General features: G+C 28.0%; 2 protein-coding genes and 1 long non-coding RNA gene across 3 annotated transcripts in view; 2 read left to right on the top strand and 1 right to left on the bottom strand.

Moving 5' to 3' along the window:
- Positions 1–27,483: 27,483 nt before the first annotated feature.
- Positions 27,484–28,666, bottom strand: LOC136084230 (uncharacterized). Its single transcript, XR_010640411.1, has 4 exons — positions 28,442–28,666; positions 27,951–28,026; positions 27,715–27,764; positions 27,484–27,543 (listed from the first exon to the last, which is right to left on the bottom strand). It is a non-coding gene; the product is annotated as an uncharacterized LOC136084230 (long non-coding RNA).
- Positions 28,667–31,723: 3,057 nt separating this feature from the next.
- On the top strand, positions 31,724–32,248 carry LOC136083129 (uncharacterized). Its single transcript, XM_065802539.1, has one exon. The coding sequence runs from the start codon at positions 31,724–31,726 to the stop codon at positions 32,246–32,248; it is 525 nt and encodes a 174-aa protein (XP_065658611.1).
- Positions 32,249–69,657: 37,409 nt separating this feature from the next.
- The window catches only part of LOC136083683 (uncharacterized), a 34,930-nt gene continuing 32,498 nt past the window's right edge, over positions 69,658–72,089 (top strand). The window contains exon 1 of the mRNA XM_065803258.1: positions 69,658–69,793. Within this exon, the coding sequence (XP_065659330.1) occupies positions 69,770–69,793 (24 nt within the window). The 5' untranslated portion in view covers positions 69,658–69,769. The remainder of the gene's footprint in view (positions 69,794–72,089) is intronic.

Here is a 72,089-nt window from a genome sequence, read left to right as displayed (position 1 = left end):
CCTTGTAAAATAATTCAGATCTCCATCATTTATGTCGTTGGTTAAATAGAAAACGTATTTCTCTAAATATCAGTAAAAACTGAATTTATTATTTGTCATTTTTATTTTTCTCTCTCAAAAAAAAAGGCTTGATGATCATAATATGAAAATTAAAATTAACAAAAATTAGAAGACTTTTCCTATCTAAACACATTTTTTGAAATTTTTATTTCAAGAAGTACCCCGAGATAATATACCTCCGGGTACTTCTTGCAAAAACCTATCATGGTATAATCAACTAACTCAATTAAATAACTCTCACTTGCCAATAGAACGCTGTCATTAATTCGTCACTATGTTCTCCAACATATTCTAATATTAATTTACTATTCATTATTCTCCTCCCAATTGAGCTATTGTTGCATTTATTTATATATTTTACAATACTCATATTTTAGACGTCAAAAGTTTTTTACAAATAAGTTACTATTAAGCAAAATTTGCATATCAATTAAAATAATTTCAAACACATGAGACATTCTTAATTACATAAAATTCATTTAGATTCCCCATAAGTAAGTGTTTTACAAATAGTAAAACGTTTACTGAAAGAAGTTAAAAAAGCAAAAATGTCGGTTTATTTTGTAAAATTATTTCAAAAAATGACGCTAAAAATTTTAAGCATCAAACGTCTTTGATTACACCAAGCACATAGATCGGTTTCTTTTCAGGAAGTTGCACAATGGATGCTATTATTCAAATTAGAGGACTGGAGTTATGCTAAAAGTAATAACAAACCAATTTTTGCAATATTCTTTGATTTTTCAAAAGCATTTGATCTTGTCAGTCACGACATGATGAATATTTTACAAAGCTGGCTCAATTCCTTGATTGCAGCTTACTTATCTAATCGTCTCCGAAAAAATACAATAAATGATCTCACCATTTACTGGAAATGTACTGAAGCCGGTGTACTTCAAGGTAGTGATCTTGGTCCGGTTCTGTTTATTCTACTTCTGACACTAAAGCCTGAAACCATTCTCCAAAACTATGCTGACGACATCCTGACTTATATGATCTATAATCAAGTTCCTGCTGACTTACCTCAATTAATGGTAGATAGTCAGACTATGGTCTGTGGTCAATAGAAACTTAATAGCTCTAAATGAAACATCATTGGAATTAATCCTAGATGCTCCCAAATTCAAGTTATACCTTCTCTCGTACTCAACAATACTGAGCTTGAGTCAATAGTCACAAATACATTGGAAATATACTCAATGAGAATCTTGATTGGAATGAACAATGGAAAAAAGTGCACAAAAATATAAAATCAGAACTATATTTTTAAAACTTAAACTTTTTAGGCAAATCAGACACACTCAGCCGAACCTTTTACAAGTCTACAGATACTATGCTGCAAAAAAATCAAACAATAAAATCAAATCTTAATTTGCTAAAAGGTGTTAAGGTTTTTAAAATGTTGGAAAGCCAAACGGTGGAAGCAGTTTCAGTAGCCAAAGAACAAATAGCGACTCAATGTACTGCATTCAAGACATATAAAGCTCCTCGACGCACTTTGTAAAATTTTTTCAATGGAAAAATTCTGATGGGTGCATGCCCAGAGTGTTCTACAAAACTTGGAAGTGAAAATGAGCTCAAATTAGTTAAGTATGCGACAAAACGAGCTTCTATTGGAAGGTGCTAGTTCATAAGATACGCTGGGAATTAGCCAATAACTCAGGGTAATCCATTTAAGAATTGTCTGCCATCAAATGGTAATCTCTAGTAATAAAAAGATGCTTAACTATTTGATTAAGAGTATTTGAGGGTACAGCTGCTATTTTCCATCAGTGCATAAACAAGGATATTGTTTTTATTTATTTTGATGCACTGAAGCAAGCTATGGATGAAGTGGACTTTATTTGTAACCCTTCGATGTGTGCGGAACATGGATAAACTGGGTTGCGATTGTAGCACACACCAGACAAGATTTTTTAAAAGCCAAATTCATGGTATACACAATGTCAGACTAGTGAAAATTGTAAAACAATAAACATTTTTTGCACAATTAGTGCCTCATAAACACTCCCCATACTGTTAAACCTAAAATCTAACAAACTTTAAGTAGCTATGAAGATCTTACATCTCCTGAAAGATCTCATTAATTGAAACAGAAGTAAAAGGCTATCAAGATGATAATGCACATAATGTTCATTGTTGTGCAGAATTACACAGCTGTGCAGAGCTAAATGGGGTTTTGAAGATAAAAACATTGCTTATTATGTTTGTATATGCTGTTAGATATTTTAAAAGAACCTGTTTTTATTTTCTATTTAAATAAAAATCTGCAGATCTTTGACATTTAGTTATGCTACGTTATGTTAACACCGAAGAAAAAAACTAGAAAAATATATATAAAGTATGCTAAGCATGAAGGAAGAAAATAAAATAAATAGTGATAGTCAAAAAATGCAACTTAGATGAAAGACGACTCGCACAAGAGCTTTGGTTGATGAAACAAGTGTAGAAAGTTCCTTTCAGTAGCGATCATGGTCGTATATATAGAAAACAGAGGGATGTAAACCTCGGGACGATGGGATAGAAGCTCAAGCTTAGCAGTTAAAGCCTATTTTGAACCAAAAAAAAAGATTTGTCTTTAAAAAAGACTTGTCAAAAAAAGATTGCTATCTTTAAAAACAATTGTGTGAATGATTTACAAAAAAGGTCGAAAATGAAAGAAAATCCGAGAAGACGTAAGTAGAGGACTCAGTAAAAATGTTGCCATACATCAATTTAGAAATACTGCAATAACAAAGTCTAAATTTAACTTTTTTTTATCTCTGAGTAAACAATAGGTTTTTAGTATTGCATTTCTCATTTTGATTTCAAATATGCAACCCGTTTTTAACCATCAAATCAAGTTTTTAAAATATTTGGGTTAAAATCTCTAATATTATTGAAAAAAGTTGTTCAAATTTATGTCAACCTGGTTCTCAAAACAAGCGTATTTTCAAAGAAGTCAAATGAACGTTGCTAATAAAATGAATACTTTTTATATTTTTGCTAAAAAAAAATTAAGTCTTTAGCGTTTTTTCGAAATAATCTTTTGTCAATAAATTGTACGTAAAAATATTTGTTTGCAAAAGTCTCTATGAAAGAGACCCGCGTTGACATTTATTTTTTCACAATAGCAAGGGTTTTCGCTCCAGATACTAAAAAATTGAATCCTAATATCTTGATAACTTGAGGTAATGATAAATATTGATCGCATATTCAAAGTCAAAATGAGAAATGTTTTACGAAAAAAGTATTGAATTATTGAAACGTATTGAAAAACGTATTGAAAAAGTAATATGAAAAACGTATTGAATGGAAAATTTTATTGTATGCTTGGAAAAACTTTTTATTGTTGGCTTGTGTAATTATTCATTCATTGCGAAAGTTTTTATAACAGGTAGCGCATTTTTTGTCGTTTTTTAAATTTATTTACGACTGAAGAATTCATTCTAAAGAAAAATTATTGAAAACAGTAACTTTGCTGATAAACTAAAAGGAAGTTTGTACGGTTAATTAAGATGTTATATCTACTTTGTTTCTAAATTGTTAGTAATAATAAATTCTGTTATACTTATGGTAATCATCTTGATAAATTATTTTTAGATTTTAATAATTTTTAACACTACGAAATAATTTAATTTTATCCCATCACGCTATTTCGAAGACATTTGCAAAGTATGAAACACCTTTAGTTTATTTACTAAGCTAATAATTATTTTTAAATAATATTATCAATAATAACCCATTGCTGCACAAAATGGCGAAAAATTAAATTTATTAAATGTAAAATCTAATATTAATGTGAACAAGTTAATTCTTCAACATTTATTTATTTATATAAAACTCTTAATTTTTAATATGATTCGTTAAATAGGTGAAAAGCAGCATAAAGTTCAGGAGTGATTGTTCCAATTTTCAGAGCCATAAATGAGTTCTCAAACTGGTCAATCTTTTCTCCAAAATCATCCGTATGGTGGTTTTCAAATAAAGGTGCCACAACAGCCTCAAATTTTCTGAAAGCATCAATTATCCCAAAAATTCGAAAAGCTGCACCACTTTCAACCATCTGTTGTAATAAATCCACATTCTTGATAAGCTTGTGACAAGAATTTCGAAAGAACTGAACACCATGGTATGACTCTGGGTGAATGTAAAGTCCATTAGCTTGTAGCTTGGCTGCAAAAATGGATTCCACTAATTTGTTACTTAAGACTTGATTGCTAGTAGAAGCAAGTTTCTTCATATCAACATTTACTCTATAAAAAACAAAATCTCTTTCTTTTATATTCAAATTTCACTGCCACTGCTGCAAAAACCTTAATTAACTAAACGTAAACATGCTCACTGGCGAATTTTTTTCACTGAACTAAAAAATGCTGATGAGTCAGCATAAATATGATCAATATGTTTCAAAATAAAAAATTAAATGCATACTAATTCATTATGTAAGATTTTTAGAACGAAACCTTCCTATTTATCTATTTCTACTGTAAAAATGCACAACTTTTGGAAACGTGTCATTTCATTTAGACAAAAATATAGCAAAATTTCAAAGTCAACTTTTTTTCTCGGACGAAACAGTTTGATTTTAATTTTTGTTTCCCAGTAATCTAGGGTACTTTCACCCCACACAGGTCTTTTGTTATGTGCTTTTAAAAGTAGTTTTTAGCCATTTTGTACAACTGCGAACCCAATTTACTTTAGATTTTCCAGCTGTATCCCCTTTCTCTTTCTATCTCTGTCTCTTATATATATATATATATATATATATATATATATATATATATATATATATATATATATATATATTATATATATATACATATATATATATATATTTATATATATATATATATATATACATATATATATATATATATATATATATATTTATATATATATATATATATATATATATATATCTATATATATATATATATATATATATATATATATATATATATATATATATATAGAGAGAGAGAGAGAGAGAGAGAGAGAGAGAGAGAGAGAGAGAGAGAGAGAGAGAGAGAGAGAGAACTGCACTTATCGATTTGGAGTTTAGTTGTCAGACCAATCTAAGAAATTAAATAATAAAAGACAATTTCAAAAATACAATAAAGTACACGAATTAAAATGGAAAATTTACAGCTATAAATGTAGAACAACTTTACCGTCATCGTTTGCTTCATCATACGGTTTCTTTTTTTAAAGTCAATTTTTTTCCTTTTTGGCGATTAAATGATTTTTGATTCGTCATCTTCTAATTCACTTTGCTTTTCGTCGTCGTCACTCTGCTTTCATACATGAATTGGCTCATCATCTTCGCTATCACCACCTTTGTCTTTCAGTTTATCTAGTTTTTTTTTTAGCTCCTCCAGTTGTTTGTTATTTTTATTCTAGAAGAAATTAAGCTAATCCGTAACCTGTCTATTAAATTATTAAAAAACTAAAAAAATTTAGAAAGCGAAGTTTTACGTGTCTCTTCATATTCTGCGTCGATAATCTGTCAAAGCACATCTGTAAGTAAATCAAATAATATTTAATAAAATAAATCAAAAAATATTCCCATCAAATTGCCTAATCTAATAATCAATAACACTAACATTAAAAAAGAAAACTCAGTAAACTTTCTAGGCGTAATCTTAGATGAACATTTACGTTGGAGTTTACATATAAAAAGTATTGAAAATAAAATATCAAAAAATTTAGCAATGATATATAGGGCTAAACCATTTTTAAGCAGTAGCTCTTTGAAAAGTTTATATTTCTCTTTTATTCGTTGTTATTTAACTTACTGCAATATTGCATGGGCAAGTACAAACCATACAAAATTAAAAAAATGGTACTGTAAACAAAAAAACGCGTGCAGAATAATTTTTGGAGCTAATAGAACACAACCTTGTGAGCCTCTTCTGCGTATACTTGGAGCATTAAATATATATAAAATCAACTTACATCAAGTTTTAATGTTCATGTATAAAACAAATTTAGGATTATCTCCTAAAATATTTCAATCTTTTTTTGACAAAATAGTTCATAAATATCCAACAAAATCTTCAAGTAACAACTTTGTTGTCCCAAAATATAATTCAAAACTAACTTCATATTCAGTTCTTTATCGTGGACCCTACTTGTGGAAAATGTTTCCCAAAATTGTAATTACACATAAAACTAGTAGAGAGCAGTTTAAAAATGAATCAAAACAGGCATTCTTACTTATGGATTTTAATATATACGATTTTAAATGTTTTTTTTAAATGTTTTTTTAATTAAAACTCAAATACATAAAATAATTAATACAAATTAATGTCACTGAGTGTATCAAGATTTTTATCTTAATTATGGTATTACGTTTATGACGTTTGCTAATTTATTTACGTTATTTCTATGAAGTTGACTAATTTATTTTTGTTATTTCTATGGTGTATATTAATTTTAATTTTTATTTTTAAATCTTACTTTAAATTTTTAATTTTTAAATAAATGATAATATCTTATTTATTTTTTCTTATTCTGAAAAAATGATCTTACTCTTTCCTTAAATTACTTTTTTATTTTTTATTTTTTTATAAATAGTTTGTTACCTATAGATATTTAAATATTACGGTTTTTGTAAATACGTGAGAATAGGGCTCGGTGATAAGGCTAAATTAGTCTTCTTGCCCTGCCAATAATTATTTTTATTTATGTGCTTCGAAACTGTATGTATTATTTAAGAGCAAAAAAAAAAAAAAAAAAAAGTACATCCACTACTCTACTGATGTCATTGATTTGATCATTTAACTACACAATAAATGTTTTCATAATTGTTACAAGTACAAAAATAAATATTTTTTTAACAAAAAGAAAAAGACTTGAGAAGATCGAATTAATATACGTTTGAACCATCTAAACTTAAAAAGTTTCAGATCAAAAAGTTTTAACTTAACTAAACCTTTTGAATTTATTAAAATTGTAACTCAAGTGTTACAACTTTATTCATATAAATACATAATTTGGAAAATTTTTTAATATTTAAAAGTTTATGGAATAAGGAGCCCATCTGCAAAACGCGCTAAGTCACATGAGTAAAAGTTTTGAATTAATAGACGTCTTCACAGTTTCGATAATGAAGTTTCCGAAATTACATTAAATGGGAGAGTCCCTCACTTAATAAACAAAATTTACATTATGCTATAAACTTATCTATTTAATTTTACTGTCAGTTTATTTATATTTTTTTTTTGACAGTTGGTTATTTTGATTGGTTATTTACTGATTTATTTTGTAATAAATATATTGGTTTATTATGTATAATCTTTTGTCCGTTAATATTTCTCTGTAAAGACTTCTATTTTTTAATATTTATTTCAGAGTTTTTATTATTTTAAAATAATCTTTTGAAAATGTAAATAAATTTTAAAAAACATGTCAAGAATAAAAAATATGGTGTTATTTTTAAAAATAATTACTTATTTTATGCTATTAAGACGTTCAAGAAATATATAAATATATATATATATATATATATATATATATATATATATATATATATATATATATATATATATATTTATATATATATATATATATACATATATTTATATATACACACACTCACACACACACACACACACACACACACACACACACACACACACACACACACACACACACACACACACACACACACACACACACACACACACATATATATATGTATATATTTGTATTATATATACATATATACATATATATATATATATATATATATAAATATAAATATAATACAAATATATATATATATATATATATATATATATATATATATATAAATATAAATATAATACAAATATATATATATATATATATATATATATATATATATATAAATATAAATATAATACAAATATATATATATATATATATATATATATATATATATATGTATATTTGTATTATATGTATAAAAATATAGTTATCTATACTTATATATACTTACAATATAGGTATATAAAATTATAAGTTATATATACATAGTTGTATGGCTTTATGTTTAATTTTTTACAGAATACCTATGCTATAGCTCAAACAGCATGATATAATTTTGGTTGGGGAGATTTTTCTTCACGAACCATGGAATGCCAGACATAGCACTCTTGAACATGGTGTAATTTGGAAACAGATTGCTGAAAGTTTAAATAATATATATGAGCCTAAATTTAGAGTAGGCAACAGATTAGTTCGAGACCATTTTAAACTTATGGAAAAAAAACATATTTAAAAAAAAAAAAATGAGTATGCTAAAGCCAGTGGAATTATTCCTCCTGAGAAAACCTAACTTGATGTTGCTTTACAAGACTTTGCAAGAACAGACCATGCATTTGATTAAACAGCAAACTCAAGTTAGTGTTACCATGTTGCAAATGATACAGGAGAAAAATAAATAGAGTCATCGTATTTATTATATGATACTCATTGAATCAATTTAACAAAACTTTTTATTTGTAAAAGATTGTTTTAGGTTTGTTTTTTGTTAAAAGAAAGTTTAACTATTGCAATTTAGCTTATTTTTTGGCCTCATGTTGAATTGTTTCACACTCATAAACTGTATGTATGTCAACTTTATGCTGTGACTAAATATTTTTTTGTTAACCAGTAAAGTATAATAAAAATAAAACTATTTTTAAATAACAATTTTTATTAACTTCTTGTGGATACTTGGTACGTAACTAAACACCACTAAAACAAAGTTTTTGTTTCTTAAGGGGTTCACGAAAAAAAAGAAAAGTATGTTTCAACAGAAGGCAGTTGACAACGGAAATATTCCGATGTTGCTGAACCGTAAAAGCATGACCTTGCATTCTGTAGTATCGTGCATACAATTTATATTGTATATTTTACAAACAGCGCTTAGTTGAACTTTTAAGTTTTTATGCAAGTCCAAAAATTTAAAGTAATTCAATGTCTCTAAACACTCATTCAACTAAAATTCTTACAAAACTCATTGCCTTGTTCCACTGAATTTGCAGATCATTGACGCTGGAACCTTGAAACGGTGTTTGTAATTGTTTACGCAATGGATTAGCAAGATCACCATATATGCACAAAATGGATCCATCAGGTGTCCTGAAATGCTGTTGTAAAAAAGTTAATATATCTGGTCTTCTTAGCATTGTGCTGTCGTGTCTTCTATCCTCAACTGGTCCATACAAGTTAGCACACAATCCGTTTGGTGCTACTACTGACTGAAACTTTATTGCATGAACCTTTTTATGGCCATTGCATAAAACCCTCTGGTGTTTGCCTGGTCTGCATACCCTTCTTACGGTATCATCAAAAAATCCCCAACAGTTTTCTAAAGAAGCACCATGTTTATGAATTGTTTCGGCAAACTGATTTAAGTTTTTTGGGGAAAGCCATTGCTGATTAAATGATTGAAGCAACCTAGCCCATCTTGCGTAAACAAATTCCATTGCTTATCATGCTTAGTTGTGGAACTGAAAGCCCAAATCTCGGCATAATGTCTATATATCTACATGGGTATGCAAAACATTTAAGCAACACACAAAGGGCACATATTCCAGAAACTTTAAACCCATTACTTCATTTCATTTCATCAGGAAATTGCATGATGTCACACGTATAAATTTCGCTCTTCAAAAAACGAAACTCGGCTTTGCATTCATCATTTGATAAATTATCTAGATCAAAAAACACAGTTCCAAAATGGCAAATTTAGGTTTTTTGAAGTATTGATGTCATATAATAATACAAATTCTTCATCAATAATGTTTTCGTCGTACGCATACAAGAGAGTATTTCTATTCTTCCTAAAACTATTTTTCCTATATTTACTTTTTATCACAACAAACAACAAAATAATGGCAAAAAATGTCCCTTTATCACGTGATTTTTTACAGCCTATTTTATAGAACATAAAATAGTTAACATCGCCCACGCGATCTTAAATCAAAAGTTGCCGTTGTCGTTCCGGTCCCCGTTATGATTTTGGAAACTCTCCAATTTCATGCACACGCATTCTTAATAATACATCATCATTCCTTATACGCAGAATCGCATGAAAAAAAAGTAAATACACAGATATAATAAGAAAGCATTCTTGAAAAAAACAGTTGATTACCTGAGATTTTTTTTCTCTTTTCATAATAAAGACATTGGTTTTGCTTTATATAAGTTTATTATAACCATTTTAAGTCTAATCTTTATATTGTTTATATGTTTGTGTTATAGAATAAATGTGAATATGAGATATTTACATTTATTTTATAACAATTATTATATATTTAAAAACAAATTCATACGTGAAGTGTAAAAGCTCTTAAAGAGTAAGGATGGTGAAAAAATGCAGAATGGTAATTTTATATATATATATATATATATATATATATATATATATATATATATATATATATATATATATATATATATATATATATATATATACACATATATATATATGTATATATATAATTACCGTTTTTCTTCGTTTTCTTGAAATGAGTTTACTCGAACTTAGCGCGTTTTGCAAATAGGCTCCCTAAATGGAAGTTACCAGAATAGTGATATTGATATAGATATAGTAGACAATTGCTTAGTTAGTAACAACATTTTGCTTAGTTACAACCTTTTATCTAATTACTATCATTTACATATTAGAACTCATCTAGTTTCTACTAGCATTTACTTGGTTACTATCTCGTCTTACTTGGTAACTATATATCTTTATTTAGTTACTATTTATCTTTACTTAATTACTATCCAGTGGGCACAAGACATGTTTAAGACGTCAAATACACGTAAAACATTCTTAAACATATTATTACATACTTTTTAGACATTTAAAATACCCATTGTGCCCACTGGGTAGTAACATTTAATAAATTGTTACTCTTAAATAAAATTATAATTGAATGTTATTAATTGTAATTGTCACTGAATGTAAATGCAGTTAAATTTTAAAATGATAAAAAAGTGAAATAAAAAATTATTAATTAATTTAGTTTTTAAATATGTCGAAGATCTTTACTAATATTGTCTCATATTAGCTTTTGATTCTTATCTATTATAAATACTTAAAAATATAACATTAACTAATTATTAGCTTGCTAGTTAAAATTTGAAATATACCTCATTATGGTTTTGAGGTACACATGGAGTGAGAACAGGTTTTGAAGGTCAAAAAGGAAAAAATCAATAAAATCAACAATATATAATTTTCATAGTACTTCCATCTAATTTCAGATTTCTTGCTTAACAAACACTTACATAAAACACACACACTTACATAATACACAGACACTTACATAAAAATATTTAAAAAAATAATAGTAATTAAATGCCGAAATCAATAATTAGAAAACCTAATTTAAAAACAAAAAGATTAAAACAATAAATTAAAATACCTATTTATACTTCCATTTTTTTCTTTAAAATTTTGGAAAGTTTCTGCAAGATAATGTAGCTTTCTCAACCGATGTAGTTTTCTCAACCGATTTAATCTGAAAACGAATAACAAAGCATTATTATGTTTATCACAACAAAACAACAAAAAAAAGCCTATATCCAAGTTTATGCTTAAGTCAACAATGTTTACACCTAAGCTAACAGCCAAAATAACACAAAAATGAATTAAAAAGGCAACCCTTAAATCGCCATTCAACACTGAATTCAAAATTAACTAACAAGACAATACTGAAGTCGACAACCAAAATAATTTGATTGAATTTCAAAAAATGAATAAGTGTAAATCAAGAACCAAATAAATAATGAAAAAATTCAAAATTGCGTCAAAAGAGCTAAAGAAAATTTTTTTAAAACAAAACATAAATTTTTAAATATATTATTTGAGCTTATACAGATCACTGTAAATAACAAAAGGAAGACATTAATTTTGACAAAACTAAAAAAAAATTTTTAATGCATTTTGTCAAAATAGATGTTGCAATATTAGATTAGCTAAAACGTAATGATTGTTTTTTAAAAAACTATCACTTATTTTTAGTTCCATAATTCAAAACCAAACCCCAAAAACCTTTGCTGTGTCAATTTTTCAATGTTGGGACTGGCATTGTCATAGAGGAAGTATATTTTATCATGCATGGGGATTAAGCACAGAAAGTTGCTGCAGTAATTGCGGTATTTGATGAAAGCAGTTTTCAGAACATAATGCTGCACACATCTCACCGAACCAAAAACAACACCTTGTGTTGCAATTGGATGTTGAGCAACTTTCAGAGTTGATTTTAGCGGTTGTTCCAGCCCTACCCACTAGTGCTTTCTGAAGTAGTACACAAAAAGTACCTACTTTTATCTCTGAAAATGACATGGCCAAGTTAGTTGAACAAAGAAATAAAGTTCATGCAAGTTGACCTCTTGAAATCATAAAAACTGAACTGAAATTAGTTTCAAGAGCACTGATTCAATGCTTCAAGACTTGAATAAAAATGAAAATAGAATTATATTTAATATCACTGATATACACTTACTTTTACCATATAACCTTAATATCTAATATTAACGAGAGAAATTGTTACACATTTAGTTGTCGCTATAACAAAAATATGCAACAAAAAGTAATTTTAGTCTGCAGCATTCCATGTGAAAACAACTTTTTTATAAAATGAAACTTAAGTCTCAAATTTTAAGGATTTCTACAGCACTTAAAGATTTTAATAAGTTATGAACATTCCCAAAATTTTATCATCTAATTCCAAACAGTTTCAAAGATATGACTATTCAAACTTTGCCTTGAACCAACAAAAATCTGCCATTTTGAAAATTTGTTTTTGTTTCTGTTCTGTGTGCAATGGAAAGCTAAAAATCTGATACGTAAAGGATTAAGTAAAGTTCTGCTTGTTGACCTAGCTGACTAACGTTTCATGTTACCAAACACCAAACTTAGAAGTCTTTTCCATTTCATTTATGTAACATTTTATAATACCGTAAACGCATTTAAATTTGGTTGCTAAGCAGCGCATAGTTATCATAGAATGCTTTTAATTAGCAGTATTAAGTGTTCCAAATCCATTTCCATTTGTCTGCTAGATATGGGTTGAACTTGATATTTTAAGTGATTGTTACAAATGTGTTGAAACCATTGTTTTCTTGTTGCCTCTAACACCGAACCCACTAAAACACTAAAAACTGTGGCCCAACTAAAATTAATAAAGCAGGCAGTGCTGTACATGACTTTTTATGTCATTCATTTTTTGCAATATACAAAATTTTTCAAACCAGAAATTTTAAATGACCTGGTAAGCCGCTTCATGCCCTATATATACTCAATTCATGGAAACTTTTCAAAGCATTCAGAGGGATTTTTAAAAAAATTTCTTACTGTCTTTTAGCCAACTCAATATTGTTATTAATTAATTTCAAAATAATTATAGCAATAATAAATTAATAACCATATTATTTATAAGATTGAAATTATTAATTGTTATATTTGAGGTTACTGTAATTAAAAAAAGATTATCAACAATAAAAACAAATTCTCAAAAAATTTATTTAATTTATGATACCTGATCCACAACTTCATTGTTTTGTTTTAAAAGATTTAAAATTTGCTGTTTGTTTTAATCAATAGCAGAATCTATATCTCCTTGTGCTAAAATATTTTCCATCTCCATTTGTTTGATACGCTCGCTATTCATTTAATATGCTCCTCCTAGGACAAGATTTTAGCATACAATCAAATCGATTGTAAATTGTTAAAAATTTTTTTATCTTATATCAGAATTATAAATTTTTGATTTCATTAAATTGAAAAGAATGATGTAATTTAATAATCATGTCAATTTAAAAGAACACCCTAAATATCTTAAGATTATTTATTCAAATTATTTTCTAAAGCCATTTTATGTTCTATCTAATTTTTTTACATAATCAAGTCAAGTCACTCTGCTATTGGCAGTATGTAATCTAGTTTAACCCCCTCCATTTGGAACAGGTTAGGTTTCTTAGCCATATTGAAGGCAACTTACCTAGAGAAAAAATACTTTGACATAAATCCTACAAATTTATAGCGTGTATGGTAGAAGGAGTTTGTGAACCGTATTACTTACAGATTTAAAAATACAAAAAATTAAAATAAAAATACTAGTAATAAGCTAATAAATTAAATAATTTAATAAATATTCATTCACAAGTAAAAAACGGTATATGCAAAATTATTTTAATTTAAGCCTTTATACACTAATTAAGATGCTCATAAAATTAAACAAAATTGTTGCCATGCAACAATATTGTCTTGTATTTTTATAGAAGTTGTAGCATACAACTTTTAATAAATAAAAACTTACCTGTTTCACTACATCATCTAAAGCATCTTCAATATCTTCAATTTTCTTTTGAATATCTCTGATGTAATAGAGTTCTGCTTTCGCATTCATACTTGATTAGGAGTCATTAACCAAGCGTGCTACATCTTTTCTAATCTGAATGAAAAAGTGATTGGAGCTGATGATCACATAATAACTTATATAAATCTTTGTATTTAAAATCTAAACTTCCTGTTTCCTCAGCATTGTCTATGTTTTTTTTATTTTCACTCAAGGTTCGATGCATGTATGACAAACCATCATTTGTATCTTTTCTGATCAGAGTCACCATATGAGTGAGCTTTTCTCCTTGTGAAAGTCTGTTTGCGATAAAAGAATTTCAAAAAATTGTAATAAAAAAAACATTTTTTTAGTAATTGCAACAAAAATACTTAGTCCTGATCTGAAAAAGAGAATAATGCTAATAAAGACAGCCAAAAGATTCTTACAGAGTGCCACTATTAAAAGAGAAAATGTTTCGAAAATAAAGCAATCAACATTGCGCTTCATTCTAATTAGGGTTGCCAGATTTTCACCAAGACAAACCGGGACAATAAAAATTTTTTAAGAAAATAAAAATTTATTCAAAAACATAAAAAATTCATTGTAACAAAAAAACTTAATATATAAATTATATATTAAATTTTTAATATTATATAATATAATATTAATTGAAAAACGTCAATAAAATTAAAAAAACTTAAAATTAATAACACAAAAATAAAGGAACTAAGTATTTTTAATACAAAAGCGTGGAAATACATTATTAAAATACTCCTAATCATATTTACGGCTTGATCTTGCCTCCTTTAACAAATTTGTATTTTTTAATATGTATTCATGCATTTCGTAACAATTAAATGTAAAATTAACGACGCATTTTAATATTGCTTCTACAGTCTCCGGTAGTAACCGATTTCTTTCATCTGACCATTGAATTTCCATTAGGAAAATATGCGCTCCACATTCGCATTATGCACAGTGGGCCAGAATGCACTTTTACTGGACAAAATTCATAACTAATTTAATATTAGAGCTATATTCACTAAAATTAGTATGAGTACTAATATGATGTCTGCGCTTTTTATGAAGGTAATATTTTTTTATTTCGTTGCTATGGATACCTTTATTTTGCTTAGCAACAACCTACTTTTGTTATCTGCAGATATTTTATAAGTGCTATATTCACTAAATTTGGCATGAGTACCAATATGAGATCACACTTCTTACAAAAGTGATAATTTTTTAAATTTAGTTGTTATGGATACTTATATTGCTTAGTTACCGGATACTTTCCTTAGTTACAAAGTGGTAAATTGATATTTGAATATCTTATCGGATTTTTGACCCACCTATATTGAATAAAAATTGAGTATTTAGGTAAATAATGTTTTAGGAATAATAAAAGCAAAAAATAGTGCAAGAAAACGTTATCAATTTTAAATTACATCAAAAAATTATAAAACAATAATATCGTTTGAAGATTGTTTAAGTAATTGTAAAACATCTGAAGGAAATGCTTTATGATTTGTTTGGTGTGATGTTGATTTACGCAATGATGAAATAACAGGATCACTGGAAACTAGGAGTCTATTGATAAGATCAGTATTTGTTGCTTTTCTGGATGTTTTTCGGCTGAAATTTTCGCGATAAGATTTAAAGTCTTTATTTCTAGCCTCTTAAGCTTCCTCTGACATAAGTCCGATAGGTAATGTAAGGCTTTTAATTATGTCATGTCCATGTATCAATACTTTGTGAACTGATTGAGCCATATAATACCATGGATAAAGGGACACATATAGTCTAAAAGTGTCAAAACAATAATCCTTGAACTTTAAGCAGTCTATTTCATATCCTGAAGAGAGCGTTACCAAGATAATGTAAAATCTGAATATAAGGTTTTGGTCAATACCCAGAATTTCAGCTGTTTGTTCATATGCTGCAAAAGCACGCCTTGAGGTATTGCCATCATTACTTGTTCCAGAACCACCACTTTTAGGGAAATCAACAACAAGTCCCATTTTGTTCATAAAATCAGTCTGAATCTTTTGTTTAGCTACAGATGCCTTTTCTTTGTGTTCTTTAGATCTTGCTTGCCACTTTCTTGTTTCTTTTTTATATGCAATGTGCAATAACATCTCAAAAAATCGAATCCACGCATGAAGACTGGAAAGACCATATTTGAACTCTCTGTTAGTATAATCTATATTAAGGATATCAAGACTATTCATATTTTTTGGAGAGACACCACACACTGAACAGCATTGGTATGAGTTATTTTTTTCAGATAATATTGTTTGAACCTTCCCATCAATCATTGTAAGTTCAATAATACAATTCACTTCAATAGAAGATCCGCAAACCTCTAATAAAATCATACCCAAGCTTTCTATCTCACTTTTAATGTACTGATCTTCTTCAATCACAGATTCCTTGGATTCCATTTTGTATGCAAATCTTATGGGTCTACAATAGGCTGTGGAGGACGACTTTTGATTTCTCCAAATAGGCACCTTTTCGTTGCTGTTGTTAAATCCAGTCAAATCCAATGGGACAAGACAAGTGATAAATAATGATTCTTCACGCTTTAAATCTCTGTTAATGTCGGGTTCTGATAAAACTTGTTTATAAATGCTTTGGCCAGTAGCACCATCAAAACCAGCCTTACACGTTAGTGTCATTGTTTTTATTGCTTTGTCGTTCAATATCAAGTGCCTTAGCACAGGTTCCTGAACTGCACAGATTCTTTGCAAAGTATGAGTCATTAAATCTTTTAAAGGAACTGAAGCTGAATAGTCCTCCACTGTTATGTTTGCAGGATAACATTTCAATTTTGCATCTCTGACATCATTATAAGCGGGGTAGATGTTATATTCTTTCTCCAAGGCTCCGCTTCTAATCAATTGATAGGAAGCTTTTGTCAGACTTGCATCAATTATTAAAGCCAGTGCTTCGTCTGCTGAATATTTAGTTGCTTTATCTGTATTTGATATATTTAAAACATTCTTGGCAGCAATAACAACAGATTCATCTCTAAATTTTTTATTAGCAGCAAAAAATAATTCATTGGATGAATGAGATTCAATTAAACAAGATACACGCCGTTTTTTAGTTTTATTAGAACTATTATCAAATGCAACTGGTTTTCGACCACGTCTACTTGCAGTTGGTTCATTGTCTTTTTTTCTGACAATTAAATATTCATTAAGCCAGTTCACAAACTTCTTTTCAAAATTTTTCACAGTATAGTTTGCAGATTTCCACTTTTTTTTATACAAGTAAACAAATCGTTGAACAGCATGTCTAAAATCAACGTCTTTAAAATCAGCAAATTTTGGCTGAATAAATTTTAATATATCTTCAGTAATATTTTGTTTTGAAATACTAAGATTGTTTTTTTGGAGAAAATTATGAATGTCTAAGTTTAACAAAACCATATCTAAATAATTATTGTAACAAGTATTTTGTATTTAAAAGTAAAATGTTATAATATATATGCCGCCTGGACTACTAATACTTGTTAGTAATTAAGTTACTACAAGTGTTAGTAATTAAAATTAAAAGTAATTAAATTACTGTCAGTGTTAGCAATTAAATTACTAACAACTACCGAAAATATGTTGTTGCTATGTTATGCAAAGTAAGGTATCCATAGTAACAAAAAAAAGTTAACCTCATAAGAATTCTAAATCTCATTTTAATACATACCCCCAATATTGTGTATTTAGCGCAAGTAAAATACTGTTAAAACAACGTTAATGAAAAAATGAGTTGTTGCTATGCAAAATTTAGTACCATAGCAACCAAGTTAAAACATACATAAAATCTGAAAAGGGATTTAAGGGGACGAGCAATCAATTAAAACTCGATTGAAGCATCATATAGCTCAAATAAATATAAGACAACACATGGCAAATTGTGGTAATTATTAGTTATTGTGCGGCGAAAAATAAGTTTCTTAAGAAATTTTTTTTTTTAATCTGTGATTTTCAAAGTATAACTGAGATAACATGCTATGACAAATTTATTTTACACATTGGTTTTTCTTATCTCTAAATACTCTAGAATAACATGTACTAATTTTTTGTTTCAAAAACGTAGATGTAATTGAAATATAACACAACGTTGATGTCACCGTTAATTACTTATTTATAATTTTTTTATTTTTTTATTTTATCTCAATATTCAAATGCTTAGAGTCCTGGTAACTAAGGGATTTAATATAAATAAATTATCAATAGATTTCTCCTAATATATGTAGATACTAAAATTAAATAGGTTTTCAAGATTACACAACTAAAATTTTTCCCATTTTGTCCACCTACTGGCCCACTGTGTTATGGCCAGGAATACAAAATAAATATTCACATATTTTAAAAATATCGATATATTGTTCTGCAAATTCAGTTTCCATTTTGGACAAAATAAAGCTCCATTTTTCGGAGGTTAATTTCTGCGCCCATTCATTTCCTTCTCTATTTTTTTCTTCTGACATTATGGTTGAAACGGTTTGAATTTGGCTGAATAGGAACGTATCATTTAAAATTATATTTTTTTCTTTTAGGTAGTTAAAAGTTTCTAATACTTTCTCCCATTCTGGATTTTCTTTTAAATTCATCCATGAAAACACCGAATACTTTTTTAATGGCGTGATCCATTTGGTTAAATAAGTAACAAATGTTTCATAAAATTGAATTGTGTCATTATGAAACTGCTTAACTTCCACCATACTCGATAAACCAGATTCTTCATTTTTTCTTAAAATTGTCCTAACACTTGGCGGTAAAAATTTTGAATCACTTTTTTTTTCTACAATTTGTACAGTTACTTCTAAAACATCTAAAATTTCAATAACTGACATACAACATCTCTCAATTTTTAAAATTTGATTATGAACTGAGCTAGCTTGGCTATGTACAAACCAAAGATATGCCTCACTCAGAGAATTGTTAAAAAATTTCAGTAGTGATTTTGGTGGTTTCTCTTCGGGTTCTGATAAAAAAAACGATTTTAAGGCTTCAAATATCTTTAAAATTCTATTGCTTTTTTTGAATAAGAAAGCACTGCTTGGTATTCCAATTTAACGAATTCACAAAATTCTTTTAAACGTCCAGTTCTACCGGTATATATTGAAAAACAGTTGAATATTTTATAAACGATTGAGTCAATATCACAAGATAATTGACCAGTAGATATTTGCATAGTATTGTTTAAAATATGTGCAGGACAACCTATACCTTCAATATCGGTACCTAATTGGTCCTTTAATTTTGTGAAAACATTGTTTATTCCTAATCTTGCTACACCACCAAAATTGACATTAGCATTGTCTCCACAAAATGCTACACATTTTTTTAAATCCACTTTGTGATCCTTCAAAATTTGGATACAAAAATTTGAAATAATTTATGAAGTTTCACCATTTAAATTCTCCAATTTTAAAAGCTTCTTATTAACTCCATTTTTATTAAAATATTGAACAACTAGTGGGAACATTTTTTCCGCTTTGTGGTTACTGGCATCCGTACTAATACTATAAAATGAACACATTGATAATTCATTCAAAATTATTTCTAATGTATGTGGGGCAAGAACTTTTGTAATTAATTTTGTTATTTTAGTTCTACCAGCTGAATACTTTGCAGCTAATTTTGAATCACTAAATAGCTTGGGTATTAATTTGTTAACACAATCCGTTGAATTAAAGACTGGTGATGTTTTACAACATGATATGCAAAACATAATTCGTTAGCAATTACCTTGTCTTCATCGGTACTATCACGTTTTACAAAAAATGTTGTCAAAGGTTTTTTACACATGCTTGAAGATGCAACTGCAGGTTTGTGTTTCTGGCAATTGATATGATCTTTAATATCAGACAAACCACCATGACTGATACTAAAATTCGAATTACAATGCTTGCAAAACGCTTCTGTGTCAAATTTGCCTTTTTTAACGAAAGGAAATTGCTCTGTATATTTTTGTAGAAATTTACACTTTCTTTTTGGCATTTGGTAACTATATAAAAAAATAAACTCACATATTTTTAAATATGTGAGTTTTTTAATAGCTTTAAATATTGTAAATAAAAAAGTAATTTTCCCACGACGGCCACAGATTAAATAAAACAAAAACAAAACTTAACCATCTGTCATTTATAACAATAACAAACTACCCAACAGGAAAATTTTTATACTAAAACCCATCGAACAAGAAAGGCAAAGCTAATTCGATTTCGAAAATTCGAAAAAGTGTGATAAATAATTTTAATTTTTTTTGCAATATTGCAATGCAAAAAAACCAGGACAATTGAGTGTCCCGAAGACCTCTTTCGGGACACGGGACAATGATCTCAATAAGACGTCCCGGTTTTCCGGGACGTCTGGCAACCCTATTCTAATCCACCATTAGAAATAAAATTATTTTTCAGGTACGTAGATGATAGCTACACAAGATTTACAAATAAAGATAATGCCATCCGTTTTCAATAAATATTAAAAAGTCAACATCATGCCATCAAATGCACAATTGAATTGGAAGATAAAAACAAAAGATTAAATTTTTTAGACATCCGAATAACCAATAATCAAAAAGGTAATTATGATTTTAACATACATCGAAAAAAAGCAATAACAAATATTCAGATTAAGCCCACGATCCAAAAATCTTAGAAGGAATATTTAAAGGATTTATTCATAGGTCTTTATCATTTTGCTTTAAAAAATTTTTAAAAAAGAAATCGATTTCCTAATAAATGTGTTTGCTGAAAATGGATACGAAAAGAAAAAATACAAGACCTTGCAAAATTGTTATAAAAAAAACGACACTCAAATAACGAAATAGTTTATCTAACAACGAAGCAACCATGCCAACTATATCACTACCGTGGATCCCAATATTATCACCAAAACTTCGAAAAATCTTTAGGAAAGCAGGTTACAGGGCAGTCTTTAAATCTAGTGCAAATCTTAAATCTTTGCTAACTTCACGCAACAAAACAAAACTACCATCAAATAGCCATCTTGGAGTATACCTAAATGAATGCGAGTGTGAACAAAAATACATCGGCGAAACAAAAATGAAAATAGCAACAAGAACAAAACAACACTAAAAGAATGTTTTTGAAGAAAAATTAGAATAATCTGCAATTGGGCATCATAAAATTAAATGTTCATGTAGTATAAAATGGGATCAAGTAAAGACGTTAAGAGTAGAACCCAAAAAATTTGAAAGAAAAGTTCGAGAGGCAATCGAAATTCAGTTCAACAAATGCGAACCTAAAAATGGAGGTATGAATTTAGATGATGGTCAATATGTAAAAACGCAATTTTGGACGCCATATTTTTTATACCTACGTAATATTAAAGAAGCATAATTAAAGCGAACTGTAAAGAAGCCATTAAAAAGCAAAGTTACCGTTTGTTTGTAGTTTAATTTAATTAATAATTTATAATAAAAGCTGAAGATGCTAGTATCAATAATCTAGCGAAAATTTCTTAGATAAAATAAAAAAATTAATATTGAGAGTATTCGTATTTATCAGAAAATCTGAAACTTGTATATTTTGATCTAAAACATTGTCCCATATACTATTCTAATATTACATTGGCTAGTACTTAACCAACAAAACTTAAAAAATATTTTCTCTACAAAAACATGCAAACAGACTTATATATAAGAAAAAAAATATGAACATGCAAAACCATTAATGGAAGACATGCAAACGATGCCAACACCTAGTTTTTATGTATAAATGTAACAACAGCTTGATTCCAAAAAACTTTAATGATAAATTTACAAAAAATGTAAACAAAAAGTATTCTCTCAGAATAAATCAATAAAATACTTATAAATTGCCAAGAATTAGTTGTAAGTATTCTGAAAATGGAATACCGTACAGCGAACCAAAACAATGGAACACATGGAAAACTCAGAAGAAAAAAAATTTAGTTAGGGTAAAATCGTTAGATTTCTTTATATCTGTAATAAAATTATAAAATTTTAAATTGCAAATACCGAATATCGGGGCTATATGGGGCCCTTAAACTACTTCTCAAAAATATTTTTAATTAAGTAGTTTGTTTACGATATTTTTATTAAACTATTTGGGTATAAATACTCCATATATATAAGGAATGAGGATATTATGTAAAAAATTGCGGTGATTGCAGACTGAGAGCAACAAAGACGTAAAACTTTTGCCCCCACCATCCAGCCCTAAATATGGGGGTAATGAGTTAAAATTGTTAGTTTTTTTGCAATCATAAACTAAATTTGTATTCATCAACATATTTTGAACTTTATTTATTATTCTCTAAGTGTTCTGAAATTATGACCTTGTAAAATTTACACCCAATCAATTTTAGGGTGCTGTAAACTTTATATGGTCATAAAACCCGAACAACAAGAGATTATTGAATCATATTTGAAATTCGTCGATGAATATAAATTCGGTTTAAGATTGAAAAAAAATTATTTGAATCGTTTAAGATTGTACAAAAAACTTCTACTCATTGTCCTCATTTTTGGGGCTGTAAGTGCAAGCTTTTTAGGGTATTTGTTGTTCCCAATCTCCAACCTCTGCAATTTTTTGTATAAAATCCTCTTTCATCAAATATTTCAACATATGGAATTTTCTTTATCTTCAAAGATGCTTAACTTAAACATCTAAAAAAGTTGTCTTATTGTCGCTTATTGGACTAGAGCTGGCATCGAACCTTGGACCTTTGAACCTCGGATCATCAAACCTCTGGGTTCTGATCCAGAACTCTAACCATTGCACAGTGGGCCGGAAATGAGCAAAACCCTTCAAAATCAACTTTTATATTGGAGTAATTTTTTTTTGTAAATGTAATCTAGAGACGCCCAGCACTCTAAAACTGATATTATTGTTTCCCTACTGTGATGTTTGAGCTCAGTATATCAATTTTACTACAAAAATAACATAATTCTATTTTTTAAATATTAATGAAAATGAAAAAAATCACATAAAAATTAAATATGAGGGCAGCAAGACAGTTTTACAACATTTTAATTTCTTAAAAGTTTATAATTGTCCATTAATATCATATATTGAAATAAGAAGAAAAAATATGAAAATTTATTTTTATGCTTGCTTTTTTTCAATGTATTTTTCAATAAAATCTTCAAAATGCGCAACATTTTTTTTAAGACTTACCTTTACACATGCCAAAAAACACAACGCCGCACCAGGCCGCACCAGGCCGCATATGTAATATACTTTATATTACACTCTCATATATAGATAAAAATTTACAACAAAATTTTCTGAGCTCAATTGAGCGCAATAGGTGCTAGGGTTTTTATTTTAAACGATATCTAATCGCAGATTTTGCTTTAAAAATAGAAGAAGACGCATAAAGAACAGTTTTAATCATTCACCTGGGAAATCATACGAAAAATTACAGGCAGTAGCAAAACAAAAATGTCTTTACCCAAAACCATTAATTAAACAAAGAGTTCTTGATTAATCAAGAAAAGATAGCTGGTGAGCTAAATAAATATTTTGTATCTGTAAGCCCAAACCTAACCAAAAAATTTTAACCAACTGATGATTTTGAAAAACATCACTCTTTCCCCCTAATATCACATCTTAACTTTTTTGAGGTAACTTTCGATGAACCTGAATAGGCTTTTAAAATGCTCAAACTTAACAAAGCCGATGGTCATGATGATACCGATGGAAACATTGTTATTAATTCATATGATGTCTTAAAAATTATTCTTTTTAGGATATCTTTATGTTCCATTAAACAAGGATTTTTTCCGTATCAATTAAAATAACAAATGTTATACCAATATTCAAAGGAGGAGATTTATTCAAGTTTAATAGCAATTACCGTCCTTTATCCATTCTTTCTATTTTCTCAAAAGCTTTAGAAAGAATTTTTTATAGAATATATAATAATAAAATATATAATAATAACCTCATTAAATAATAACCTCATATTTAACAATCAATATGGTTTTAAAAAAAAGAAATTTTACGGAACATGAAGTTATCCAGTTTCCAAGAAGTATAACTAAATCGTTTAAAAATTCCCAATAATATACTTTGGGAGTTTTCATAGACTTAGCAAAAGCATTTGATACCATAGACCATTAAATTCTTACAAAAAAATTGCAAGAATTATGGAATAACTGATAATGATCTAAAAAGGATTACAATTTATCTAAGTAATTGAAAGCAATTTGTCTACGTTGATTTAAATTGCCATAGAAATTTGCTAGATATATCATGTGGAGTACCTCAATGATCAATATTAGGACCCTTACTATTTCTTTTTTACATCAATAATCTCTATAAAACCTCAAACTTGATGATCATTATGTTTGTATGTATGTATGTATGTATGTATGTATGTATGTATGTATGTATGTATGTATGTATGTATGTATGTATGTATGTATGTATGTATGTATGTATGTATGTATGTATGTATGTATGTATGTATGTATGTATGTATGTATGTATGTATGTATGTATGTATTGCCTAAAAAAGGCTGAAATTGTTCAAAGTTGCTACACGTGGGTCAAAGAAGAACTTTTTCAAAACATCAAATGGGAAATATTCATCATATGACAATAAAAATTATTTGTATGAAAATGACATAAAAAGAAAAATGAAAAATTTGACAAGAAAATCGTGATATACTAAACAATATTCGACAAGACAATCGTGAATCTGATAAAAACAAAAATTGATTGGCTTAATCTATTTAATAATGTATTTCCAGAAGTGTTTTACTATTGTTGAAAAAGATATAAATTTTGAAGAAATTGAATAAATGAATAAAACATCAAATACTGTTTTTATTAAAAAAAAACTATTTTGCACGAGTTTACATCAACTTTATTTTATCGACGCTTCCAACTTTAGCGGTTCTCATGACAAGACCTATAAGCCTTTTTTTGAGTTTTCGCGTTCTTTATTTTTATTTAATCTTTATTTTAACATAATCTTTAATTGTAAACTTGTTTACTTTCTATATATTTGTATAAAAATTTCAATGTAATAAAAAACAGAAAGAAAAAAAAAATTACATATAATAGCTGATAATGCTTTCCACATTTTCAGATTTTGTAGGACGGCAAAAACTATATGGAAATTTATAAAATTTTTACTAAAAAAGTGGTCTAGAATATATAACAAGGTGCAAGTTCCTTCCAAGCAAGCATATTCGTACTGGACCTACATAGAAATTTTTTTTCGGTTTGTTGATGTTTGTTGATGTTTATCGGTTATTTAGTGGACCATTATTAGCATCCTGTATAAGTGGCCAGCCGACAACTTTTTAACACGTGGTTTCGTTATCAGCTAACCATATTTGGTGAAAGTCACTAATGGTACACTAAGTAACCGATAAGCAAAGTTACAGTGGACCGCTAAAAATGCCTATATAGATCAACTGAAATTTTCCTATAGAATGTTTGCTGGTTGTTACGAACAAAATGTTGAATTATTTTTCAACAATCAATACTCTAAAAACATAAAAACAACAAAACATGATGAAACAAACAAAAAATGCAAATACATACAAACAATACATACATGCCACTTATAAAAATGTTATAAGAGTAATAAAACACGTAAAGAAAGTCAAATACATTGTGTATTTATGGAAATGCAACATTTGAAAAAATAAATAAAATATCCTTAATTCATATTTTAATACGAGTTTGTAATAACTAAATTAATTAAAATAGAAAGAAACTTAATGTTCAACAAATGAAAAACGGATTAAAAATTGGGATTTTTTAGTCCGGAGAGGAAAATAAATAATGAGTAATTAATAATAATAAAACAAAATAAAAGCGGTTTTCAATGATATTACTTATTTAAATCTAAAAGTTGTAAGAAAATTTTTTTTAAAAATAGTCTATAACAACACCCTTGTCGTAAACTTCAATAAAAAAATGGCGTCAAAACACGTGGTTTTATTTACGAAATTTACATGATTATTTATGCCAACGCAGCAAAAAATTACAAAATCCATTGACTATCTACCCTAGCAAGCTTTTTTTGACAAATTAATTTTGTTCATTTTCAACAATAATATAAATTATTGTACAAAATATCTTTTTATTTGTTAATCAAAACCAACAAAGAAAACAGTGCTTCTATTTCAGTTAAACTTATTCGATCATAATAAAAAACACAAATTAGCGTAAATTTTAACTAAAAATAGCTATGAACCGGTAAACCGGTATTACAATCCTAGTACTAATGTACATACTAATGTTGAAAGCAATAACTGCAATACCATCATCCAGAAAATAAATACTATAAAAGTCCTTAAACTTTATCTAACCTTCAATCAAAGTATTTTATGTTCAAAAACAAAAACAGTATTTCACCGAGACTGCACTTAACCCCATTTAACATTTGCTTTGTCAACTCTACACATATTTGACAGACAGCAATGCAATCCACCGCTGAGATAACTAAAAGTTTCAGTAAACTAGTCTAAAAAACAATATTAATGAATGTAACTATGCAATGTTTTTACTTGCAATATTAATGTTAAGAAATCAAAACAATTAAAAAGCCCTAACAACTTTATTTAACTTTTAATTAAATTATTTCATATTCACTCTATCGAACACATTATACAACATTTCATGCCTACCTTACTTAAAACTCAATTAAAGTATTCTATTCCCACCTTATTCAATTTCAATTACGATATTCCAAGTATACTTAATTTAAAACTCACTTAAGATATTTTAACAGAATTACCAGTAAACGAAAATTTAACGGTAACCGCCATTACAATGTTTATTATCTATAAATATCAGCTGTGGTGCAGTGGATAAATTCTGACTCGGAACCAAGAGGTCAACATATGACAAACATATATAGATAAAAAATCTATTCATGTTTTATTTATGTTGCTTTTTAATACATTGATCTTAATTTAAATAAAGTTTTACATTTCCATTGAGTTGGACCAAGAACAACAACTTTTTCATCGTCTCCTTCTAAATTTTTCCGCATATTAGGATTTATATATTTGGCTGAATATTTGTAAAAATCGTCGTCGTTTAAAGAAAACCTCTTTTGGAATGTGTTATGAAACATTAAATAGGTTTTCTGATTTCTGAGTTCTCTTGTTATCGAATGGTGCCCAATAATAGAACCTATACTGACGTCTATAGCTTAATAGATAAAATAAAAAAGCAAGTAAAAGATGTTCTTTTTTTTAAGTTTTTTATTTTATTTTTATTTACTAAGGTTGTTTGTTTTTGTAACCCCTTAACCTCATCTTGTAGTTATACGTCCAAATTTTATTTTTAAATTACTTTATGAATTATGTTAAGAAGTGTAACCTGCCCATAGCGCTCCCAAGTTGTTAGAATAATAACATGCAGTCTTTGTGCTAAAAAATTTAAACCTATTGTTTTCATTATTTTTATTATATATATATATATATATATATATATATATATATATATATATATATATATATATATATATATATATATATATATATATACGCACACACATATATATACACGTACGCGATTAAAGTTTATATTTCAACTTACTACTCAAATGTGTTTACCTAATAACATGTTGGTTTTTGCAAACATAAATGTGGGAGTTTATTGAATCCCAATATACTCCTCGACCATAGCTCTCTATACAAAAATAAAAAAAAGAGAGAAACATTTAACAATAACAATTTTAGGGTTTAAAATTTTGTTATTTAAACAGGTTGAAAAGTTTAAACAATAGTTTAAAATTATTAACTTTTAAATTAATTTAAAATTATTAATATTTAAGTTTTTAAATGTAATACCGTAGATAAAACTAAAATCAAAAAAAAAAAGTTATTAAGAATTAAAGTAATATTGTTAAAGTAATATTATTCATAACTTTTATTTAAAAATCTTTGTCTGATTAAGCAAAAATTCTAAAAGTTAAATTTAAAACTGTATTCCTTATGAATAAAAATTAATACCCTGTAGGGTGTTACACCCTTGAAAATCTTATTCTTATTGATTGAGGGTCAAAATAAATTCTTCGAAAAATATTACAAAAAGGCCCTATTACCTGGAAGTGCGTTAGGATGTCGTGGAATGTTTAACTTTTGATTGTAAAGAAAACTAAAATTTGTTCTAAATGTTCTGAACTGTGTCCATCGTTTTCCTAAATAATTTTGTAAAGAAATCTCAACAGGTACTTCTAATGTAAAATTACTTTTGGTTGGAATTTTTGCTTCGTCGAGATTTGCATTGATTTCATGAGTAAGAGTTTCTTTACATTTCAGCGAACCAGTCCACTATGTAAATAAAAAATGATTAAAATGTTGGTTTGATTCCTCTTTATTTAATATTCTCTAAAGCTGGCCTTTTATATTTAGAAAATTTTAATCAATATAAACACGTTATGGTTTAGCTTAGTTATGATCTGATTATCACAGTATTTTTTAGGATAACTTCATTTAATAGTAATATAAACAAAAAAATAGGTATTTAAGTTGCATATTAAGGTTAATAAGGTATTTAAGTTGAGTATGTATTGAGTATGTATTGAGTGTGTATTGAGTATGTATTGAGTATGTATTGAGTAAGTTGATAAAATAGGTATTTAAGTCGCATATTAAGATTATAAAGTTGCATATTAAGGTATTTAAGTTGCATATTGATTATGTAACTATTTATAATGTTTCCTAACTCAAAATGGATAACATTTATTTATACAAGACTTGTTTTCTTCATTTTTTTTTGAAATAATGAATAATTATATATCGCAGTTAAAGAAACAAAAATAAATACTTTTTAATAATTTTATATATAAAAAATTAACAGTTTTTTACATTCAATTTTACGTAACAAAAAACTAAAGTACAAGAATATCTGATTTATTATCCTCATATCTATATTCATATATATATATATATATATATATATATATATATATATATATATATATATATATATATATATATATATATATATATATATATAGCCCTCAGAATTATAAAAAATGAGTTCGGCAATAATTTGATCTTAATCTGTATGAAATCGGCACGTGTGAAGTCATAATCTAATTCGGCATCAGGTTGGCAGAAATAATGTAAAACAAAGGTTTGACCATAAACATAGAATTGAGGTCGGCGATTTTTTAACTACCTCAAACACTTCTAGGTCAGTAATTCGGTCGGTACTGCCGAATGTCGACCCTAAATCCGATATATATATATATATATATATATATATATATATATATATATATATATATATATATATATATATATATATGTATATATATATATATATATATATATATATATATATATATATATATATATATATATATATATATATATATATATATGTATATATATATATATATATATATATATATATATATATATATATATATATATACATATATATATATATATATATATATATATATATATATATATATATATATATATATATATATATATATATATATATATATATATATTAGAGTGTCCCGTTTTCAGGGTTATATTTTGTTTTGACTGCTCCTAGCATTTTTCTGCTGCGTATATGTGAGGAAATGAGATCTGTAAAGTTTTAGAGGTCTAACTTCATTTTTGTGACTACACAAGCCACATTAAGTTTCAAAAATCATAATTTTTGAGTAAAAAAAACCTATTTTTACAGTGCTTGTGTAGTCACAGTTTGAAAGATACAGGCTAATCTTATGTTGAACCATGTACTATTAACCCTCATTAGTTAAATAAAAAATTGGGAGCAGTTTGAATAAAACTGTTAGTTAGGTTTGAAGTGAGTTCATAGATAAGCTGTTGACACAATTTACCCATTTTTATGCGGTTTGACGTGGTTGACAAAATCAAACAAAATACTGATCTAATTATCATGAAATGGGTCTAAATCGATTTCCGAACCCTTTTCACACCTAGTTAAACCAACGAAAATCCAAAATCGGTTAAAAAGTAGGGGAGAACGGGGTGAGATGGGACATGGGGTGAGATGGGACTTGGCAATATCTCAGTGAAAAATTTAATAAAGCAAAATTTTTTGTATATGTTATAAGTTTGCAATAGCTTCTTCATATTATTGTGTTTCTTAAGTTTCAGAAGTATTTTTTTTGGGGATTATTTGCGAATAAGTAAAAATCTAACAATTTTCCTGGAATTTGAAGACATCATTAATATTAAATATTTATGTGTTGTTTGCATATATTTTTATGTTTATGGTTTTTAATTATTCACTATTATTTTATTTAACTACTGAAGAAATATAATTAGCATATGGCTACGAAAACTATATAAAATAAAGGTTTTCTCACACCTACTAGTGATGGGGTGACTTGGGACAGGAGAATTGGGGTGAAATGGGACACTGTTCAATTTTATCATTTTAATAATTTACTGTACTCTAACTTTTATAATCAATATTTTTGTAAAAAAGCAAGTGAACAGAAAACTATGTTTATGTTTATGATAAGATTTCAATGTTTACTTTATAATAAAGTGTTTTTATCATAGAAAATAATAATAATTATATTGGATTTCTTTGTTACTTTGTCCAGAAAACATCTTTCACATTAAGTATTGTTTTAACGCCATTTTTGTATTTTAAATTCAGTTTAAATATATAGTTCTTCACTATTAGCCTTATTAAATTTAATCACATTATAAGTTTTATAGGGTTGTGATACAATTTTATTTCCAGTAATATGAGTAATAATTTTTCAGATGCCAAGAAAGTACAAACGAGTGACAAGTCGGTTAAAGCCGACTTGTCACTCGTTTGTACCTTCTTAGAACCTGCTCATACAATAAAAGCTGCTGTCATGGCTGTCAAATCTAGCAGTTTATCACTACGAGCAGCTGCACAAGAGTATACAGTTTTAAAATCAAATTTACAGCGGAAAATAAAGGTTAATAAAGAAACTTCTTACAGTAACTTTTACTTTGATGAACAACATAAGCATATTTTTAATAAGAAACAAGAAGATGGACTTTCAATATATCTTCGTCAAGCATCTAATATGCATTATGGAATTGATGTTAGAGAAACAAAGCAACTTGCATATCAATATGCAATTAAAAATGAAACTGAAATACCAGAAAACTCGAAAAAGAGTGAAACAGCTGGAACTAAATGGTTTTATTTATTCTTAAATCGTACAAAATTATCTATTCACACGCCAGAAGCTACCAGCCTCAGTTGAACAACTAGTTTCAATCGCACAAATGTAGATACTTTCTTCAAAAACCTTGACAGTGTGCAGAAGCGCTATAACTTTTCTGCTGATTGCATTTACAATATTGATGAAACAGGTCTGACAACTGTTCATAAGCCAGTGAAAATGACTCCTTGTAAAGGAGTAATGCAAGTAGGACATGTAACTTCTGTTGAAAGGGGAACCCAAGTTACAATGGTGGGTTGCATTAATGCCCTTGGAAATTTTATTCCACCGCTTTTGATATTTCCTCGTGTCCACTTTCGTAGCCATATGCTTAAAGGTGCACCAACAGGTACAAAAGGTGATGCTAATCCTAGTGGATGGATAAATACAGAAATTTTTTTGAAATGGTTTGATCATTTTGTGGAGTATGGAAATCCTAGCAAGGATCGTCCATTACTTTTAATAATGGACAACCACAAAACTCGTATATCGATTGAATTGATGGATAAAGCTAAGGAAAGCAATTTTGTGCTCTTGACATTGCCACCCCATTGCAGCCACAAACTCCAAACACTTGACAGATCAGTATTTGGGCAATTAAAAAAATTTTACAATTCAGCATGTGATTCATGGTTAAAGACATATCCAAATACTCCTATGACTATATATGACATTTCTGAAAATTTAGGAATAGCTTATACGTGAGCCTTTACTTCCCAAAATGTTCAAAACGGTTTTAAAGCAGCTGGCATTTTTCCGTACGATCCATATATTTTCAGTGATGTCGACTTTTATGTTATTATATATCTGATCGACCAATTCCAGCAAATGACAATTCCAACAAACAAACAATCCCCACATCACTGTGTATTGTATCTGAAGTTATTAATGAAAAGAAACAGCAAATCATCACTTCTGCCTACCATTAGACAGCAGAAGATATATGGCCATTTCCAAAAACGGGTGAAAGGATGCCAAAGAGAAAAAGTGCAAAAAGAAAATGTTCTAGGTCTCTGGTATTGACTGACACACCAACAAGAAATGAACTAGTTGAAAGTTTATCAGAATGTAAAAGAAAAAAAGAAGATATAGATAAGAAAAAGAAAAAAAATTACCCCCTCAGACATCAACGTAATTTTGACTCAATTTAAACATCGAGCAACCTGTTAAACAAAGTTACAAATGCATTTTGAATGGTATTTTATTTTTGTTAAACATAAATAAATTTTGTGTATTGTTATGTTTTATAAGGAGTAGAATAAACAATAAAATAATGCTTAAAATTATTTGTTTCTATTTTTGTCCCATTTCACCACAACCATTGTCCCATTTCACCCCAACCATTGTCCCATTTCACCCCAACATGGGGTGACATGGGACAAACAGTGTCACTTTAAAAAACCAAGCCCTTGAACTTAATTTGATGGTTAAATAATGGGTTTTGCAATAATTTAACATGACAATTCATTGGACTATAGTTTTAAACCGATTTGTAAGGTTTTTGTGGAAAATTTAAAGCGCAGCACGCAAGTAAATTTTTTTGTCCCATCTCACCCCGTTCTCCCCTCCTAATTATATGTTTAATTTTATTTGTATATTATTATTTATTATACTAGATATATTTTAACCACTACTTCTACAACATACTAAGATCTTCTTTTCTTTCCACCACTCCCTTGGGGTATTCCAGCGTTTCTTTTTTGGTCCACTGCTAGGAGAAGATCTTGCCTCAGCTCGTCATCATGGCTTCCATCAACAAAATCCTGTATAAGTTTAACATTCCTCTCTGCAGCATCATTAGTTACAGGAATGTTGGAGATAAAATCCTTGAAATGTGTGAAGCCAGACAATCTGTTCCACATACTAAATGGAATCTTCATCCATTCATGCTGCTGGCTATCCATTTTTAAGATGTTAAATATCAAAAGGGATTCTGTATCAACAAACTCAGACAACCTGGGCCTCTCTCCTTCTTTGCCAATGAAACCTGATACATTAACCTTTTTATACATAAATGCTAGATGATCCTTTTTCTTTGAACCATTTATTATCAGAATTCTTTCAGAAATTTCAGTCTTTTCCTCATCTGACACTCCAGGATCCAGTAAACTAAATTGGATCAAAGTTGGATGAAGATACCATGTATGGTTTGCAATGCCATTGAGACATTTGGCTGCAACATTAGGTCTGCTCTTCATGTATGACTTCATCTCCCAGATTGGTTCTATGTCATGTCTTGGAGAAATTATAGTCTGAGACGACGTTAAGAACCACTTTGCATAATACAATTCTACAAACTCAGAGATGGCCTCAACTTCTCTTTTTGTAGAAACTGTGAAAAAAATATCTGTCCTTTGGCTCAGAATTTTTTGCTTCATGTAATAAATAGCTTGTGCCATAAACCTTGCATGACGAATTGCTCTAGGTTGTCGAACTGTCAGTTGATCAATCTTTGGGTATAAATAGAATTGAACAATTTCCGCTAGCTCCCAATAATCACGTCTGGGTATTTTGATTCATCCAACAACTTTGTGATGAGTTTTAGGGATACTGTAGCAGCATTGTCAAGTTGTTGATTTTTTTCAGATTTGAGTTTGCAAAGTTTATTTTGATCAATTTGAATAAGAGAAAACTCATCCAACAGTTTCTTGAAGAGTTGATTATCTGAACCTGAGGTTGTCCTGAAGAGCTTTGCAGCATTCCTTATATGACACTCATAGACATGATGTTTGCAAGCAAGATGCATAACAGGTCGTCCAAGATAGATATTTAACCTGGAATTTACTTCTTTTTCGTTACCTGTATTTGACGCTGTGGTTTTAAAAATAGACCTTTAATGTTTTCTTTAAGTGAGTTTTCTTCTAAAATCTCAATAATCTTCTTAGTTTGACAAGCTCCAGTAGAATCAGTGACAGTACCAAAAAATGTTCTCCATCACAAGTTACACTCAATGCTCAGCGCTCTCTTTTGAGTTTCTTTCCATCAGTATACTATCAGTATACTCTTTATACTAGCTTTCCATCATAATGAAGAATAATGTTTGATCCAACTTTTGCTCTTAAAGCTTCCCTGGCTTCCTCTGCTGTTTCCTGTTTGACCTTTCTACCAATTCTGTGTATATTAGATTTTGACATACCTTTACTGGAAAGTCCACTTGTATCAGCCACCTGCTTTAAAATATCGGATTGAACTCTGATGCTCACATGTTTAACCTTCGAAAAAAGGGCAGTATCTCCTACTATGCCAGCAGACGTAGAAGATTGTGGATCTATCTCATCTTTACTCAAGTCTGTAGAATTAGAGGTGTCTGTTTCCTCTGAAGATATTTTTGTTTCACTTGAAGATGAAACCTGCAGCTCAGACTGATAACTCTGGTCATGATCTGCTCCAGACATTCTTACTCTTGCCTCTTGAGATCTTTGAGCAGAACAAAGGGACCTTTTATCTTTCTTCCCAATGTACATTTTCCTGCAACTTTTTTGATCATTTATGAAAATGATATCTTTTGCCTTGTCTACCTGAAATCTTTTCTTATCTTTCTCTAATATTTGTATCACATCACTTGGCATAACATCAAAAAGAAAAGGCAAAATATTGTCTTTGAAAATTATTATCTTTTCTACTTCTTTAGTGTTTTGCCTTTTTTGAAGAGAAATCAATTTTTTGGTGCTTGGCAAGCAGTTCACTTATTTTCTTCTACACTTTGTCCACTCTGGATGTTGGAATTCCAGCTTTTTCATAAATAGCAGTGACCTTTTTAACCAAACACTGGCAATTTTCCTCACAAATGAGCTTGAAATCATAAGAAAATCCACAGCAGAGAAGAATGTTATCTTCGATCTTTGGATTTTCCGACCTTAAAAAATAATAATGCTCCAAAATATCTTTGTTAGAAGGGAGTTGATTGTCATTCAACTTGTCACTTACTCTCTTAAGAAGAAATATTTCTTTCTTTTTTCTGGTTTTAGCCATTCTGTTCAATTAAGTTTACTCTCTGCACTGGAGTCAAATAAGAACTATAATAGACAGAAGTTTATAAAAGTGTCCTTTCACTTAAAGAATTATAAAGTGTTCTTTCACTTAAAAAGATAAAGTTTTATAAAGTTCCAATAACAACGTTCTATCACAACTTTGAAGCAATTTTGGTAATCCTTCAGTTAAGTGGCGTAAAATAAAATTGTTATTTTGCTTTTAAAACGTTTTTGAGACTATGCAAGAAAGTTAAATAATAATTTTATTTTACGCCGCTATACTGAAGAATTACCGTTGCAACTAACCCCCAGGCCCCACTCCTTGCCGAGGAAACCACATTTAGATTGTAGTATTCCCCACCCCTCCCCTTTCCCTAATTTATATAACACGCAATATTAGAGACATTTTTACATGTTTCAAATCTTATCACTTCAGGAATTAATATTTTGGAAAAATATACATAACTTTAACATTTTTCAAACGAGTTTGGATTTTCGTTGGTCTAATTAGGTGTGAAAAGGGTACCGAAATCGATTTAGACCCATTTCATAATGATCAGATCAGTATTTTGTTTCATTTTGTCAACCGCGTCAAACCGCATGAAAATGGGTAAATTGTGTCAACTGCGTATCTTTGAACTCACTTCAAACCTAACTAACGGTTTTATTCAAACTGCTCCCAGTTTTTTTCCAACTAATGAGGAATAATAGTACATGACTCAGCATAAGATTAGCCTGTATCTTTCAAACTGTGACTACACAAGCACCGTAAAAATAGGCTTTTTTCACTCAAAACTGATTTTTGAGACTTAATGTGGCTTGTGTAGTCACAAAAATAAAGTTAGACCTCTAAAACTTTACAGATCTTATTTTCTCACATATAAGCCGCAGAAAAATGCTAGGAGCAGTCGAAATAAAATAAAACCCTGAAAACAGGACACTCTAATATATATATATATATATATATATATATATATATATATATATATATATATATATATATATACGCACACACACACTCTTGTATGGTCATCTTTAAGTTTTTATCATAAAATGTCAGTTTTAAGTTTTTTTAATTTTAAAGTCAAGTTAAAGTTAAATTTTTTTTTTAATAAAATTATTCGATAGACTGCCTGCCCAAACCAAACTCTCAGTCGATGTAGCAGCACTGCGTTGCGAGTCAGGCTATTTTTCAGTCGGTATAGCAGCACTCCGTTGCGAGTCAGGCTATTTGTCAATTGATGTAGCAGTCACTCCGCGCATGTTTTACAGTTAAAAAATAAATTAAAAAACATTCCGAATTTTTTTATTTAAAAAAAATAAAATTAAATCATTCAGAATGTTTTTAAAAGCATTTAGAATGATTTTAAAAACTTTCTAGTCTTTTAATTTGTGGTTTTGTGGTTTACTTACTTCCTACAATTAAATTAATGACATAGTCTAACCTTAATTTTATCACCTTTAAAACCACAAACAAGCGAAGAGCCATTTTTTTTTACCACTAACACGTTTTCTTAGCCGTAAAGTATAAGAATATATATATATATATATATATATATATATATATATATATATATATATAGATCTATAGTTTGTTGGCTTTGGGAAGAGCGGAAGGAAAAAAGTGATTCTTACGCCAACATATACGTCACTTTTAATTACTTTTAACTTTCGTCCAACATTTCCGTGTTGGACGAAAGTAAAAACCATTAATTTAATTACAAATTAATCGTTTTTTAAAAAAACCACAAAAACGCAAATTTAATTGACCAGAATGTTTTAAAAACATTGTGAATGTTTTTAACAATATAAACAATGTTTTTATTTTTATTTTTTTTAATAAAATGTTTTTATTTTTATTTTTTTTAATAAAATGTTTTTATTTTTATTTTTTTTACTGAAAATCATGCGCGGAGTGTTGCTACATCGACTATCTTATAGCCTGACTCGCAAGGGAGTGCTGCTACATCGACTGACAAATAGCCTGACTCGCAAGGGAGTGCTGCTACATCGACTGACAAATAGCCTGACTCGCAAGGGAGTGCTGCTACATCGACTGACAAATAGCCTGACCCGCAAGGGAGTGCTGCTACATCGACTGAGGGTTTGGTTAGGGCAGGCAGTCTATCATTATTAAAAAAAAAAAATTCCGGTCTTGCATTTTAATTTTTACTTTTTGTCAACAAAATATCGAAAAAACTTTCGGACAACATCTAAGGGTTGTATATATATATATATATATATATATATATATATATATATATATATATATATATATATATATATAGAACCCTTAGATGTTGTCCGAAAGTTTTTTCCATATTTTGTTGACAAAAAGTAAAAATTAAAATTCAAGACCGGAATTTTTTTTTTTAATAATGATAGACTGCCTGCCCCAACCAAACCCTCAGTCGATGTAGCAGCACTCCCTTGCGGGTCAGGCTATTTGACAGTCGATGTAGCAGCACTCCCTTGCGAGTCAGGCTATTTGTCAGTCGATGTAGCAGCACTCGCTTGCGAGTCACGCTATAAGGTAGTCGATGTAGCAACACTCCGCGCATGATTTACAGTAAAAAAAATAAAAATAAAAACATTTTATTAAAAAAAATAAAAATAAAAACATTGTTTATATTGTTAAAAACATTCAGAATGTTTTAAAAACATTCAGAATGTTTTTAAAAACATTCCGGTCAATTAAATTTGCGTTTTTGTGGTTTTTTTATATAACAATTAATTTGTAATTAAATTAATGGTTTTGACTTTCGTCCAACACGAAAATGTTGGACGAAAGTCAAAAGTAATTAAAAGTGACGTATGTGTTGGCGTAAGAATCACTTTTTTCCTTCCGCTCTTCCTAAAGCCAACAAACTATAGATATATGTATATATATATATATATATATATATATATATATATATATATATATATATATATATATATATATATATATATATATATATTATGTTAGTGTATTCTAAAAACAGAGAGCTCAATGTTCTTAAGGAGTAGATTAATAATAAATTTGAAATAAATTTTAATAAATTTCCAAAAAACGTATGCTATGTTTACACGAAAAGTTTGAAATTATTTCTCATTTGGATCAAGAAAATTTATTAAACAAAAAATTATGAATTATTTTTAAATGTAGACATGGAATATGTACCTTTTAAAAAATTATAAAAACACATGACCAGACTAAAATTATCCTAATTCTAAAGAATTCTTTTCATGATTAATTTTTATGTAGTTGATGCAACGGATCAGGGTTACAATTGATTACTACATATGTAGTATACATACATACATACATACATACATACATACATACATACATACATACATACATACATACATACATACATACATACATACATACATACATACATACATACATACATACATACATACATACATACATACATACATACATACATACATACATACATACATACATACATACATACATACATACATACATACATACATACATACATACATACATACATACATACATACATACATACATACATACATACATACATACATACATACATACATACATACATACATACATACATACATACATACATACATACATAATCAAGTTTTTGAGTTAGTTAGCACATCTACATTAAATATACAGCTTAGCTAAATAATTTGATGTCAAATTATCCTATCGGACTTTTTCAACAACATTTAATATGCACACCACATATTGTTAAATGACGCAACATCATTCATCATGCAGCTAGGCAAACCCTATTTTAAAGTTGATTCACACAATTGCATTAGGTTTGCAATTGGTCTTACCGCAATTTACTTTACTTTGCCCAATTATAAAATACGGTGTTGTGTTGAGATATGAGTGGCAAAAACACTATTGTTAAATCATAGTTAGTATAAAGACCTGAGAACGATATCATGCTTTGATAATCAAAATATATCACCCGCTCGTTAGTACAATATGGCGCAGCAAAAAAAAGTAATTTTTAATAGATCAACAGCCAATATGTTAACGCAACGTCAACAAACGACCAACTATAACGCTTCGGAGATGAAACGTTAACGAACGCGTTTGATTAATACTGTAGTACAGTAGAATTAGGAAAAAAAAAAAAAGATAAAAGCCCGTAAGAAATACAATAAAGCTAAAATTTGGTACACCAACTTAAAAATATGTTTAGAGTCACTAAAAAAAAGCCTCATCATTTAGGTTATGAGAAAGTCCATACTTGGACATAAAATGGGGCATGTTGAAGGAAAAATTTGAATTTAATAAAAATGCACTTTCCAATATATCGTGGAAAAGATAATTTAATGCTGATTAATAAATGTAAAAAAAACCATGTTTTCAAAATTACTTCCAGTCAAGTTATACTTAAAAGTTCATATAATCAATCGTTGCTCTTGTATTAATGCAAGGTAATTAATTATATGAATTTTTAAGTATAACTTAATTTATACTGTTTTGTTTAGTTATGTACTGAATACATCGTTATACTTTATTGCATCGACTCAAAATAGCTTATAACACGAGTAATCAGGGTCAAACTAGCACTGAGGGGCCGGAGGGAAGAAATTGATGCGGCTGTTATGGTTGCAAAAATTCAGAAAAAGTAAGTTAAACCATTAATCACATAGTTTTATTGTTATAATGGTATAAGAAGTTTTTAATAATGTGCATGCAAGTTTTTATATCTTTGACCATGCACTCTGTTTATCAGTTTGTTCGGCAGGTTTAATAAAATAAATCCATATGCAAGGTTTTAAAAATATAATAATTATAAATTAGCGTAGTAAAGTAGCGTCGCTCCACTTTATTTGCACATTATTGCTATGCTAAAATGAATTTGCCCAATAAGTTTATCCATATTAGAAAAAATATAAGTTTGTTGTAAAGTTTTTCAATATTTATATAGAAATTAATTATTAGAATATAATAAAAAGATATGTATTTGCAGTATTATTATACTACAGCAAGTAATCCATAAGAGGTTTGATGACTTTGCTAACTGTGGACGACCTCATAATCATTTTTAATGTCATTCTCATTATTCATTTGGTAAAGCTTGCTTGCACCTGACTTGTGTGCAAAGGAGACATAATGCCATTTTATATACAGCATACATATTAGAATATGCAATGCGATATAAATTGTAGCAATGGAGAAAGCAAAGAACGCAACTCAATCATCTTTTGCAGTCTTTTTTGGAGTTGCAATCCTCTGATTCAGTTTCATCAGCCTTACTAACAAATGAACAATTAGTTGCCAATGATGTCATTTCTGTGCACAGTGTTTTCCTCTGTATGCCAGCAAGATTGGCTAAATTATGAAAAATGTAGTCGTCAATATGGTCACGCAAAGATAGAAGGTTTTGAGGATCCAGACAAGCAATATCCCTTAAGTTACCAAAATCGTTATCTTTTAAAAGGTCTCCGATTGCTGTTGTGGCATTGTCAACAATAACATAGAATACATTAACCTTAAATCGCCTCACTGGGATCTAAAATTCCTACCTGCTTTTATCACTCTTATTTTCACCAGGAATTGGCTTTCTTTGTTGAGCCATTTTTGTGGGAGCTCTATTTCAAAAGTTTCTTCGATTACTTTGTTAGCATCAAGTATGATTATGTTAGCTAATCTTACAAATGATTCAACTTTCATGAGGGTACCAGGGAATTTCTAAGGAATGCAATGAGGTGGTTTGAAGTGGTTCCTTCCATCTGCATAGCAACTAGTAAGCCATCCGTTTGTAAATACTTTAAAACAGATGTGCATATATTGTACATAACATTGCGCAATCAGCGCAATGTCATCATTTTTTAGAAATCAAAACATCACGTTTATGTTTTTTCCATAAAATATATATTGGCCGCTAAGTTTTGTTTGTTTAAAGTTTAGGAATTGTTTAAAGAGCATAGCCATTAACAAAATATTAAAAATCAAAGATTTTAATTTTAGTTTTATAATATAATGTTATGTTTTTTATTTTATTATAGTACAAATTTTTTAAAACTAAATATAAAAAAAATTTCTGAAAAAAATTTTCTTTCAGAAAATGAGATATTTTTTAGATTTGCAAATTTTACTTTATATAAACCTGAACTCCTATTGCATTTCACTACATATTTTTTATAAATACAAAAAACTGAAATATAATATTTACTAAGAAATAATAATATTTTAAATAATAAAATAATAAAAAAATTCTCTGTTTAGGAACCACAGGAACCACAGGAAACCACAGGAACCACAGGAACTACAGGAAACCACAGGAATAATAACCCAGTGCTTATTATTATAATTATTATTACGTTTTGAATGTCTTTATAAAATAATCGTCTTAAGGAGGGGGGCCCAAAAACAATTTTGTACTAGCACGTTTTTATCCTCTCCAGGGTTCAAGGCAAAATAATACGCATGACTCAATAAAAGCACGAAGTTTAATGTTTTCTTGGAATAAATTAATTTTTTAGTCTTTTACTCAAAATAATTTACTCTACCACTAATAAATAATAACAAAGGCTTCTTTACGATGTGTTGTATATTTTATTAAACATTTCATATTTTAATCGTAGAAGTAACTACCATATTTATTGTATTGTCATTGCAAAATTGATGCATATTAACAGTAAATAGTTATTATTAATTTGTGTTTTTGAGTGTTTTACTTGTGCATCCTAATTTATACAGGGCCCATTTATAGAGAACCCTTCTCCCTAACCTCTCTTGCCAGTCCGACAAGTAACTACTTATATTATAAGCTCCTTTGAGTCTATGCAATAAAGTCTAATAATTTACGCAGAACAGCACTAAGCAGAAGAGTATAAATTGAGTAAAACAAAGAAAATGCTTGAGAAATTTATAATTAAATCATTGATTATATTGATATCTAAATTTTTATTGATAATTTAAGTCGAGATATTCCCAAAGAATGTAAAAACGTCTTATTGTAAGAGTTCTGAAATCATGTTCACCAAAAAAATACAATACCATATCCAGCATTTATCTAAAAAAATATTTATATATACGTTTTCATTATTGCAGCTATCTCCACGAGAAGCACTACAAACATCCATGCATTTTATTTAATGTTTCCAACATGTACAGAGATTTGTTTCAATTGATTCTTTGAAAAACTTTACATTTTCAACGTATAACTAATGATAGATGCGATGCAACTAAGAAATCGATTTTTATTCGTCCAACACCATTCTTCCGGTTTTAAATTTAAGTTATTGTCAGGTCATTAAATGACTTTTGCCTTAAAACTCTTTAAATATATCTATTGAACTTTCACCGACCTTAGTTTGATTTGCCCAATAATCACTAATAGACTCCACAATTACCTCAAGTTTCTTGGATTTTGTACTAAATTGAAAAAGTATACTTTTCTTTTCAATATATTGCGGATGTTGTGTCACATCCAGACCAACCATGAATAAAAAGCAAATAGTTTTTCATGCTTTCAATATTAGACTGGCAATATTTAATATTCTAATGTTTTTTTACCGTGTTCTTGTTGAAATATGATATCAAATAATTATGTGTTCGAATGAACGAGCAACATGACAGCAATATCTGTGTCATCAGCTGTAACTTTTTTTTGAATGTTTTGATAGCTCTAACAAAGTTCTACAATTTTAGTGTTAGCATCATATTCGCAAGTATGCACTTCTTGATTATCTCCATGTAAAGCAGAGGCAAAAAGTAATATCAGTGCTTTTTTATTTTGCGTGTTTGACAAAAAGTCTTAGTGAAAATGGAAAAACAATTTTTTCTTTTATTGTAAATTTATTTGTATTTGTTCTTTATACTGTTAGATGGCATTTTATTTAGTTGTTATCTGTTCGTAACCATTAAAAATTATTATAACAGATCCGTTATTTTTCCTGATATATGTTTTTGCTAAGTCCGCAATTTGTCTTTTATCTAATGCACTCGATGTAACGGCCTAATTTGTTAATAATACATACAAGTAAATGAGTACTTGTGCAATTCATTTAATTTTTATCTTTACTTATTTTCACTAAAGTTGTGAGTTCTTTTTACCGCACAGTTACAAGTGAACCTCCGAGAACATAACCTTGACAATAATACATAACTCCATACATACATTCTCCATTCTTGCAGTATATTTAAGCAAAAAATATTTAACAAAAATCACATTAACAAAACCAGCTATATTTAACTTTGAGACATTAATTATTGCTTATTTGTATAAATTTAATGTTATTAATCAATTTATATATGATAAATTTCTTTTCGAATTGGGAATATTTTGTAATTTAAATTTTCGAATTTATCAAAGTGTTTTTTTTTAGAATAGTATAATGGAAATAGTATCAGAAGAAAGTGGAATATTACTAAAGCAATTTGAAAATTCTGCAGGTTACGATTTGCTCCTTCCTTATGATATTATTGTTGAAAGTCAGCAATGTTTTGCGATTTATTTTAAAATTAAATATGTGCACCAAAAGGGTATTTTATGGAAATTAAAAATAGATCAAGCATGTGGCAAAAGGGGATTGAAGTATTTAATGGAGTTATTAATCGAGATTACAGAGGTAAAATAATCGTTTTAGCAGAGAGTAAAGGATTGAAAAAGGATTTGCTATTGCGCAACTTGTGTTTTATCCGATGTCAACTTTTGATGTAAAAGTAGTTAAAAATTTGGAATAAACTTGTCGTAACGAACAGAGTTTTGAACATGCGAACATAAAATTTAATAATAAAGTGACTTATTTTAAAAATGTTTGGACGAGCAAGCAATACCCAGATAAAAGTTTTGGTGTTAATATTGCATCAATGTCAAAATGGCTCAGGACTTGGAAACAAGTTGAAGATTTTATTGAACAAAAAACACAATTTGTATAAAATGTTTCGACTTGCATATTCTTGATTAAAATATTATTTTCAATAGAAAGGGTGATAGTTTGTTCTTTCGTTTCAAAATTTATTACTGTAGCTAATGCACCATTCACCACGCTAAGATCTTTAATATTTTTTGTAATCATAACTTGTTCGTTTTGTTTTATTACTAAATTTGGAGGTGTTTTAAAAACCTATTCTTTATTATACGTATTTTCATTAAAAAACTTTTGATGAGCTACATTTTTTTCGTTGTAATTTAAATTTTATTTTTTTCCATCTTTATGAAAGTTTAGAGGATGACGAAATTCGAAAGGATTACCAGGAAAATTGTTCATATGTAATTCATTATAACTGTCTTTTTCTTCGTTGGTAAACAACGCTCTAATAAACGACGTGCCAAAGTTATCACATGTAGTTGTTTTTGCCATAAAGTATTTTTATGCAATAGGATATATTTTACCTAATCTTAAATTGTTCAAGTGACTTTGAAAGTCAAAGTCGCTGACTTGTCGAAAATTTTTTGTAAGAATAACATTAATAAAATCTAATTTTTCCCATGTTAAATGTTGAAATAAATTAATTATACTTTCGCCTGGTTTTGGAATGGGTGACAACTGGCAAAAGTCTCTTGCTACCAATATTTTGCAGTCTCAATAAACAAAATAGTTACCTATTATTTTTTTCATAACTTGGTTGAGCATCGTTAACGTTTCGCCTGAAATCATTGAAATCTCATCAATAATTAATATATCTACTTCTTTTAGATGATTGCAAACTTCGCTGTTTAAATTTTTTAAAACTGTTTCCTACAAAACGTCTTTTCTCATTGGGAGAGAGGCAAAAGAGTGTAAAGTCATGCCATTTTGATAATTTCTGGCGGCAAATCCAGTACTTGTTGTTACAAATATACATTTATTTTGTTTTTTGAGACGTTTTTAAATTTTTTTTTACAGCATAAGTTTTGCCTGTTCCAGCCGCACCAGTAAAAAATACATTTTCTTGAAGAAGAAGTGAACAGACATTTTTAATAATCAGACTTTTTCAAATAGGGTTCTTTCTCAAGATTACGCATCAGATTTCGGCAGAGCTGCATCTAAGGAGGATCAAAAAGGTTTAACAAAGTTAAATGTATAAAAGTGGCAGAATATGACATTATAAATAGAAAATTGTTGATTTGCTATGATAGTAAAAGACTTCATAATTTTGTTGCCGATAAAGGTACAATTAAGACGCATGCTGGAAGTGTATCTTGTAATTACATGTTTCATGCGCATTATCCTCATGTTTTACGAAAAAAGAAAAATAGCGACGAAAAAGTTCGCGCAACAGAAGATTCTAAGCTGAGGCCACTAAGGCCATTTGGAAAAAAAATTTTCCAAATGGGTGGCCTTAACTTGAGTTCGGACTGTTGTAATTGTAATGAAAACAATAACAGAAACAATAACAATTGTTATTGTACTAACTTTTTAGAAACAATAAAAATACTTGTGATTTACAATTATTTTAATACTGTAATACAATAACAATAAATTTTGTATTGTAATTCATCTTCATAATACAATAACAATTTATTGTTATTGACAATAACAATAAATTGTTATTGTATGTACAATAACTTATTGTAATTAAAAAAAAAAAAATTGTAATGTCAAAAATTAATAAATGTTTTAACATTCCAGTCTCCAAGATAAGTAGCCTTAAGATAGCGTACAACTAATAAAAAATTATTGATTCTATTTCTATTTTATTTATTAAATATCACTCGTCCTCATTTCAAACTTTATATAGCTTTATAAAAGTGAGTTTGATCTGACCTATACTTCTGTTACTACTGGGGATAGACATGATCAATTACTACCATTTCTTCCACTTAGTTATTTTCTTTTACATTAGGCACCTGTCCAATTGTTTCAATACTTACTCAACTAACCCTTATTCTAATATAACTTTGTCTTTCGTTTTCCTGAGGCTTTTATGGCTGTGTGTGTTTCATAAAGTAACTTGACTGTTGGATCTAGTTGCAAAGTTATACAAGAATTTTGTTAAATAAATCAAGAACAATATTTATTTGATATTCTAAACTGCCTCATTTTTCAAAAATTACCCCCAACAAAATATACTGGTACGGTCTGATAGGCGATGAGTAATCTGAAAATGTATAAAACTTTTTTGCAAAACAAAAGTAGTTCATATTTTTACACAATCTAATCGATAATTATCCAGATCATTGGTTCCCTGATTCCATAACGCTGTAATTTATTACTTATTAGCGGTTAATTATATTTAAAATTATACTGAAAAAAAAAAAATTATTTTTATGCGCTTTATGTAGTTAATCAATTAGTTTAGACGTCATCATCCGATAAAACGTTATCATCCGGTGAAACATTTCAATACCAGTTTTGACAAAATAATAAAAAAATCAAAAATTTCACTTCACAAAGTAAATAACTATTTAATTACAAACATATGATAAATTATATATTTGTATGATTTTAAATGAATATCATTAATGTTAATTCTAAAAGAATTATTCTTTAAACAGTTATATTATTTAACTCAAAATAAATAAAATGTATATATGTAAATGGTTGCTAGAAAAGGGTGCCACGAGCGCCTCTGAACTTTATGTTTATTAAGTATACGTAATATATATACTTCTTTGGCTTTCCTGGCTTCACTTTTTTTCTCAAATTAAATAAAATTTATATATATAGATGACTGCTAAAAACGAGCGTCACGAGCACCTCTGAATTTTCTAGTGCCCAAATAATAATTAATTCGCGGAAAAATCTAAATACTTTAAAATACAATAGCTATTGAACTTTGAAATAGTAATACAATACACCACAATAGTTATTGTATGTGTTTTTCATTCCAGCAATACAATACCTTAGTTTTAGAACTTTAATGTAATGTTAGAAAAAAAATAATACAATAGTTATTGTAACTGTTTTTAATCACAGCAATACAATAACAATAAATAATGTTTTAATTACATCTCTGGTATTACAATACAATATTATTGTATTGTAATGTGTTATTGTATTTAATTTTTCAGTTACAATTACAATAGTCCGAACCCTACAAAGAACTGTTAAGAAATTGGAAGTGGCATCGCCGATTCCAGATAGTTATTCAGATCTAAATTATTTTGAGGAATGTTCTTCAGACAAGTTTTGTTATACCCATGACGATTATGAAGAAGCTATGGCGGCAATGATTAAAACACTTGAATGTGACCAAGGCGGAACTAAAAATGCAAATGCGTTGATGGAAAAAATAACGAACATTATTTCAAAACCGACTAAAAAGGGCGAACCAGATACATTAAAAAGAAAGACGAAAAGAGTCGTATCGGAGGAAGAAGATAATTAAAAAATTGTATTACATTTTTTGTTATAAAAAAAATTGCGTTTAATGAAAAAATGGAGCAATCAATATGCATATGTTTTAAAAATTCAATTTGTTGTTGTTATAAAAAAATGTTAAAAGTATTCTTGAAAAACCTAACGGGAAAAGTAAGATTGGTTTATTGCCATATCTGTATCCTGAAAGGTACATTGACTCAAAAGTAGATGGTAATAAAAGAAAAAGAAAGTCAACATTATTTTAACAAAAATAAATGTCGGCAAGTAATAATGTTTTAATTTAATTTATTTTTGCTTTGAGTTTATTTTTTTGCTTTTAGTTTTGTTTTACTTATATAATAGAGAATAGAAAAATTAAAGTAATTAGTCAAGTAAATAATAATCGAACTGGTTGGAAAAATTAAATCACAGAAGTTACTGTTCCGCGTTATTATCAAAAAATAGTACCTAGTGTAAAAAGTGAAAAAGCTGTTAAAAGTCAGTAGTTGAGGAAAAAAAATTTAAAATGTCTTGAATTATAAATTTTTTTTAGATCAAAAAAACCAATATTTTGAATTAAAAAAATGGAAGTGCAAAGATTTCAAGTATTGGAAGAAAAAACCAGTTTGTTCGATGTTTCAACTCAAGCTAATTTTAATATGGAAGTAAAACAAAATGAAATCAGAAACATAAATATGGTCATTGAAGGCATTCAAATTGAGATATCTCAAACACAAAAAAATGATGATAACGGTATCGACAATTAATTTTATTATTTTAAGAAACTTGAAAATGACATTCAGTTTACTTATCTTGTGAAAATTATTATAAGAGAAAATTTTATTGAGTGGAAAGATTTTAATTTTAAATTAGTTCATGCATCAAAAAAATCTCGTTATTACAATCAACTTTTGAATCATTTAAATGAAGTTGGAAATTTTTATTTGAAATTATTTTTTCAATGTGTGCTTGTTTTGAAGTATAGTGTAAAAGTTGACAACCATCTTTATTTGTATAACATGTATCACATGACTGAATGGTTAGTTGGTGCTTTAAGTCATATAAAAAAAGTATGGAGAATATTTCCATCAATTAAATTTACTTCAACGAGTGAAAATATTTCATTTTTTTCTAATTTGGAAAGAGAAATAAATTTTCCAGATCACTATTTATTTACAGAGGAACAAACAACTATTTTAATTTCTTCATTCTTATTTTAATAAAAAAGGTATTTTAATTATAACTAATTTTCGGTTCTATGTGCCAATAATACAGGGGCGTCGCCTTGGAGGGGTAGGGGGGGAGTCTCCCCCTCCCAGAATCTAAAAAATAGAAAAGTTGGGAATTTCCTTGCCACGAGTTGGGGCAGTTGGGAAATCGGTGATAAAATCAAAAAATATTTTCTAGTTAAATAAAATCAAAATTTTTGCGAAAATCCATCAAAGATCTAATTCTTTTTTGACTTGGACAAATAAACTTTACGTTTATTAAACGGCTTAAGGCTGTATTCCACAGCTTTAAGTTTTTTTTCGCGCTTCTTTTTTTTGCTATCAACAATAAAAATGGCAGCTGCAAATTTATGTTTGATTAAAGCAGTTATTCATTTTTTTTCATACTTTCTACTTTGAAACGTGAATATTTATTTCCATGAATTGATTTTAACATTTCTGTCTTTGTATAAAAGATATGATAGCATTTAAAATGATATGATTCATTTTTTAATATAGTAATTTTATATAAAGCTTTTATCAGAAAGTATAAGAAAATAAATGCTAAACTCTGATATGAACGTTTTGTGCCTGTTATTACTTCCAATTATCATTATACTAAAGTAGGATCAGAATTAGGTTTGTAGGAGTAATATTTGATGAAAACCATCCGTGATGGCCGACACTACTCCCGATATGTCACATAAGGACATAATGATTATAGCTGTGAGAACAACCAGTGAAAATGGTGAGATTCAGGAAAAACTTTTGAAATCCGTCGAATGCACTAATAAGACTGGAAAAGGGATGGCTGAGCTAATTTTATCTTCTTTACATAAAGAAGGCATTGACACATCAAAATGACTTTTCAGTCGTATGACTACGCGAGTTCAATGTCTGGATAATTTAAGGGAGTACAAAAGTATATAACAGAAGAAGTTGGCCATGATGTACCCTACATACCTTGCCAAGACCACAGAACAAACACTGCTCTTGAACATGCCTGCAATGTTAATACTTTAATATGAGAATTGTTTAATGTCCTCAAACAGTTGCATGTTTTCTTCACATCAAGCACAAAAAGATTTAGTCATTTAAAAAAAAACTTGAAGACATTGACTGTGCAATACAGCTTGTAAACCTGTCTAGAACAAGATGGACCGCACGAGCAAAATCTGTTAAGGCTTTAAATCAGTGTTTAGAAAAAGTTATTGATCTTCCTCAGATCATCTAAAATAATAAGATTTTTGATACTAACACGAGAACTAAGGCAATGGGACTTCTGAAAAAAGTAACAACTTTTGATTTCATTAGTACTCTTTTCTTCATAAAGAATATCATTGAGAAGATAAAAATATTACCAGAAATCTTAGAAAGTCCAAACTTCAATGTCATTGACAGTATTAATGTAATTGAAAGTTCTGCCAAGTACATACAAAATATCAGTAACGATACAGATGCCATGAATAATTTGATTGAAAGTGCAATAATATTTTCTAGGAAATTACACATTGATGCAGAAAACGATTACGAATGACACCATAGATTAATAGCTATGGAGATAAAAGCTTTTTACCGGAAAGAATTCAAAGAGTTCATATACTCTCTAGCCATGGGTTTAACCAAAAACTCGGCAGCATTAAAAGAAATATTTGCCCCTATCACCAAAGATTTTAGTTTTCCGTTAAATAAAGATAAATTGAGTATTGAAAACTTAACAAAAGCAAACAAACTTTTTCCTCCTGGATACAAGGATCATATTCCAGACGTCCATGTGCTGAAAGGCCAGATGGAAATTTTGATAGATATCTGTTATGAAGAAGGTGGTGAAGATTTTAAGTCATCAAGAATACTAGCCAAGATGCTGAAAGACATTTTGTACCATGTTGTGAAGTTAAAGGATATACTGAAACAAGCCTATAAACTATGCATTTTTGTAATCACAGCTGCTTATGGTGTAGCATCAAATGAGCGTTCTTTCAGCCTACTCAAGATTGTAAAATCACATCTGAGAACAACAATGAGTGACGAGAGATTGGATAGTCTTATGCTACTGAAGTGTGAAAAAGAACTTTGTAAAGGAGTTAACCCCGAACATCTTGTTAAACGATGGGTTTAATTGAAGAAACGTCATATTAAAATCAAACAGTAGACAAAAAATGATAGACTGATGGTAAAATATTGTGCGTATAAGTCTTGTAATAAAATAATATTTTCCATATTCCTTTGTATCCATTTCCGTAAAATTTTAAACTGCTATATATGCTGTCAGAATGGTTTGTAAAGTTTATTGGATTTGTAAATTGTGTTTTTTTGGACTGATACAATTTCACTATGAATGTATAAAACTTTTAGACGTTTTTTAAATTGAATATTTTGTATATATGTAAAGGAAGCCATGTTTTGTTAATAAAAGTTAATAAATACTGATAATTGGCAATTCATGAGAGTGAGTGCAGTGTAGTATAACAATCAGTAGATTTTGTAAATAGGACAGAAATTGATTTCTTGAATTCTTGAATTATAAAAAATAGTTGTGAAAACTATGTGAAGCAGTTGGGAAAAACAAGGTCTCTTAACCCTCCTCCCTCCCCCCCTGGAATTTTCTTACGCAACGCCCCTGCAATAATAGTAAATAAATTTTTCACATAGTAGTTTTGTATATATTTTGCATGCACACCTAAGTTGATGCAAAGCTAATCTACAGGTAGCTAGAAAACTTTGTTTTAAGAAAGGGATGTATTAAGAATGTTTTTGCTAATTCAGCATTAAAAAATAAAAAATAAATTTTCCTGTTCTTTTTTTTTTTTTTTGTGCCGCAGTATAAATAAAATTTCTTTATGCTGGAAAATAAATTTTTTAACGAAATGTTTGTTTTTTTAATACTAGACGACCACCTTAATCATTAAATAATTGAAATAATGGTAAAACACGGCCTTCTTTACAAAGTAAATATTAAAACAAATTTTTTTTTATGAAAATTGTCATCTGGTTTACGTTTTTGTGTTTTAAAAAAATAACAAGTAAAATACAAATTGAAACACATAAACATTATGCTATTCATCAATTTTATCGGTTTCCTTATTCATCTTCAGTTTAATTTTTCACAGCACAAATACAAAACAACATACAGTAAATCTAAATTGCTATAAAAAAAATTATGGTTAAAACATAGATTTGCTGCAAATTATAACAAAAAAACATAGATTTGCTTTTAGTTTTTATTAGTTATTTTTATTAAAAAAAAAGCACAAAAATCCCATCAACTGCTGCTCCTATGATAGCATAGGGGGAATGAGGCTGGTTAGGATCAAGGGTAACTTGACAATTTCATTTAACCTTAGAGCCTTCTCTCAGAAATGCCAGAAATTGCGCTTAATCATACTAATTAACCCTTTCGTGTTACGCAGCAGCAGTGTAGAATTTTGCGCATGCACAGAGATATTACGTTTAATGTGTTTTTTGAAATAAAAGTTTTTTAGCGAAGTAAAAATTCCTTTTTACTTCGCTAACTAATATGTTATTTTTATGAAAAAAAAAAGGTTTTCTTAACTCAACTCGTCAGTATGCCATCATAGGAAGAAGTCATCATTTTCATTTAAACAAGTTATGTCTGCCGTGTTCAAAAAAATAATATTAAAATAAGCGTTCCACTAAATGCACAAAACTTGGATATAAAATGCATGAAAATTCCCTTTCTGCACAGTTAATAATAAAATCACAATCTTAAATATATGAAGGCAAGAAAACCACAACAGCACATCCCAAAACCGATTTTTGTTGATTATAAAAGCAATATTTGTGCATAAAGGACGTTTTTTTACTAAAATTAATGAAAGTCAGTATAGAAATTTTGATCTAATTACTTTATCGCCATATCCAATTTTTATGATAATATGGTCGATATTAGAGAGTGACACGGGGAAAGAAGGTCTCCCCATCTGCATACACATTTTTCCATTCCCGTCCCATCCCCGTCAGGTTTGTCCCCATCTCCATCCCATCCCATCCCCATCATTACCGCTTCTCTCCCCATCCAGTCACCACATCCAAAATAATAATTCAAATATCAAATAAATTTCAAATATCTCGTATTTTAACTGTTTTTATTAACACTTTTATTAATACTTGAAAACTGTCCTTGATTCAGATATATTATTATGCATACCTACTATACCTATTCTTTGTTCAAACCATGCAGAAATAACAGTCAATCTACACAATCCGGATGAAGTTGTGTTCTTCTATCGTCAAGTGTTCTTCCAGCAATTGAAAATGAACGTTTGGATAATGTGCTTGTTGCTGGAATCGACAACACTGACTGTGCTACCTGTGACAAATTTGGATAGAGTCCTGCTTTACTTTTCCAATACGAAGAAATATTATTCTCAGAATCTGTGCTGTTCCAGTAGCTTTCAACTTCATTGATGGCATATATATATATATATATATATATATATATATATATATATATATATATATATATATATATATATATATATATATATATATACATATATATATATATACATATATATATATATATATATATATATATATATATATATATATATATATATATATATATATATATATATATATATGTTTTGTCATAAAAATTTTTCTGATGATTCTTTGTTGATGAAACACACAGTGTTTCACCAACAAAGAATCATCAGAAAAATTTTTCTGATGAATCTTTGTTGATGAAACACAGTGTCAAATGGAAAAAATTTTTGTTAAGTGATTTTCTACTAATATATAATTGCTCTGTTCTTTTAAGAACATTGAGCACTCTATTGTGTAGAATACTTTATAAAGTTGTTTAAATATATATATATATATATATATATATATATATATATATATATATATATATATATATATATATATATATATATATATATATATATATATTTGAATATATATATATATATATACATATATATATAAATACAGAGGGCCGTCCTGAACGGGGGCTATAGGGGGTGTCCCAACCCTAACGCTGAAATATATGCATCTGAGTAGGCACATTTGTATATATATATATATATATATATATATATATATATATATATATATATATATATATACATATATATATATATGTATATATATATATATATATATATTTTTTTTTTTTTGTTTCCAACTCTTATTTCGCTGATTAAACAATATTACAATTTTTCATATAAAATAAATAACATCGTAAACATAAAAAAAACCTTTATAAAAAACGTTTTTAATCTTTTTAATTTATAATATATATATTTACTATTATAATCAGTCAGGGACTCAAAGAAGGTAAGGATGATACGTTTATCATCACAACCTTTTCATAGAGCCCCTTTAGTCACTATTGAAATAAAAATAAAAAATGACTTTAATTTTTAAAGAAAAATAAAAAATTTAATAAAATTTAAAACACATAAGAAGAAAAAAATAAAAAATAAATAAAAAGAAAAAATACACAAAAATCTGAAAACAAATACTGTAAACTATAACATATATGTCAGGAATTAAGGAGATGCATTTTAGTTTGTTGTTTAAACGATGAAATGCTTTTTAGGTCTTTATTATTTTTATTTTGGAAACGATTCCGTATTGATGGACCTCGGTTTGTAATTAGAAAACTTGACTGCTGTGGTTTAATTTTTCCTAGTTGATAGTCGTTCCTGGTATTTGAACGCAGATTATATTTTTGGTAGAAGATTGTTTTTATATTTATACATAAAAATTAATATCTGTAATGTATTAAGTTTCTCAATATCTAGAACCATCATGCTTTTCATCACTGGGGCCGGGTTTACTAACCTATTTAAATAATTAATTGCTTTGAATGCATGGTTTTGCAGACTTTGCAATTTTAGCAATTTGGTTTTATGGGTGCTGGCCCATGCAATATTTGCGTACAAAAGCTGACTATGTACAAGACTAAAGTAAAGCATATTACGTGATTTACTATCGAGAAAAGGTCTTGACTTATACAAAACACCTATTATAGAGGACACCTTTGTTTCAAGAAGACCAATATGGTTTCTCCATGACAAATTTTCATCAAAAAGTACTCCCAAAAATTTTGTGCATTTGTCACGTTTAATTTGATTTTTATTAATAATATATATATATATATATATATATATATATATATATATATATATATATATATATATATATATATATATATATATATATATATATATATATATATAGACTCTTCAACATAAGCAATACTGTAAACAATATAAAGTAGTAAAGAGGTTGTAAATAACATAACTACAAAATTTTAGGAGAAAATAATAATAAAAATAATAAAAACCCAAAAAATTAAATAGTGCATAAAATAATTAGTAAGTTACTGTAAAATATTATCGAGGAAAAGAATTAAATTTTTTATTTTGTTTTTAAAGAGACAAAATGAATTTGGTCAAACAAAATCAAAATTTGAAAAAACAAATTTATTCTACAGGTGCGGCCCACGATAGGCAAGGCAAAATTGATTCAAATTTGTTTGACAAAAAGGTTCGTCAAAATTAATTTTTTTAAGACTTTATTTGTTGCTGGTTTTAAACTAAAAAATCTTTGAAGACAGAAGAAGGGAGGAGGTGGATAGACTGTTTTTCCACATATAACAAAGCATAAAGTTTTCGAAACGTTAAGTTCAAATATATTTAAAATTCTTATTTCATCAAAATAAGGTTTACAATGAGAAAAACTGTCAGCAAATTTAGTTATGCAAATTGTTTGTTTCTGACAGCGACTAAGACGATGTAATTTGCTTTTTTCTCGTACTTTCCCTGGCAATATTAACATAGTTTATGTAGCAGTAAATGAATGAGAATTAAAGTTGGCTTAAATTTTTTATTGAGATAAGTTCGAGCTTTGTATAAAACTCCAATGTTTTTAGAGACTTTAGTGCATATATTATAGTTCATACATTATTAATATGCAGATTCCAAGTAATGTTCTCATCAAGATAAACACTTTCTCTATTTAATTCGATTTCATCAATAAAGATCTGAGACAAGTTTGAGGGTAAATTTTTTTTCCTAAACGAATGAAAAAGAGACCATTTATTTTTGTCAGTAATTAATGTTAATTTATTGGATTTGAACCAGCGGGATAAAAGTTTAAGTTCTTTATTTACGGTGGCAAAAAGTTCGCTAATATCATTCTTAGAGATGAATAAATTAGTATCATCAACAAATATGATGCTTATCAGATTAGTAGCTTTTTTAAATTGTTTATATAGATTAAAAAAAGGAGGGGTCTGGGGAATGAACCTTGTGATACTCCACAGGTTTTATTCAAATAGTTGATATATTAGTTGTCATTACCAACAAATTTTTACCAGTTTGTTAAATGACTTCTACACCACCTTAACACTTGGTTATTTACTCCATTGTATTCCAGTTTTTCAGGTAATACGTAATGATCAACCGTATCAAATGGCTTCGATTGGTTGATAAAAATACCTATGGTATATTTTGATTGTTCAAAAGGTTTTGAAACTTCATTTACAATGTGGATAATTGCATGGCCTGATGAGTTTTTTAAATGCAAATTGATTAACATGGAGTAGGTTATTTTTATCAAGGTGTTTATATATTGTGTAGCACATAATTCTTTATAGAATTTTTGATAATATAGAGAGCATAGAAATAGTGCAATAATTAGTTATTTGAGGTTGGTCACTCTCTTTATAAATAGCTGTAATTTTTTCATTTTTTAATTGTTTTGGCACAAAAAACTTTGAAAAAAATATCTTTTAGTTTTTTTTAAAGTTATTTCATTAGTCTTTTTGTTAAGTTCATTAGAATTTTTGAAAATAATTTGTAGTGTCAAAAAAAAATTCATCCACAAATTTCATATTTCATAAAAAAAGTTTTTTGTATTCAGAGGCATGACCATGTAAATTTAAGAAGCTTTTATTATGAACGGGTAATTTTTATAGACCATTCCAGAAAGTACTAGAACATTTGGAGGCAATTACGTGATTTATGATTTATTAGTTAGTTGCTAATAATGTTTATAAATGTGTTTAAAGTTGTTTTTGATAACAATTTTTTCAAGGGATATTTGTTCGTTGTTATCCAACATAAGTTGAGATAAAGTTTTGTATCAATTAGAGTTATATTTGTTAAAATCTTAATTCTCCGTTTTGTTTATTGGGAGAAAACTACTAGCAAATGGGGCGTGGAACCGAGTAAAACTACTTGATATGATTAAAAAGTATAATGGCAATTCGGATGCTCCAATTTGGGAGAATAAAAAAAATCTCGGTCAACTTTAAGAGTCATAACTACTGATGCAAATGATAAATATGATAAATATATTAATATACTAATAAAAAAATATATATCAATATATTAGATCAACACTTGTGACTTTTAGGTTGATAGCATCAATGTATGCAGCAAAATTAGCGAACCTTCAACTATTTGGAGTTTATACAATGCTTTTATATCAACATTGGAAAAAATTAATCTTAGGTGCTGTTGTTGTGGAACAGTAAACAACCATAAAGTAAAAAAATAAAAAAGTTCAATAAAAAAAGTAATGAAGCGGTTTTTAAGGTGTTAAGTGGAAAGTCGAAAAAATATTGAGAAGGCCTCGACGGGTTTTTTAACAAGGTTGTACACTACGTGAAACCAATATATTCTAGAGAAGAAAATGAGCTATATAATAGGATCAATCAAATGTAGTTATTAGACGCAAAAATGCGGACTGCCAAAATAAAAAATTCTCCTGGTGGCTGTTTTCATTGAAACAAAGATAGTAAAATTCGACCTGCTTAAGAATATTTTTTTACAAAACTTGGTTTTGGAAAAAAAATTAAAATATCAAAAACTACAATATATATCACGCTAGCACACGTATATTGGGGTAACTTATGTAAAAATTTGAATGCTGAGATAAACAACAAGTTTATGGAAGAATTTTATATTATGTATAAATTGAAACCTCTTATAAAAGCAGCAACTTGTTTTAAAAATATACATAAATCAGAAGTAATTGACCTTATCTTTTACAAAATACAGAAACATTTCTACCAATCAAATGCAATCAAAATAGGTTCATTCGACTTTCATAAATTAGTAATCTCGGTCTTGAGATATTATTTTCTTAAGCAAAAACGAAGGATAACTACATACAGATGCTTTAAATACTTGGATAATGAAAATTTTCTAAATGAATGACTTAATAAAGGAAATAAATAAAAAAAAACAATATAAATTGGATTTCATTCCATTTAAACACACCGTAACAGTCACTTTAAATAAGCATCACCGCAAAAAAAAGGTATGTACGAAAAAATCAAGCAGTCTTTATTAAAAAGAATTGAACAAAGCTATAATAAATCGGTCCAGACTTCTGAATCGCTACCGTTTGAATAAAAAGGAATCTCGTAAAAAAGCATACAACCGTCAAAAAATATTGTGAAGGACTCTATAAAAAAACAAAAAAATTATTTTTCAATAATCTTCAAACTAAAAATGTTACCGACAATAAAAACTTTTGGAAAACAGTGAAACCGTGTTTCAAGGAGAACTCACATCTTAATGAAAAAAATGTTTTAGTCAAAAATGATTCTATAATACCAAATAATAAACTCGTGGTCAATATTTTTAATGCATATTATAAAGATACTACATATACTGCATATTGCAGTTGCGTATTAAACCCATTCCTGAAATTATCGATAAATCTATCCATGAACCCCCAGGGTTGTTATCTGTCAAATATGTCTGAGACATATTTTCTGCCGACATAAAATATGTCCCACATATTTTCTATCGACATATTTTGACATAATTTTATGTCTGAATTATTTTCTGCTGACATAAAATATGTCAGACATATTTTCTGTCGACATAATTTGACATAATTTTATGTCTGAATTATTTTCTGCTGACATAAAATATGTCAGACATATTTTCTGTCAACATATTTTAACATAATTTTATGTCTGAATTATTTTCTGCTGACATAAAATATGTCAGACATATTTTCTATCGACGTATTTTGACATAATTTTATGTCTGAATTATTTTCTGCTGACATAAAATATGTCAGACATATTTTCTGTCAACATATTTTGACATAATTTTATGTCTGAATTATTTTCTGCTGACATAAAATATGTCAGACATATTTTCTGTCGACATATTTTGACATAATTTTATGTATTTGCAATCAATTATGCTTCATTAAACTTTTACTTTAAACCCTATAAGCAAACATCCGTTGTTTCATAAAGGTCTTTTTCTGCCCTTTTTAGCGATGTATCATTTGATAGTATTGACTAATATTGGCATTTATTGACTTATTTATTGATTATGACTTATTTATTGATTATGACTAATATTGACATTGATAGTATTGACTAATATTGACTAGTATTGAGGCATCATTTGATAGTATTTGATAGTATTGATTTGTATTGGCGCTTTCCCTTATTAGAATGTAAAAACCATCTCAAGCTGAGTTTTTATTACTGAAAGTGGTTTTTATTAGTATGACTAAACTTAAAATATTTCTTTGATTAAAATAATAATAAAAAAAAAAACTTTTTGCAGTTATTTTTAATTATTAGTTGATCCTGAAATAGATTTCATTATGAAAAATTGAATTCAAAAGATTTCAAAAAAACGGTTCACAGAATTTAAAAAATTCGTACCAAATTAAATTCATTTAAGCTGAAGAATTTGAAATATTTCACAAAAGTTATATTCAGCTCATTAAATTCATATTAAGAAGACTAACCGGTAATAATTTATAACTAATTACGAATAATATACTTTTAGTTATAATAGTTATGATTTATTTAACAAAAAAATAATTGACAATTGCATTATAACGGCATAATTAACTGCCATAAACTTGCATAAAATGTTTTGAGTGAAATATATATTGGAATAATTATTTTTTTTCGTTTTCCTTACGATTTAAAGTCAAAAATGGAGAATAATTTATTGAATGAATCAACTATTAGTTAAAAATAACTAAAAATGTTTTTTTTTTAATATTATTTTAATCAAGAGAATAATTTTAAGTTTAGTCATATTAATAAAAACCATTTTCAGTAATAAAAACTCAGCTTGAGATGGTTTTTACATAAGGGAAATCGCCAATACTAATCCATACTAATTAATACTATCAAATACTATCAAATAATATTAAAATTAGGGGTATTTGGGGTAAAGTCCCTAATATTGTCGAAAAAAAAGTTGTTCAAAAGTATGTCAACCTGAGTCTCAAAAGAAGCGTATTTTCATAGAGATTTTAAAGATGTTATTCGTTTGTAGAAAAATAAGTATTTTTTATATTATTGCTGAAAAACATTTTGTTGACATTTTTTTAAGAGTCTTTAGCATTTTTTCAAATAATTTATTTGCCAAAAAATTTTAAGAAAAAATTTTTATATTTTCTAAAATCTCTATACTATCTTCTAAAATACGCTTTTTTTGAGACCCAAGTTGACATACTTTTGAACAACTTTTTTTTTGACAATATTAGGGACTTTACCCCAAATATTAAAGATCTGAACCCAAATATCTTTACAACTTGACGTGATGGTAAAAAATGAGTTGCATATTTGAAATCAAAATGTGAAATGCAACCCAAAAAATAAATTGTTTGCTCGGCACCAAAAAAAAAAATTTTTTTTTATTGACCTTCAATTATAATTGATTGCAAAAAAGCAACAAATTTGTTAAACTATTTTTACTTAACTCTGTAAATTAAGTTGAAATGCGCAATAAATTTGTTAGATTGATTTTTTCTTCAAGAATATCAAACAGCAAATAATTCAGATATAAAATTATGTCAAAATATGTCCATAGAAAATATATCTTACATATTTTATGTCAGCAGAAAATAATTCAGACATAAAAATATGTCAAAATATGTCGACAAAAAATATGTCTGACATATTTTATGTCAGCAGAAAATAATTCAGACATAAAATTATGTCAAAATATGTCGACAGAAAATATGTCTGACATATTTTATGTCAGCAGAAAATAATTCAGACATAAAATTATGTCAAAATATGTCGATAGAAAATATGTCTGACATATTTTATGTCAGCAGAAAATAATTCAGGCATAAAATTATGTTAAAATATGTCGACAGAAAATATGTCTGACATATTTTATGTCAGCAGAAAATAATTCAGACATAAAATTATGTCAAAATATGTCGATAGAAAATATGTCTGACATATTTTATGTCAGCAGAAAATAATTCAGACATAAAATTATGTCAAAATATGTCAATGGAAAATATGTCTGACATATTTTATGTCAGCAGAAAATATGTCTGAAAATATGTCGACAGATTTGCCAGACATATTATGTCGTAACAACTCTGTGAACCCCCATAAAAAAATTCAATTTTTAAATACAAAACACATCCAAGTGTTATTGTGATTTTCAAAAATTCAATACCTTTTTTTTTTAATTTTATTTAGGTGCCCCAAAAAGTCTTTACGGTGTATCAAAGAGTACCGCGGATGAGCATTTAATAGGAAGTTTACGCCTCCTTCCTAACCGATGTCGCAAAACTTGCGACAATAATTGTCATTACAATGACAATAAAAGATTATAATAAAAAAATAAATTAAAAAAAATAGCTAAGTAAAATAACTAGAGGAAGATTGAGTGCAATCGATCAAAAGGCACATTGAATAAGAAGAGTTTTCTTTAACATTTTTTAGGATTTTGTTCATTGTGATAAGTTTATCATTTGTGTGTAATATATCAGCCATTTTTATTCATAGTTGAAATTACAAAACTTTTATTTGTCGGTTTTTACATAATAGTTTTTACAAGATAGTTTTTATTTTTATCAGGTACCGTATGTATGTAGTTTTTTTTTATCATGTATCATTGATACAATAGCAAATAACAGTAATAATCAATACCATAAAAAAATGTTTTAGTCGAAAATTATTCTATAATATCAAATAATAAACTCGTGGCCTATATTTACAAAGATACTATATTGCAGTTGTATATCAATTACATTCCTGAAATTATCGAAAAATTTATCCATGACCTTCTATAAAAAAATTCAATTATTAAGTACAAAACACATCCAAGTTATTGTGATTAAGAATTTAATAAATTACATAATTTTTGATTGTCGGTTTTTACAGGATAGTTTTTACAAGATTTTATTTTTATCATGTATTGTATGTATTTATCACATGTATGTAGTTTTATTTTTATCAAGTACAATTGTATCGATACAATAGGTATACTTATGAGTATTTTTATGAGCCAAAAAATTTTAAAATAAAAGTAAAGTATTATAAAATATACATAATAACAAAATTCAAAATGTCTTTGTAAACCTTAGCTTTTCCAGGCTCTGTTTAGTCCAACCAATTTTGAACCAGCTCCAATTTGTTTCTGGTGACGCAGACTCTGTGTTAAAACCCATTAAAAACCTGGATGTCTTTTTCTTTACTATTACCTGATATGGAACAAACTTGCCCTGTGCATTGACTATCAATCAATTGCCTGTGTAAATTGATTGACTCTCAGTTTCCACTTGTTCAACTATAAAGAGTTTTTGAACCTTTTAGTTCAGCTACTTTTCTTGGTTTTGCATCAAGTTGTAGACCCACCCAGCGAACATTCTATAGCGAAATTTTAGTGGACCTTTATTGACATTTTGAGCGGTCCGATGTAGTTTTGCTCATCAGTTACTCTTGCTCGCGGCCACTCATTAGTGGCAGCCATTAAAAATGACTAGCAGATGACTAGCTACTCTATCACACGTTGAAAAGTTTTGGTTGGCCACATAAGACAATGTACTAGAGAGAAGTTCATTAATGAATCATTCCATATAAAATTGTCCACAAAAAAAATTACGTCTCAGAATTAATATTACGTTATTATGTTACGTTATTATGTTACGTTATTACGTAACGTTATTACGTTACGTTATTACGTTACGTTATTACGTTACGTTATTACGTTACGTTATTACGTTACGTTATTACGTTACGTTATTACGTTACGTTATTACGTTACGTTATTACGTTACGTTATTACGTTACGTTATTACGTTACGTTATTACGTTACGTTATTACGTTACGTTATTACGTTACGTTATTACGTTACGTTATTACGTTACGTTATTACGTTACGTTATTACGTTACGTTATTACGTTACGTTATTACGTTACGTTATTACGTTACGTTATTACGTTACGTTATTACGTTACGTTATTACGTTACGTTATTACGTTACGTTATTACGTTACGTTATTACGTTACGTTATTACGTTACGTTATTACGTTACGTTATTACGTTACGTTATTACGTTACGTTATTACGTTACGTTATTACGTTACGTTATTACGTTACGTTATTACGTTACGTTATTACGTTACGTTATTACGTTACGTTATTACGTTACGTTATTACGTTACGTTATTACGTTACGTTATTACGTTACGTTATTACGTTACGTTATTACGTTACGTTATTACGTTACGTTATTACGTTACGTTATTACGTTACGTTATTACGTTACGTTATTACGTTACGTTATTACGTTACGTTATTACGTTACGTTATTACGTTACGTTATTACGTTACGTTATTACGTTACGTTATTACGTTACGTTATTACGTTACGTTATTACGTTACGTTTTTACGCTACGTTATTACGTTACGTTATTACGTTACGTCTCAGAACTATTATTACGTCTCAGAAATATTAAAACTAAGATATGGGTTTCTTCTTACAATCGCTTGTACTCTTTACAATCGATTATTACTTTCTCTCTCTCTCCTCCCCTATTTAATTTTTTTTGTTTTTACAACAGGCGTATTCACGTCACATACAACATGGCGTATGACGCTTTTTTTTGACGGGGTAAACTAAAATCCTTCGTCCGCCCCAAGAAGATGACCTTTACTTTACTATTTTTACGTCTTTACAATGTTTGTCGAACAACATGAATTTAGTTTTCTCTATATTTAATGAAAGTTTATTACTTATAATCTTTAATTATTACCCATTTTAAAGTGTGGTAAAAAATGCGATGATAGCGTGTGTAAGAAAAAGTAGAAGATAAATGTATTAGTAAAACCATAGCTTTGTTTGAACCACCAAAAAAACAATGAGAAACTGAGCACAAACTAGGGAATAACATTATGACTCTTGGGAATAATATTTTGTTTCTGCTGCTTTGCAATAGAGACAAAATATTATGCATACAGTTTTTAAAAATGAGGCAGAGCTTTTAAATTTTATTTTCATTTCATTCTATATTTCCCTGTCAAAATAAATTACAAGTGAGTTTTACATGGTAAATATCAATAAAGAAAACATTTTAAAAACAGACGGGAACTCAAAAAGGTATGTATGATGTAATATCACCTCAATCTTTTCATAGAGCCCCTTAATATGATAAAAAAACAGCTTCTTTTTGAATTTGAGTTTATTTTTTAGTTTATTGTTTCTAACTAAACTTGGACACAATTCTAATATAAACAACAGTTAATAAGAAGTGTTAAAATTTAGTATATGCAATTAGTGTGTTAAAAATAATTTAAAACAAAATAATTAGTCACTTTTATTCTCGGACATTTCTAACACTATTTGAGCATTTGAATCTTTTTCTCAATATTCCCTTCACAATTGCCCAATATTATTTGATAACTCGCTGCTCAGAACAGTTTGGTGGATCAGCATCCTTTGGAACAAAATTAACGCTATTTTTCTTATACCACTGCAATACTTATTTGAAATATTGGATCGATGCCAAATCTAGCCTAAATAAGGTTGGCTGTTTGTGTTTTTTAAATAGAGGAAAAAGTTGTTTTTTAAAACATTGAGTCACATATGGATCTGATGTCAAAGATTGATTTGTTATGAAACAAGAGCTTTTAAAACCACAACTGCAAATAGCCTGTCGTACAAGAAACTGGGTAGCGAACTTTTTAACTTAAATGTACTTAAATGTGTCAGAAACTTTATAACATATTGACTGATAATAGTATTAATTACCTGGAAACATCAAGTTAATTCGAGTTCGTAATTAATTAAGGCCTAATTTTAGCTCGTCCATTTGCCTTATTTTTCCATCAGGCGACCTTTTTGGTATTTTTTTCTTGTAGTATATAATTTAAATTTCGTAGCTAAATCTTGTTGCGGCTGAGTCGGATTTCGATGAATTGAACCGAAGATTAACTTTGCCTTCTTTTTAGAAATAAATCTTGATTTTCCAATACCTCCCGATTTTCTGTATACAGTTTTGTTTCCCTTATTACGTTTTATGCCAATTCCAACAGTTGATTTTGGAACTTTATAATTATGCATTTGAAATCATGGAATATGAGAACAATAAATTTTCTACGTAATCGCAGTAGCTTGATAAACAATATTATTTAATAAATATTGATTGCTCAATGGGCAAGTGGTCTAATGCAATGCCTTTGCAAGTTCTTGCATTCAAATTTGTATCACTGGGTAAAATCATAAGGTTATGTGAACTAATTATAGATTTTACGTTTAGCAAACAGCTTTCCCTAACTTTGATTGAATTTTTGTTTATAGTCCTCATTTGTTACCGTTTCAATGTCAAGACGTTTCCGTCTCGAGATTGCTAAAACTAATAAGAAGTAAATAATACTACATCCACTCACAAAAAGATTAATTTTGTAAACATCATTATAAAAAAGTTCATTACAATTTATTAGGTGGATTTTAAGAAAACTCAATTTAAAATGGTCCAAATTTCAAACGTTCATGGATATATACAATTTTTGGTCGATTAAAAGATTAATCACTTCATTGTTCATTTCAAGTTCATCAAGCAATATAGAACTAAAATAAGAAGACTTTTTATCTATTTTCAATTTTATATATTTTTTATAATAAATTGATATAATCAAAATCATCCATCAATGTTCGCGCAAACTTTGAAAAGAAGCCTTTTCCATCCAAAAGTGTATATAACAATTCAATATCGATTGTCGCTGGCTCCATGTTTGATAATTGCTCAAGCATTGTGCTTTTAATCTAAAAGATTTTCATAGATTATTCGAAATATGAATTTTTTATGGAATAAAATAGTTTAGCCTAATTTTGATTTGTCTTCGAAATGGACTTTAACTTCTTCAAACGAAAATTATAAGAAGTTATCTTTTCAAGAGAAAATATTCTTTCTTGTTTTTAGTTCTTTTGTTTCATATATTTTATCCAGTTTATTTATATTTTAAAGCACAACTATATATAGTTTTAGTGATTTAATTTTATTGGTTCATTTGATTTTTTATTATCATTATTATTATACTAGCTACTTTGGGTATGTCAATAATACCTCAGTAGATATATCCTATAACATTTGTTTGTGTCCGCGGGGAAATAACGAACAATCTTAGTGGGGTAATTTCGAACGTCTAAAGTTTCATTGATAACACATGGGGGTCAGGCGGCCAGAACTTAATGTTTCTTACTTTTGTAACATTTTTGCAACATTTAATTTTAACAGATAAATTTTTATATACGTAATTTCATTTAATAGAGTAAAAACCAGAGAATGTTTTAGAAAGAAACATTCCACTATTATTACTAGTTCGCCTATGAGAAATATTTTAGAGCAAAAGAAAAGTAAGAAGGAAGAAGTAAAAAATGCTAATGGCAAAAGTAAAAAGAGAAAGAAGAACTTTAATCTACTAGAGGCTGACTATGTACCATCCTGTAATCAAGTTACAGGTTAATAAAAAAAAAAGAGCCAGAGGTGATACAAAAACAAAAACTTTTTTGTTTAATTTGCGAAGAAAAGTATAAGGATCCACCCACAGAAGACTGGAATATGTGTCATAAATGCTAGTCCTGGTTGCACAAAAGTGCACAATTGGTAAAAGCACGTCCCGGAGTTTTGCTTGTGATTTTAGGTTGTTAATTTTAAAAGAGTGTTGTTGTATTAAATTGTGATGAAAGGTTAAATGATCTGCCCATGGAAGACTGGATTATATGTGAAAATTGTAAGGCCTGGTGGAGTTGAGCATATCCTGAGGTTTTTTCTGTGATTTCTGCACTTAGTTATTACAATTAGCATTTTATTCGTTATTACACAACAGTGTTTGTGATTAACCCTAGGTGTGTTTGGAATTACCCTACGTACGTATTTTATAATAAGATATATAAACATTGCTTTGGGGGATTTGTGACTGAAAAGTTAGATTGAATGATAAGCAATAAATATGATCGATTTTGTATAACTAGTATCTTTAATTCGCATTCCCGCATAGGTGTTCACCAACACCCGACTCTCCCCTATCTATTTTAAAAAAACAAATAAAAAACAATTGAATGAAAACACCTTCCTACTTTAAAAAAGAAAATTGTCTTTTTAATTTCTAAGATGCGCAGATTAACCTTAATTAATTGTGTAAAAACTTAACGTAAATATAACTAACGTAGGCAGCTGCGTGAAATTTATAACAGGGTTTTTCAAAATTCAAAGCTTAGAAAATACAACTTCAACCATTCATCAAGATTTTATTAAGTTTACAAAGCAAAAGAGGACCAGGAACACGGGTCAGGGGGAGCTAGGCATGTCAAATCCGCCCCATAATACAAAATATTTTCAATTTTTTCAATCTGGATTTATTTATTTATAGCAAAAACATAAATATAGCAAAAAAGACTTAATAGTTAAAATCCAGTTTTAAAGTTTTTGCAAGCTACAGTTTATTTATATATTTTTTATTTTGCCTCCAAAGCAGATTTTTCTGGAGTAGCAGGACGGGCTGATTATTTTTGTTCTTTAATAAGTTTCAGACCATAATTTTTTTTAGACCATACGCTGCTTATTAGGATTAATTACCTTAGCAAATTAATAACATAACGTCAGCTCGGAATACAAGTGTCATATCAAAAATTTAATAAAATTATATATAAATATTTAATAATCTAATTTATGTAAATTTAAAGTTATGCAAATGTAAAAAATTATTTTTATGTAACGTGACAAAATAACGTTATACAATTTAAAAATATAAAAAAAATTTTCATTAAAATAATGTTAAATTTACATAAATTATATAATTTTTATAAATAATTTTGATAAATTATCGATTTGTCACTTGTATTACGAGCCGACGATAACTATCTTGTGACATATGCGCAATACATTTCTACCAGTGTTTAAATGTTTTAAGAAATTTCTCTCCTCTTCGTTTTTTACAATGTATAATATCTTTACATATGTTATGTAAAGATATTATACATTGTAAAAAAAAAAAAAAAAAAGTGAAAAAAAAGGTTTCAGTGGTAGGATTCGAATCACGGCTGAAATTCTGAAAGTCTGACTATGGTTTTAAAACTACTTAAGAAACAAAAGATGTTAGAAATGATGGAGATGTTACCGCAATGCAATTTTTACGTGAAAGTAAAACTGTTAAACTTTATATATGTTTTAAGATTACATATTTTGAAGTTTACATAAGTCGGATATTTGTATACTTTTTTGTTCACATTTTCTTATAAAAAAAGTGATGCGACTCTTTCTCGCCATTGTCTCGGTTACAATGGCGAGAGTTCTATGTCAAACACGCTGAAAAGGGCACTACTACTACTATTAAGCTCAGCATTATTATATAGATTTGATTTGATTGAATATTTTTGCAAAGGGCTTCATTATAAGTTCTTATAATCTTCTGGAAATTTTGTCAGTTATATTTGTAATAAAGTGATTCTGTAACTATAATATATATATCGTAGGCAAATAAATATTAAAAAAAGTAATAATAATAAAATTATAAAGAATTAATAAAACACTAAATATTGAAAAAAACGAAAATCTTTTCATCCAGCCTCAAAAAAAAATAACTGCTATTTTGCGATATACCTTTACATTTTATTGACAAAATTCATATAAAAAGAGTCACTAGTACAAACCTTTTGGACATCGATGTCTATAAAATAATAAAAAATAATAATAAAATTATTACAAGTATAAATACATTGTATAAAACAAGTGTTTTAAAAAATGGGCGGGCCATTGGTTTACTGACCAAATGAAAAATGCATCTGATTAACGGAAACTACATAGCAACTTGCTACATAGCTTCCGTTAATCAGCTTGCTACGGTCACAAAAAAAGCGTTAAACTCAGTGTTGGGATCAGAAACTATCGAGACTGGAAATTCTCAGAACAAATCAGTGTGCACAACGAGCAATCAAGTGTCCGCAAGATCTTAAAGAGCTTTAAAAGATGAAATTAGTTTTTAAGAAAAAAAAAATTAAAATCTGATAAAAGAAAAGAAAAAAGAACATAGATATTTTTATAAAACTATTTCGTCGTGTATGTAAATTGACGTAAAACTATGCGATTCATAACGCATATATAAATATGGTAAAAATATGCAAGACGTCATGGATGGAGTAAAGACTGAAAGCTTAAAAAATATGTTAAATAAACACACTGCAATTACAAATTTTATTTTTCTATACAGATTATTTCGACATTAGTATTGAATAAAAAAAAATTAGTAAAACTTGTTCAATAAATACTAAGCGTGAAAACGTCTTTCAATAAATACTCAATTAATATTTATGGACATGTCTTCTGTTACAAGATTCATTTTTTTTGTACATTTATTTTTACTTTTTACTGTTTCTATGTAAACTTGAATGCAATTATTTTCTAAACTGTGATGACCTCATAAAATAAGGAGTTTTAATATGTGTCTTAGCAGAATAAATATTTATTAGAATTAAAAAATTAAAAAAAAAGTAGCTAGCCGAATAAAGATTAAAAAATATATTTTGAAGTCAAAGAAGTTATGAAAACAAAAATTCTTATTTCGGTAAGGTATACTTATCAATAAGTTTTTTAAATCGCGCTTTATTGGGTAAAAGTGTAACAATGTAAAATAGATTCTTCTTTAAAAATATTAAACTCTCACCTTTCCTTGAGATTTTTTTATTATTATTTTTGGAACTTTTTCTGTCCTAGTGTTTTTAATAACTTTTACAAAGAGGTTTTTTAAACCTTACAAAGTTTACAGCCCCTCTCAGTTTGAGGGGCTGTAAACTTTACAGGATAATAAAAACCGAGCACTAAGAGATTATTGCATAAAATTTTAAGTTTGTTGATGAATTAAAATTTAGATAAAATAGTAAAGAACGTATTTTTTAACATCGTTGCCACTACGTTAATAGTTAAGGGGACTAAAATTTCTTGGGTTTTTTGTTCCCAAGCTTTGATCACTTTAATTTATTGTGAAGCACCGTTATTTGGTATTAGCATGAACTTATAAATACTTGGAGGTATCTGGAATTTAACTGTTTCTAACACAAAACAAAACTCCGATTATGTATGCCATTAGGAAAGAAGAAGTTGTGTTAACCCCCTGCAATATAAAATTAAAGTTTAACTACTTTCACTGATTACTTTTCATAACAAGTATTACGTCTGGGTCATAAAATGTAAATGCTTTTTAAATAATAAAGAAGTTTTGAATGCTAACATTCTACTTATTTGACTAGAAAATGTATTTTACCTAGATTTTCAATTATGTTATTAATTTCCCGGATTCTTAATTAAGTTTGCTACCCCATCTTCATTGACCTCTTTACCTTCTAAAGGAAATTGTTTCTTTGGTATTGACATTGCACAATTTTATAAGAGATCGCTTTGAGGCCAAATTGAAACAATCAACCAACTTATTACTAATAACGTCATTATTTCTTGCTTTGTGCCCTGGGAGCTTTATTCAAATTTTAATTGTTCTCCAATTAGTCGACCGCACCTAATAATAAGCATATATACCGCCTATATATATATATATATATATATATATATATATATATATATATATATATATATATATATATATATATACATATATATATATATATATATATATATATATATATATATATATATATATATATATATATATATATATATATATATATATATATATATATATATATATATATATATATATATATATATAAATTATGTTAGTGTATTCTACAAACAAATCATTAGGTTCATCAGGAAGAATGTCTAAACATAAAAAAGTTTTCAAATTATAGAAAAATTATTTCACAGGAAGTTGGGAATTGTTATAATTAATTATGTAATAACTTGCATCAACTACATTAGATAATAAAAAATCATGAAAAGAATTCTTTAGAACTAGGATAAATTTGGACTGGTCATTTGTTTTTATAATTTTTTAAAAAGAACTTATTTTCATGTCTGCATTTAGAAATTAATTCTGATTTTTTATTCAGTAAATTTTCTTGATCTAAATGAGTAATAATTTCAAATTTTTCTTGTAAACATAGTATACATTTTTGGAAATGTTATTATAGGCAGGCGCAGTTTTTAGGATGGACCAGTTTAATTTAAAAGTTTGTTTTAAATTAAACTGGTCTATCCTTAAAACTACGCCTTATATATTTTAGCTTTACATATTTTAGCTTCAAGTTTTTATGGTTTTAATATTTGGTAATCCTGAACTTGTTTTAAAAAAACACTGTTATACTTTTTTAGCTTCAAGTTTTTATGGTTTTAATGTTCAATTGTTCCACTGATTGAAAAGTCATAATAATTTCTTAAAGTTATTAAAAAATATTTTTTACTTTGAAAAATATATTCCTGTAAACTAAAAAAATAATGGTTATTAATTTAAGACAATTTGTGCGATGTTTTCAGGTTTATAATACTTCTAATAATATATATATAGGTTATTTGAGTTAAAAAGACAAAAAATAACACTAAAAAAAAAAAAAAAAAATTAAAAAAAAAAATAACACTAAAAAAAAAATAACACTAAAAAAAAATAAGAAAAAAAATTATCAAATTAATCACTTCATGTGATTATTTTTATTGGTTATTTTTAAAAGTTCTTATCATTTAAAATAACTAATGCATCAACGATATTGAATGGTTACAAAATTCAAAATTAAAAAAAAAAAATCATATAAGGGTGATTGAATTGTGTTTTAAGGCTGAGTGCAAAAGCTATGTTTCATTCATTGCCACAATCGAGTTTAAACATCATTCATTAATATTATTACTGTATCATTATATTTTGTTACTAAAATATAACTGCTTTTAAAATTTTATAGTTTTGTTGCACATTAATT

The sequence above is a fragment of the Hydra vulgaris genome, chromosome 08 (genome assembly GCF_038396675.1).
Source record: "Hydra vulgaris chromosome 08, alternate assembly HydraT2T_AEP".
Taxonomy (NCBI): domain Eukaryota; kingdom Metazoa; phylum Cnidaria; class Hydrozoa; order Anthoathecata; family Hydridae; genus Hydra; species Hydra vulgaris.
This window is presented reverse-complemented; position numbering and strand designations above follow the sequence as displayed.

Coding starts and splice junctions, on each gene's coding strand:
- LOC136083129 (XM_065802539.1), top strand. CDS start 31,724: ATGACTCCTTGTAAAGGAGTAATGCAAGTAGGACATGTAACTTCTGTT.